Below are 72089 nucleotides of genomic sequence, written 5' to 3' on the forward strand. Positions count from 1 at the left end.
TTTTTACTTAAACAGGAGAGACTTTCTGGAAAGATAATAAATGAATTTGAATTAAAATTTTAAAAATAAACTCTTGTTTTCCAGAACAAATACAAGAGTTTCTGTCAGCAGCCTTCTCTACATAAAGATGGACTTCTATCTCATAGCTGTTAAATAAGAGAAAAATTATTATTAATCCCATCAGTTTGCAACACTAAAATAATGCCTAATACTATTTTCCAGTGATAATTTTTTTAAGTCAAAAGAAGCACCTTTTTGGCATTTTCTGTTTGCAGCCAAATTCTCTGTGGTAGTCTTTATGGTGACCTTTTCACTAGAAAAGAAATGCTAAAAATCATTAAAACTGATATTGTCACATAAGAGAATACAAATGTTTAATAGGAGCCCATTTGAAAATGTTTATTGTGATTTTTTTCTCCCCTCAGAGTAAAGCAATAGCATAATACCCAGCTGCATGATAATATTGGCAAGCAAGGCCATGAATTTCAACTGCAAACCCTAAACACAGAATGTGCTGTGCTTTTTAAAGAAACCTCCTTTTGTATGAGATATGTAATACCCTTTTGTCCTGGAGCAGTTTGCATAATAATAGTTTTCTTTACTTATTCATTGTCATGTGATGGAGCTGCAAAGTGAGCTACACAGCAACAGCATAAAAGACAATTTTCCATTTTTCTCTAATTTTTTCAGAGATTTTCTTGTCTTTTAAATGTAAATACTTCTAACTATCTTCAGAAAAGATATCTAGTTATAAACATTTCAGACCTAATTGTTAGTTTTCTTAATATCTACCGAATTATTTGTGCTTTTCTTTTTCTTAAGAAACAGGGACGTTATTTCCTTTGCATTCACTCCTGAAGAGCCTGAAGCATATTCAAAAAATTGGGCATATGATCAACTGGTATAAATCAGCATAACTCCATTCAAAAATACCTCACTCAAGACTTTAACAGTAGAACTACTTGATGAGAGAAGTCAAGAAAAATTGATGTTACTAACTGTATAATTTCTATCAGAGTTGTGCACGTGTTAGACTGTGCCACTGAGATGAAAGGTAATACCTGAATGAAGAGCCATCTTTAAAAACTAGTTATCTAGGATGTATCTAAGACTAAGCATAACACAAAATTGTGGGAATTTTCTGATGAGATTTCCTATGTAAATTTTTTTTAAGATTCCTCTTGGACTCTTCAGTGTGTTCTAGTCTGAGTAGTAAGTAAGGAGTACAAAGGAGATATAATTACATTGAAGTGGAGCTCAATCTTAGTCACAGTGAAATTTAAGAGAAGGACTAAAGGCAAGGGAAGTTCCTCAGCTAATGTACAGTAAACTAGTCATTATTCTAACTGCTGGTATCAAAAGATTTTTTCCTTTGAAATCAGCAGAATTATGCCAAGTTACTCTAGTTGTGACTTTGGCCATAAAATTACACATAGTTTTGAACCTCTGGCCTGTAACCACTGCAAAGGGACCATTTCCAGGCAATCCCTCCAAAGTAACAAAAGAAAGCAATGCTATTACCCATTGCCTCAAATTCAGAGTGCAGAGAGGGTTCATAATCTTACTAGGAAACATTGAGAGGTTTGCAAAGCGAAAAAGGTCAAAACCAACTGGGTTAGATTATTTTGGAGAAGTTCACAAGGTGGATAAACATGTAACAATACATGGTCAGATCTGAGCACTGCAAAGAATACCCAGGTAGAAAATAAAGCCTCCAGAGCCCAAGTAAATTATTTTATAGCTCCACATGCTAAAATAAGAGACAACTAGACACAGATACCCTTCAAAACTTAGATTAATAAATCAGCATATCCTTTATGAAGCAACCATATTTTACTGTTTTCTAAAATATCTAAGATCTGTCTTTGCCAAATGGCTCAACAAGAAATGTTCCCAGCTCCAACCAGTAGAAATTAATACCAGAGACAGAAATCCTATCACGGAAGCCATGGAGGAAGACACACACTCCAGGTAAGACAGTATTATAATGATTTTATGTACTGTAAATCTTTTAATCTCGACTCTCACAATTGAGCCATGGGGCTCTGTCCTCTGAGAAATAAGAGTTGCTTTATATCAGTTGGATACAGGATACTCTTAGTGCACTGCAGGCTGAACAACATGTCTTACACCCTGTCTTAGTGGCAGAGAAATATATTAGCTTAGAAAAAAAAAGTACTTCAGGAGGAAAAATTTCAGTGGAGCTTTCTGAAATACTCTACTAGAAAGGTACAGCCCATCCTTTACTTATTATGTCATTATAAGGCACTCTGAGGATTTTTGGGAGTAAGTTCTTGCAACTCATAGTCATCATATACCTGCCCTTGGGATACCACTCTTTTATCCACTTTTCTTGTTCCACTCCCCCCATTTCCGGGGTTATGTGATTTTTTCTGCTTCCTAACAGATGTAGCAAGAACCTTATGTGCTCACCACTTTCTTTTTTAATTTCTTAGAAGTGTTGAAGTTTTTGTTCACAGAACACTGAATAAAAATTAATTTTTTCTGTTAAAAAAAACCACAACTTTTCAAATATGTCATTTTTATGTTACTATTTTAAAGTGATACAGATGGCAAAAATTGGAGGAATCAGCCATGGGGCTTATTTGATTTTCTGAAACAACTGTTGCTTAGTTTGTGAGGTAATGAAGTCTCTAGTAAAAGCACTATATTCACCTTTTTTCTACTAATAATCCTCATTCAGATGATTTGGCAAGTCTATCCAGGTATTGCATGGTGTGCAGCCTTTTTCTGATACTTTGATACGAGTAATTTTTATTATGTGGGAAGTATAAGTCCATTCCTGGCAAGCATTATTCAGTTACTTCCTGATACTGTGCACCTGGACTTGGAAAAGCAAATCTTCCCTAGTGCTAGCTGCAGTGGGTAGTGTTGCAAGGAAATGACAGACTAAGAGAAATTTACTTCTATTCTCTTCCTGTGACAACTCAATAAGAATGCACTTTCAAGGAAACTAAGCTTTTTCGCTATTTTGTGGCATCTGTGCATGAAAATTTGCCACAAATAGTCTTCTGGTGATCCAGTCACTGAGAAGGACTCCCAAACAGCCAAGACCTGAGTCTAAATGAATTTAAAAGCTTATACTATGTTCTTTGGTTACATGTGCTTTAAAACAAAAGGTTCATTCTCACATGTTGGCATGTCTTTATTGACACCATTTATTTACTTTTTATAGGAGTGAGAGCATGACTGCTTTTATGCCAGCACATTTGATTGTGTATGACTGACTTTGACACTTACAGGGATCTATTGTTGGTTAGGAGGAAAAATAAAATTTCCATAGAGTGTTTAGTTAACTCTCTGTTGAAGTTAAACAAGACATATCTTTGGAAATCTCTTAAAGGATTATTTCTAATGGCACCATTGGGACCCTTGCTTTGCTTACAAAAATATATGTGAATTTATAGAGGACAAAGATACAATTATCCCAGGATAGCTTCAGGAAAAACCATCATACCTCTTTCAGAGGAGGTGCACAGATATGGACAGCAGCATGGGAAGACTGGCTTTTATTTTCAATATGAGACATATTCTTCTACCACTTTTGATGGTCAAAATTAATTCCCTTTAAATCAAGATATTGTATTTCCTAAGTGGAATTAGTCCTTATTCATGTGAGTACAAGACAAAGAATATTCTTAGCCAGGATTTTAATATTGCCTGTGATGAAAATCTGAATGCTTGAAGCCTCTCAGAATTCTTAGCTCTCTGAGAGACAGACTCTCAAAGTCTGTCTCAGTTTAATCCAAGAAATTGCAAACTCAGTCTCATTGTAATGAAAGAAATTATATTCATGGGCTTTTTTTTCTTTTCTAGATCAGGAGTTCTGTCCTCTGCTTTCCCACTACAGCTTTTCTGCAAAGTCCTTACAGAGCTGAATAAACCTTGTTAATGTTATTAATTACATGTTGTATTAAAAACACATCTGGAAATGACATTTCTTACAAGTTGGCATTTAATTATTAACAGTTATTTCTCTTGACTCCCCAGTGAGCTGCTTATGAAGATGGAGGGACTCTCAGATGGGCAGAACTGAAGTTTGAGCTGAAGAGGATCTTTAAAAGATCCTCAGTTCTCCCAGCATCTTTGTGTATATAAACCTGGGGTGTGGTTGTCCTTCTTTACACCTGGTCTCAAGGGTGAATTACTGTAACAGCACCTCTCCTGACAGTAAAGTGCTCCCTCAATAGATGTGAGGTTATTGTCTGGGTACTGCTGCTAGGAAAAGCAGCTGATCAGGGGGCCAGGGTGGCAGCCAGTTGATGTAATACATGCTTGATAAAGCTCTTATCAGAGCCTTGCACACTTTCAGGAATGCTCACGATTCAGCTGGATTTATCAATATGAAAAAAGCCCCGTTCTTTCTTCATTTCACTCACCTGTTGGAAGCTGGCCCCACAGAGCTGGGTATTAAAGCTTGAAATCACCAGTGTCACCTCCTGCTGCTCCTGCCCATCGCACAGCAGCCGAGGACACAGCAAAGGAAATGTTGTGTCAGGAGTGTTTTCCCTCTGTAGCTGTTGTGGTGATGTGAGCAAGGCAGAGTGCTCTGAGTTGCTCTTCTCCAGCTCTGCAACTCCTTTGAAGGCCTCTCAGGTGCTCCCTGCAGGGAACCATCTGACTCTGGCAGAAACAGAGGGAAAAAGGCCATCAGAACTGAACTGGGGACAAGTCTCTGGCTTAATGTTCAACTGCAATTTTCTCTTCCAAGCTTTCCGTAGGGGACTACATTCAGGGAGGAGGAGGAGGATGATTTTATTTAGCCACTAGATACTTTTGATTAATGCTATGTAAGAATATGAAATCAAATGCAATCCCTTACTTTTAATAAAACCTCTCATGTTAATTATTATTAAGTAAATCATGTCATTTCCTTCAATTCCTTATGCAGCAAACAGCTTCCATCAGTCAAAAGGGAGTATCTCTTTAACAAAAGACATTCTTTAACAAAAATTACATTCTTTTCTCTGTATTGCCAAGAAAGATGACCAAAGGAAAGCCTTTAATATTGGAAAAAAATCTAAGAAAAGTGTTTGCTAGATACATTAGTGGCTTGCTGATCCTTGATTTAGCATCACTGCTCCTTTTTGCAGCTGCTGTGTAAAATGCAGATTAGCTCAGATACCTTTCAGGAAGGATTTGATGGATGGCCCTGGGTTGCCCTAGCAGCCCCTACACCCTTAAGCTGAGTGATTACTGAAGCAAAGGGGTGGCACTCCCCTTAGCCAACCTCGCAGTCTCTATATACCTTGGCACTTTCTGGCCTTTCAAATGGTTTTTCAAAGCCTTGGCCACGGGGATGCAACTCAAAACACCCTGTTACATGCACCCCTCTGAGGTGGAGGGATCATTGAGGGGATATTGCTGTACTGGAGATAGGAGCAATTACATGCTTTTAAAGTTTGACTGGAATGATACTGGGATAAGTCATTTTGTAAGAATGTAAACAATGTGAAAAGGAGAAGGTGATGTGCTGATTACCCTCAAATAAGTGAAGCTTTCCCATAGGCAAGAAGTTCTACAAAGGCATTCTGATCAGCCTTCCAAAATCAACTGTTAAATAGATTTAACAACTGCCAGTGCAAAGTTTATAACTTGAAAGACTCTGGACATATTTGCCCACACAAAGTTTTGTATCCTCATGTCTTTGGTCTACTGAATCACCAGTCTGCTGCATCACCAGTCTAATTATAGTAGAATAATTATAGACCTGTTTTTTTCAGGGGGGGTGTGTAGGGGTAAGTTGTTTGGTTTTTTATTTTATCAAATACATCTGTCTCAGTCTCAGTCATGAAGAGTTGTCTGGAACACACAAGAACTGTGGAATATTTGGGTTTACTAATAGCTTCATCAAAAAGTACCACTATGGTATCGATTTTATCAGGGACAATTTTGTAACTTGGAAGATTCTTTGTAACCTTAGGAAAGTTCACAGAGTACAGCAGGGGACAGGGCAGAGGAAATCAAGCAGAAAGTGCAGATGCACACATTACACTCAGGGAGGTTATAGCAGCTGGGTATTGCATTCTACTGATTTGCAAACGAACCAGTTTATGTATCAGCTTAAAGACAGCTTGGTCATCTGTCACAGGACATCTGCTTCCTGCAAACTGACTCTATCCTTTCTTGTCACTTACAGTCCTGACCATTGAACCACAGTAGTTTAATTATGCAAAACTGGGGTTGAAGATTCAAGATACTGCTCAGATTGTTCTGCAATAAACTCTTCTGATTCAGCAGTGTCAGCAGGAAGGAGCCCATGAGTGCAAAACTAACTCCATCTCTGCAGCCAGTTGGGCCATCACATGAAAGCAGGATTCTTGCTTCTCCATCACTCAGCTCTGTTGTCCAGGTGATTTTTTGGATGTGTGACTGTTCTACTTATCTTTGATATCGCATTTATACTTCTTGCTAATTTCTTCATGGCTTGCAGAAGGCATTAATGTCTTCTCTGCCCCTGCAGTCCCCACTCACATAAAAGCTTCACCACAGTATGCCAGTATGCCCTTTTATACCTTAGTCATTCTTGCTTACTGCTCTACAAAGGGCATAGCTGATCCTGGGAAATCTTTTTCTCTGGCATGCTGATGTATTGCGCTTAATGTATTAACAATGACAGAGCTGCCTCAGGCAACTCCAGCAACACAGAAAGCATAGGGAATTCTATACAACGGTTCTTTTGAAAAAAAAAAGTGTATAACCCACTCAGAAAACTTTCTCCCTTTGGTTTCCTGCAGGTCGAAGCAGCAGTTGATGCTACACAGAAAGACAAGCCAAGGAGACCTTGCTCAGGTAAATCAAACCTGAAAGTAGTGGTAACTATGCTGGAGTTTATTTGTGCTGTCTGTTCATGTAACACTGCAGGAGCTTCATGCAGCACATACAGAAAGCAAGTTCTAGAAGGGACCCGAAAGGGCAACCCTGCTCTCATTTCCAGGGCTGTGCTGTACATGCACTCCGGCCACTGCATTTGCATGAGAAAGCAAGAAAGCCTTGTTGGAAGGTTGCACGTGCTAATTAGTGTGGGGAAATAGAAGGAGGCATTTCAGAAAAACTTCACATGCTTTGCACACAGTGCAGATCATCTTGCATTTACATTTGTGCTCCTACAGTTGCAAGATGTCTCAAGTCTGAGAGACAGGGATGCTGTCCCAAACAGATTTTTAAATTGTTTTTCTTTTTAAAAAGCCCAGAGTGAGTGTTTTTCTTGACAAACTGTTGACAGTTCTGTAATTCTGGGCATTACGAGTGCTAGCATAAATCCCATACATGTGTTTCTAAACTGAGAGTCCAAAATTACCTCGTTCCCTGATCACAATGTAAAGAATTATTCAAGATTCAGAAAGAAACCAATCTTTCAGTGAATTTTACTTAATTTAGAAGCTTGTAATGAATAGGAATTTTTAATCTGTTTGAAATCTCCTTTCAAACTGAGCTCTAGCTATAACCGGTCCTTCTGACTAGCTGGGTATAGTTGGAGTGCCAACAGCTAGAAATACAAGTGCACAGTGCTCTTCTGTCCTGACAAGAAACTTGAAATCTCTGTATTCTGGAACTCAGCCAGAAATGTTCTTGCATGCCTTCTCTCCTGACCTCAGCTGTCACAGTGCCCCCCAGCACCACACAGGAAAGCATCTTGGTTTTCCATCAGACTCCATTTTGATATATCAGGGAGCTGAAGAATACAGGTTTTTGAAACATATGCAGTGCTCTGTGTGTTTTCTCTGTATTTCTGCTACGCCATGTGTACACATCACCGTCTAGGAAACTGGTACAGATATTTTTTGGAGCTAAGGGAAAAGGGGGGGTTTATAAACTACATCTTTTTCAAAAAGAGACCATGCAGAATGCTGCTCAAATTGCTCACAGGGCTGAGAGAGGTATTTGGTAGGCCACTGTTGCATGGCAGAAGCATTCCTCCCACATCCTGGACAAAGCTTATACTTAGAAAATGAATCTGCAGCTGACCATTTAATCCATTTTAATTTTTTTTACAATGCCTGTCCTTCCTTTATCTACCACCATGGGGAACAGAGGCAAACTTGGGCACTGCAGTGGGAGAGAGCAGTGTTTACTAGGACAGAAAGCATGCCACCAGTCACGAATTTTCCCTCTACTTGTTTCATGGTGGAGGCTGTCTCTCTTTTTGCTATTTCTTTTACCCCAAGCTCAGAAGTATGAGCAGCAACAGGCCTTCACAAATGTGCTAAGGAGGAACCTCTTGGGATGGCTTCTCAACATGCTTTATCTTTTGCTGACAAATTGGTGTCAGGGCCAGAACTTAATGAAGTCTTCAGAGAAAAATTTTCAGCAAATCTGGGGATCTCAAAGGTGTGGACCTGCAGTAAAACAAGAGTAATGCAATTTATGTACTTTTGCTTGTCTTTTGAAAGGCTGAAAATTCAGCTTTGCAGCAAACTGTAAAATCACCTTTCTAGCTGCACCCACTTTGTTATTTTTCAGGTTTCCTTGCATTCCAAAAAAAGAGCCCAGGTCACTAGCTTGGAGTAATTTGAAGTTAATCTCCCACTGATACCTTCATGAGCATCTCTGCTACACCCATCAAGAAAATTACCTCAACAAAGCTGTCCAAACATGGTATGTCTGTGATTCCATTTCCCTCTGCACTGTGGAGCTGGATTCATGTCACCAGGTAGGTGCCACTCATTTTCCAGAAGGACCATAACAAAGTTTGCTGCCCTGTCTGTTGAAGAAGCTCAGGAGACAAGATGTCTTCCCGAAGCACTTCATTTCCAGAGCTGGACCGATGTTTCTGTCACCACAGAGGGCTTCCAATGCTTGGGTAGGACCTTTTATGGGATTGGCTCGTGTACCACAGAACTGTTTTGCTTCCTTCGTTCAGATGTAGGCAGGACAAGCAAATAGGCAGCACCTTACCAGGCTGTTGAAGATTGGGACAATAGTTGTAGAAGTAGGGCTGTCTAAGGTAAGTTAGTTTTCCTGAGCATTAGCAACTTGGAGGGAAAATATAAAAATTTTCTTTATTCTGGAAATATTAATGTAAACTTGCCAAATTTTGTTCTTTCTACTGAAAAATATATGAGCAGAAGCGTTTTTCTTAATTCTAGGAGTCAAGGGGTTTTTCTCCATATGAAAACAGATAATTTTTCAAAGGAATTGGCAGCACTAATCTCCTGGTAGAAAAACACCCACTTACCAAAACCAGACTCATCTCAGTCCACAGACCAGAAACTGAATGCACAACTAAAATCAGCAATGTTCTGTTTGATAGAATCATATATATATATGGAAACAGAAGTTCCACATGCTGCTGCTGAGCCAGGAGCTGGGGAGCACTGCCCTTACAGCACCCCAGAAATCGGGCTGGTCGCTCTGGCTCTGAAGGACAGACCTCAGCTGGCCAGAATCAGCAGGAACTTGCACAAATACAGGCACTGATCTTTGAAAACTGCTGCTCTGAACTGCCTCATTTGCACCAGCAGTGAGACAAGGCAGTAGAGTTAGTCCTGGCTGGTGAGGAGACACAAGTCCTACATGTAAGTGCAGATTTGGTACTGAAGAAGTGTTACTTGCTCAGATGTGGAGGGAGGAGGGCTTTATTCCCGCTCATATCTCTTGTTTAACTTGCATAAATGCAGAGTGAGTCTTTGTAAATCACCTTTACTAGATGTATTTTCTGTCTTAAAATTTCATGTTGTAATGAACAGTCAAGAAGTCCAGATGTGCTGTTACAATGAGAGCATTTTAAAGGGGCAGATGTTCTGGTACCCTCTCAGGTCAGGATATTTCTGTCTCTTTGGTATTGTTTCATTGCTTAATGTCAAGGCACTTGATTTTCTCAACATCATCGGGTAATTTTTATGAAACAGGCAGCTAGATACAAGTAAATACTAATGTGCAGCACCAATTCCTTTCTTCTGATTCCTATTCTGGTTTTATACATAGGACCTGTGCAATTAGATTTTTACATTAAACAGATTCTTTCTTTGAAAGCTTACTTAGCTTTCAAATTTAGATTTGAAAAAAAACATAGAAAAAATGAAATTAAATGTTTATTTTGAATAGCACACTGACAAAGCAAAGGAAATCCCTTGCTGCAGGATATTGCAGACACAGGTCAGGAATGTTTAAGCAGGAGTTACTGCCATCCAGAGGAGAAAAGCCATAAGTTGTCGTATTTCGTTAATTTTTAAGCATGGAAAGGTAAACCTAAATGGTTGATTCAGTTTCTTTCATATGAAGGAATGAAAGAATACAGAAATATTATAAATGTAATATTATAAATGTAGCTGCAATAGAAAGCACCCAGGACCCCCAGGGGTTGCTAAATCAGGGGAATGGGAGATGCTGTGGGCTGCAGGGAGTCTTCTCAACTCTTAATAACCAAACTAGCAAAAAAACCTGTGTGTCCAGCTCCGAAAAAAGGGTCCCTCCCTCTTCAACCCCCCTTTCCCTCAAAAACTGACAAAAGCACAGTAGGAAACAAAGAACTGAGTCACCTGGGGAGACAGAAAAGGGGAGAATGGGAAATTCAGCATGTCCCTGAAAGCAAACAAAAATAAAAGTTCTGAGCTGAAGGAGAAAAGAAAATCCGAGGAGGAAAAAATACATTTGAATTTAGTGTCTCTTTTGGGCAACCCATGGCCAATCACGAACTGTAGAAAATCCAAGAATGGCAGTTCGTTTTGTGCAAAAAACGACAATGAAAATCTTCCCAGGACAGGTCTTTTTGAATATCTCATAGAAAGTGTAGCTCAGGATCCTTCTAAACATTATTTCTTCAATACCTTTTTCTTTCTCGGGAACTAACGTCCAAGTGCTCGCGTCTCTCCTTAGGCCCTCGCTGGACGAGAGAAGCGCCCGCAGCCATTCCCCAATCCCGGCTGCTCCCGGCGCTTCCTGAGGGGCCGAGCCGGGGCGCGCGGGCCGGCAGCGCCCCCTGCCGGCCGCGCCCGCCGCAGCGCTCCCAGCCCCGGCTGCGGTCCCGCTGCGGGACGGACGGGACGGGACGGGACGGGATGGGATGGGATGGGACGGGACGGGACGGGACGGGACGGGACGGGATGGACCCGACGGGACGTGCCCGGCCCGGCACGGCGGGAGCCGCGCTGCGCCGCAGGTACCGGGCCAGCTCGAGCGGCAGGCTTGTGCCCGAATGAAGCAGAAGGAAGTGGGTGCTCCCCCGTACTGGGCAGAGCTGGGGAAGCGCGGCTTTGGCCGAAGCCGTGGCGTCACAGCGGAGGCGGGAGACGGCTGAATTCCCAATGTAAAGCTGCAGCACCTATGGCTACTTTGCCGTTGTGCTGCTGAGCAACGGGGTCTGCTGGCCCTCCAGAAGATCATCAGAGGGAAGGGGCGCTTTAGGAGGGAAGGTTTCTCCATCGGAGGTTAATTCTCTTGAATGTTAGACCATGTATTAAGACACCTTCTTAGCTTTCCCAGTCTAATTTTGCCCGCAAGGGTAGCAGATATCTACCCCAGGAGCAGAGCAGAGCCCAAATCCTCTCTGAATGCAACCATCTGTTATCAGAGGCCCCCTCATGCTTCGTCTGCAAACGCAGTGCCCAACCCGGTTAAACAAATTAATTCTTTCCTCAAGGGGCTCCGCTTAATGGAGGTCCAGAAGACCCCAAGCAATATGTTTGCCCTACCCCAGATTTATTTGTTGAGGTAGGAGGGAGGTCAAAAGCACTGAGCCTTCCATTTCAGTAAGTTATGTGCCTGATGACCTGCTGTAGGCAGAACTATTGATCTCTGCTTATAACTCCTGTTAAGAGTCCTGTATGTATCGACAGTCCTGGAACACCCCACTTTTAAATACTAGGAGTGCCAAAGACAACCAAGCAAATATTTTAGCTTGCTGTCTGCAAACTTCCCTTCTGACAAGATATTTCTGGTTCGATTGTTTCCAGTGTCATGTAAGAAAGCTGAAGTTTTATTATTTACAGCCATTCAAAATAATAAAATATTCCAAGATAATGGTTCAGGGTTTTAAAACAGGCCATGTTACCTACTCCTCCTCTATAAAGCTGAAACTCGAGGAGAAGGAGGAGCCTCTCTATTACTAAATAGTTTTTTGTCAATAACATTCATAGTCCATTAAAAAGTCCATCCGAATACCCTATTGATTTAATTCAACTGTCCAGCCCACAGAAATTTAATGAAGTTGGTAGTGAGACAGGACAAGCTCCATGGTTTTTGCCACTGTACCAGTATCACTATATCAGTATAGCATCGTGCCATCTCCATCACAAGATGATTTATGTCAATAGCATGTGAGGAGCAATTGCCCTTAGAGGCAACAGATAACCATAGAACAGCAGCATCCAAGGAAAGCAGAGCACAAATCACTACCTATAGTTTCCAATTAGGAAACAGAAAAGCATCATGAAGAGCCACATTTTACAGATCTAAAATGATTTTCTATTTAATGTGGTCTATTTTTTAAATATTATAATCCAAATAAAATGAAACTGAATTTAGAAATGTTTTAAAAGCTGAAAAAAGCATTGCTGAGGTGTAAGGAGGTGTATGGGCCAGTACCCAAAATATTTGATATAACTTTCCACCACATTCATTAAACCAAATCCATGTAAACTTGGAACAAGTTTGGCAAGAGCCATAGTGGTTTGATTTTACTGCCATATAATGGAAGAAGTTCCTTGTGCATTGGCTATCCCTTTGTAATGGGCAATATCACTGTGGTAAAATGTGCTTATATGTCTTAAGACAATCAGGAATCAAGGCAATTCTTTCAAGGCAATGTATAGTAATTTCCTGAGTTTGTTATGCTGCCTGGTCTGCATAGCTGTCTGCATGGGGAGGTGCCAATGAAAGTAGGCAGTATTAGGTGCTGCCTAATGAAATCATCACCTGCCTTCGTGCCCCTTCCCAAAGCCTGCTCCTCACAGGCAGCCTTTGGCACATAAACAAACGGATAAATCATCTTGCTAGCTCAGAGGGTGACAGTGAAATTAGAGTCCTTCTCTGCTCAATGCAACAGTTTAGTCATTTGAGACAGGAAATCACTTTGTGTTGGGAAGCAGTACTGGGTAAATCTCAACCAGTTTCCAGAGCAGTCAAGGGCTCAGGTTGCAGAAGGAACAATGTGATTATGATGGGCAGGAAGCACAACAGGACAAGTTCCAGCAAAACCTCCACAGAATGTATTAGCAAATGTTGCGCTTGGTGTAGATCTTTAATATGTCATTAAAAATATATACCAAGATTCATTCTACAACTACAAGAAACTCCTAGAGCTGTTTCTATAGAATTCTATTCAATGTGGTAGGATTTTCCTATACAAATACTTGTCTGTGCCCTGCATCACCCTGAGCACAGTTCTACAGACATATCTGCACCAGTAATGATGTCAAGGAGGAGATACAGAGAAGTAGAACTTCTTTTTCTCTCCCACCTTCATCAGCTGCAGTATCTCACTATCAGTTAAAGCTGGCAGAGGGATCAGTGACAAGTTGCCAAAAGATAAGGAAGACACAGACTGCTGAGGAGAACTTTGAGAAGTGTCTCCTGTGAAGGATCTGCTCCAGAGCTGACTTAGATTCCTCTTTGTCAAGGCAGAGGCTAAACTTTGGAGTGGTGTCAAGTCTATTTTTATGATACTAAGATCTCCCTGGGAATTTATGAGACTCTCTCTTTGGATTTAAATTATTTCTTCAGGAAGTGTGGGTTATAGATCAGTCATTTTAAGCCAGCTGACCTCAGTCACCTTCAGTGACAGGTAAACTCAGCTTAAAGTGAAAGGATCCCTAGGGTCAGTGGTTTCTGAAGGGTGGGTGTGGGTGTGTGCACTATCAGAATACTCAAATAAGAGAAACTTGATGCAAAGTGAGGGCATTTCCTTGCAGCAGTGCTGCAGACACAAAACACTAAACTAATGAAAGAACCATTGACATTTCATTCCAGAACCATTATTGCTTCCCAAATGGTCTAGAATTAAGTGGAATTAAAATCAATAGCGCATCCCACTTTATATGATGATACAAGGCATTAATAGAAACTACCTGTTGAGTGAAAAAGGACTAAACAGTATTTGAGGCATTAGCAGACTTTTAACAATTGCTTGAAAAGGTGCTGCCTTTTGTACAGGTCGTTATAATCTACCTGTAGAGCTTCGTAATTTTCATACCTGTTTTACATGCAAGAACTTCCACGTCAAGCTGAAATGCTTGCCTCTAATATTCAAGGTGGGTTCATTAAATTCAGAACAGCAGTCAAGGGTGAAAAAGTCACTTGTCAAGCTCAGGCTGTTCATCAATCCACCTGCTGCTCTCCTGTGTGTCTGCTGGGCAAGGAATTGTTCCAGTGTTTCCAGTGGCTTTCAAGGCTATTGTGAGGCAGCAAAGTGCCAGGAATGTTAGAGAGATTGTGGAAGGCAGTAAACCACACAGTGCATTTCTGGTAGTTTATGATTTTAAAACTTGAAGCTCCATCCACGTTGCAATTTTAAGCATTTGTAGCTATTCTGAACAAGGGAGAAATTAGGAGATGCTGGATTCTATTACAGGAGAGTTCTTTGATGCCCTTTTCAAACACTATCCAGATACTCCATCTGAAGCTTTCATTTAGAGTAAATACTACAAAGTATCAGCTATTTGAAAGAAATTAAAAGGATGGAACATTTTCTTGGCTGTTAGACATCTGAGAAATCCAGAAGTGGATGATGCCAAACTATCTGTCATATGTGTACTTCCTGTAGCCTTACTCTCCTGAATGAAATGTGGTTACCACAAGGGATATTTGCAATTGAGAAGGAGAGATCAACTAGATTTGGCTTTCATAAATATGGCCTGTCTCTTAGAAAGTGTTCTACAGTTTCTGTTACAAATTTGAAGGAAAGGTTTTCTCATTAACAATTGTCAGGTTACATTTTCAGCACAGAAGACTTAAGGATATTGGGGTAAGTTTCAAGCCCCCATTTTAGAGTTTTAGGCAAGCACTTTCATCAACTGATTGGAATGACACCACAGGTACCCAATATACTTATGGGACCATTTATGAATGTGCTTCTATTTAATCAATCCCTGAAGTAAAAAAAAAAAAAAAAAATCAAAGTACATTGACATATCCAATTACAAAAGATATGTTTTAGAAGCTATTATAAATAGTAAATATGCAATTCCAATCTTTAAAAAATAAGACAAAAATGCATTTCTTTAAAATTTAATGACATTAAGGGAAACTTTTCCGATTTCTTTAGGTCAGTTTTCAAATCATAGATAATTTAGGCTGAAAAATCTTTTGTAGGTGGTTCAATCCCCTTCTCAACAGAGGTCTCATTACTTCAGGTCGCTCGTGCTGTGTCCCGTCCAGTTGAACCCTCCAAAGATGGAGATTCTGCAAGTTCTGCTGAGTGCTGATTGCTGCAATGCATTGGTAAGAAAGCAATCCACAAAAACCTTCTCCACTTTTCTGAACACAATAGGAAATGTTCTACTTTCTATCAGAGGACGTTCTCACTGAACTTTCTGGGTTGAATATAATAGCTTTCAGGAACCAGGCAACAGAGCTTTGTATCTGGGGGATCTAACAGGTGTCTAGAGGTGTCTCCTCCATTTAGGCTTGCATGAGCCCACTGTGGAAGGGATTACTTAAGTCCCTCAGGATTCAAAAGTTAGCACAGTAAGTAAAATCTTTCCATTACTTTGTGATTTACAGCTGGTTTGTTCCCTTGTTTACAAAATTAGTTGTTTTTTTTACCAGTTAAATCTCTTGTAGACTTATTGGGGAGGTGACAAAAATCTGAGAATTGTCACTATCACCAGTATTTTAAAATGGTCCCTTAAAAAGTGTGCAGTGATTTGACTTATATCTTTTAACAAATTCTGGAAGCTGTAACATCACTGCTAGAACTACTGGTAGCCCTTCTCAGTATGCAAATCCCCTGTGAGTTCACAGCCCCTCTGCAGACCTCTGCAGAACTGAGGAGCAGAGCTTTTGCCTCATCCCTCCTGACCTGTCCTGCCTCCTCCAGCTTCTATCCCTCTTCAATGCAGAGCTCAGGCCAGGAGAGCCAAGGAAGCAGTTGTGATTATTTTTGTGGCAAAGTGCTGCTTTCAGAAACATGCATCAAAGACACAGTTGATCCTTTCTATTTTGTTCCCAGTTACTCGCAGAAGAGAGCATCCAGACAAGTGCTGGGAGCCTCTTCTTCCACCTTCCTGGGATACCAGGGCAGCACCAGGTCAGATCTCCTGCCAGAAGTGAACATGGGGTGTTTTGTTTAAGCTGGGAAGCTGATAGTGTTGAACCCATCTATTTGAATAAACCAGCTGGCTGTCCTCTTGCCATCTCTGATGTAAATCTACATGGCATTGTGAAACTTTATTTATTTTAAGCTTGCAATATTTAGCAAAGCAAACCAAAAGGGTTCTTTCTAACCTCCACAGCATTTTTTCTACTGAGCTATTTGTTGGAAAGATATGTTCATGTATAATTAAATGTGGCTTGCTTAAACCTTTGCAGTTGGTAGCTTAATATATATTTTGTTGTGCTTTGAGTACAAAGGCTATATTATGCTTTTGTTGGCATCCTTGCTGGTTAGAATGCCAACTGCATAATTTTGTTCTCTGCTCTATGTCAGAATTCAAGTGCCGAGGGCTCAACAGGTGGTGCTGGGATAAAGTTCTGGCAAATCAAATAGGTAATGTGGTTATTTCTTTTGTCAAATTATAATTGAAAACAGAGACAAGTAAAATGAAACTCACATTTTCCTAGTGCAAAAGAGAGACTAGAATTAAACTCAAATCAGTTTCCATGACAAATACACATTACTACTGGAGCTTGGTCTGCAAATAAACATGCAACACCTTAGTTTTGATGTAGAATGATTTTTTTCTCTGTAAATTTAAACCTTAAGCATCAGTGTTTAAACAGTAACAGAAGACCAGAGTCCTCCATGAATCTTCTGCCTTGCTTGTACATATTTAGCAGAAAATATGCTAAAAGCTTCAGAAAAACTTTGAAAATATTTAAATATGAAAAGTGAGAGAATTCAAGACAATCTGTAATACATAACCCAAATGTTTAACATAAGAGTTTCCTGCCGTATTGTTTTCTAATCATTGCTATATTCATGCTCCCAGAAGAAAATGATAAACACACTGGAAAGTCCAGTAAATGTGCTGAATGAGATGCTGCTCATTTTATGCTTGACTTGGATAATATTTATTAATCCTAAAATCATAAAAATGGGATAAAACTTTCTATAATAAAAATGCAACAAATCATATATTCATAGCTTGGTTTTCCAAAGTTGCACATAAAAAGGCCCATGCACTTCCAGGACTATCCACTTTGCTATTGTGGCTGATCTTTTTTACAGCAAGATGTTTTTGTTTTCCTCTGAGGACCTATCCAAATCTAATATAAGTAATCTTATGTACAGTTCCAATGATTATCATGGTTTTATTTAGTTTTCCATTCCTCCTCACTTAAATACATTTCCCCAAAACTATACATTTCTCAACTCCAAGTTTTGTTTTGTCAGCTTTGAACCCGTCATTCACTGGAGCAGCTTCCTGGAGTGGCCTCTATTCCTTAGGCTGTCACAAACATCTTTATGTCCCTTTCAAGCTCTTATTTAACTCACGGTGCTGCCTTTGTCTGGGACCAGATGGTGCATCCTGTTCTTTCAGTAATTCATTCCATCAGTGATCAGGAACTAAGCAGCATGGAAAAGGGGTATCACATCAATCCAGAAACATTGGTATTTTCACCTTTTGCATACCACGGTGATTCTGGTTTAGTCCTAGCAGAATGTACATGTTTCTCTCCCTGGCTGTGGCTGTGCCACTGAGTGCCAGGGCTGTGGTCAGGGGATGGGACACACCTCACAGAGCATGGCTGTCACCTGATTATCAAGAGTTTTCTAAAGCCTTCTGAGTTTACATTCTTGTAGAGAACTTTCCCACACAACTTTCTGTAAATAACCTATTGTTTTGCATTCTTTCATAGAGGCAGAGAAATTTGATGTACAGGTAGTTTGTCCAGTGTCGTTGGAGAGGTGGCACGTTCACCCTCCAATCCACTGGCACCTTTTGAGAACTATAAAAGATTGGAGGCAGAGAAAATAAATTAGTCTCTTCATCGTGACCAAAGCTGTGGTGCGTCGTTTTTCCTTGTGTCATCTGGTGACACGTGGCCTCAGAAACTCCTGAATATGGCATCAGAAATTGCTGGATGTGACAGATCATAGGGTAAGAAGCTGACAAATGTACACGTGGTGCCATGAGGAATTCCCAGGTGGTTAAGGAGGAGTTTTGTGAGAAACAGCTGAATTACAGAGAAAGGTAGGGCTTTGGTGTGTTTGGGTTGTTTTGGGATTTGGGATAGTACAAGGCCAACAGTGCTGGAAAACTCTATCAGCTTACCCATATACAGCTGAGATCACCTTGTTTTGGTATCAACAATACCAAAATTAAAATTCAACACCTACAGAAGTTGAAAATGGAAAAGAGAGTAACTGGATTCATAGAGAAATAATAAATCCATGACTCTTTTATCTGTTGCCTTTTGCTGGTCATCAGTTTAATTTCTTCACACTTTTCAGTATGAAGATACGTGGTAACAAGAAGATATTTACTGAGAATAAAGATCCCAGTTGACGCTCTTCACAATCCCACACTTGGACTGACCCTGTTCCAGCTTGGTTAACCCAGGAAAGCTGCACCCAGTTGTCTTAGGAGTTAATCTGTAGCTTCGCTGCAAGGGACTGGCTCAGAAGGTAAAAATTATATTACAGCCAATGTATTATTAAGTTCTTTACCCCTTTAAAAATCCTTTTCCTGCACTACTGCATTTCTGACCTGAGACATACCATAAGGACAGATCCCCAGTCTATGATTCTTCATAAATGTTCAATACATAAAAAATAGTCTTCTGGCTTTACTTTTATTTTTTCTTTTAAATAACCATCTTGAATATTTATCTTATTGATCAGATAGCTTTTTGGAAAAGAAACAGCTGAGAATCAGATAATCTGCCCTTTTCATTGACAAAAGATTTACGTCTTGCCTGGAAGGACTTGATACTTCGAGGGCTCACAGCAGATGTAGTCACACACAAGTAGCACATAGTCCAGTGCTTATCCAGGGGAACCAAGACTGCTGCTCCCACACTTCTTCTGTGTGAAACTAAATCAGCCACACTGAAATTGGCATAGATTTAAAAACGTAGTAAGAATTCTATCAAGAAGGGGAGAGAGAGGCTCAGAAGCATTTTGAATCAATGAATACTGTGCAGAAATAAGTAGGGTGTGCATGAACGCTTCTGGTGACCTTCTGTAGGAGCCATCTGTGTGCTTGCCAGGCACCCTCTCCCCACAGGAATGGGTGAGGAGTTCAGTCACAGGGCTGAGCGCCCTTTCCCCACAGCTGGCACAACCACTGCAGTTTGGCTCTAGCATTTGTATCATTGAATTCTGTGCTGAGCCACAAAGAGAAGGGAAAGAGAATGAATCGTGTTCTTAGGTGCCTCTTTGCCATGGACTGCATGGCAGTCAGTGTCACTGGCTGCTCAGAGAAAAGCAGAATTATCTGAATTTCAGCACAACTTTTTAATCAATGTATTACAAAAAACTAAATAAACCACTACCATTTTTTTTTTCCTTTAAGCAGGGGTTGTGAAAGGTAGACTAAAATAGTAAAATTCTGCTTTTCCCAGGAGATCCTTAATTTTCTCCAAGGATAATTTGACAGTTTCCACCAGCTTTGCCACAGGTCAAATGAAGCAGAAGGAATAAATGTCTTTTAGTGTGTGGTGCTTGTACTCAGATGAGCTTTCATGGGAGGCCAGAAGAAGGGCAAGGGATTGGGTGTACCTTCATTTCCTGAAGTGAGCAGGTAAACCTGTGGGTTTTCCCATTCCCTGCCCCTCATCCTCCTGCCAGTCCAGACAGGTCAACCCATGGAAGTGCTACTGATGGCAGCATAAATTGAATATTGGAAAGCACAGGCAGAATTTGCCCCAGAGGAAATTAATCAGGAATTGGCTTAAAAAACCATCTCCTATCTAATATAAATAATGCTAATATCTTCAGAAGTATTACTGTTGTTCTGCAACTGAGAAAACAAAAAAACTGAATAGCCAGGAAATTAATTTTCTTACATGCTGGAAAGCCTAGAGGTTAATGCACACAATGAGATGGCCACAGACCTGGGGTTCATTTCTTCTTTAGACAATATTCTGCATTGCACCAGGCAAGTCACCATGCTTCTTTTTCAATAATTTCATCCATAAAATGAGAATGAACCTACATGACTCCCATTCCAGTGAGGATGGTAGGGCTCATCTGACTTGGTTATGAAATGAGACTGCTCAGATAGAAACAAGCTCCTGAAATTCAAATTATTCATATTACTCCATGCTGTTCCATTACAGAAAAATGGCAGGTTCTTCTGTGGTACTTAAGAACAGAGAAATAGCAATTTTTTCTGGTTTTTCTTTTACATTGTTACAAATTTGAATAGGATCTACATTTTGCCCTTTCACATACAGCATTTGATTAATTGTCATGTAATATCTGTTTTATATTGATCTCTTAGAAAGAGTCTATATTATGTTTAATTTTTTTTTTTAAGAACAAAAAGGGTTTTTTTCTGTGTAGCTGTTTGCTGTTCTGAGAGCACATAATGAAACAGATATTTGGAGAAATATGGGAGCAGGGGCTTAGTATGTGTATATGTGTGTGAAAAATGTTTAAACCTGCAACCAGATTTCAAATTTTTCTTGAGTTTTCATACAAAAAAATGTAAATATTTATACTGAAAATAACATCTGTGTTATTAAAAAATAGGAGGGTAAAAAAAAATCCTCCAGAACAGGAATATGGTAGGCATTATTTCTCCTCTCTCCCAGCACTCTTACAGCCCAGAAATAAATACTTATATTTTCATCTCTGTTCGATGTAACAGATTTTAGCGACTCAAATCCCTTTTTCCATTAGTGTGAGTTAAGCTGCTCAGGCTTTGTCCATGGATGTTGCCCTACTTTTGTCACTCTCTTTGAGCCTTCAGTTCAGTTCCCCTGCTCTGGACTGCCAGGTAGGTGAACCTCACAGGGCTCTGGCTGGCTGGAGCATCACTCCCAGGCTAAAGCAACACCTGCTGTGCCTCTCCAAACTGTGGCACATTTAACACTTCCTTTCCCCTCCAGGTCAGGACAACTTTTGGGATCACAGCCCTGGCAAGGGCTGCTGAGTGCAGCCAGCCCAGGCCAGCAGTGCCCCATTGCTGGCGCTGGCAGGGCTCCCAGCACATCTGCCCCTGTTACTCAGGTCCAAAGATTAGCAGGGGAAGAGGCTGGGAACCACTCTGGGCTTAGACCTGTGTGCATCCTGCCAGCCCAGCCCTGCACAGAGCTTCCCCTTTTCTTCTTGTTGTTCTTGGGTATGTGCATGGGGCATGGTGCTTTTTGAATACCTCTTCACTTGTCCCTCTGAACCATCCTCTCTGTTGTCCTTTCAACTATTTCGTCTTAGTTTCTTTTTACTACAAGTAGTCTAGGGACAGAGGACTTGATCCTTATCATTATGCAACATAAAATGGCAATGCTTATCCTGAAGTGTCTGGTTTCCAGTGACAGTCACAGTGACAGACATTGCCTTGTACCACATGCCTAAATTTCAAAATGTTGCAAGAGAAGAGCTTGATACCTTACTGAAATCTATTTCAGCCTTTTTTATGCTTTTATTATGATTAATGGATGAAACACAACCATTTGTACTGCATTTATTATCACAAACAATATTGAAAGTAATTTGACCCCTACAGTACTTTCGTTTTTTAATACTATACAGTGGCAAAAAGGCTATGAAATGCTGTGCAGAGATCTTTATCTTAGTTGAACTGGTTGAAATACAGACAATGGAAATTCTCTGGGTTGACACTGGTATAATAGGAAGCAGCATATGACCTGCTTTTCTGAGCAATGTGCTGTCACCACAAACTACATCCCCATACATACCCAACATATAAAAAGTTTATTTGTCAGCCTGCTCCTGTGAGCTCTTTATTTATGGCTACTTTATCATCTGAAATAAGCCATGTTTTTCATTATTAGAAACATAACACTCTGGCAAAATCTGAAGTTGTATAGGAGAATGTGAATGCTTTTATTATGAAGTCATTTTGCTGTAAGCACTGGAGAAATCAGATAATGCCACACTGTGTTATTCAACTAGCAGGTTAAGTGTGATAGAACAGCATGGAGTTCAGAAAACCTGTCCTGGCACGGTGTGGTTCACCAAAGGACTAAATTACTGTTTCTCTCAGGACTTGAAAAGTTGGGAACTCAAGGTAACATTTTTGTCTGCAGCTTCTTCAGCTGGAGACTGTGCACTTGTGCACAGCCCTTCTCTGGCCATAGGTTGTCCCTTGGAGGGTTCTCTCACAGCTGCCAGAGGAGAGGATAATATTGTGTGCCATTTACTACAGTGTGTACGAACCATTTAGCTCTTCAGAGATGCTCTAAGAGCTCCCCTGAGGAGTCAGAGCTGAGGTAAGACACTGACTGACATACCTGAATGCCAGTACCTCTTACTGGTCACATACATTCAGCAGAGCTAAGCTGCCAACTTTCTAAATGTAAGGAAAAACATTATGTCCTGACATTGTCATTCTCAAATTCAAAACCTCACAGGTGGATAAAGTAAAAAAATACCAGTCTTGGCAGCAATTTACCTTAAAATGGCAAAGTTAATTAAAAAAAAAAGCACAGCTAGCACAATCCATGTAGAGTCTGCTTAAAGGTACAATAAAGGTCCAGTTTAAATGTATACCATTAAATAGTCTTTTCAAATATCAAACATAGTTACCATGTCTAAAGAGCAGAGACACGGTTATCAGGAGAAAAAAACCATCCTTCAAAAAGTAAGTCCTATTCTATGGAGAAAAGTAGATAAGAGGCTTGACTTGGAGAAGTTAACTGAAACCACTGTAAATAGGCCCACAACAGTTTGAAGAGTGACTTGCTAAACATACAAACCTAATAACTGCATTCACTTACCTCAGGCTAGAAGGTAATTGGTAAACTGATGGTGCCAACATATGACAGAGGTACAAAAGGAGCAGTTCTGGAAGAGAAAGCTATTGCGGGAAACCTGAATAGGTTATTTGCATCAATAATCAGTAAGGGAGGACAGTGAGGTTCCTATATGAGACCAGAAGTATCTCCAGGACTGCATCAGACCAAAGTGTCAAAAAAATATTACACTTGGAACAGAGGGGATTCCCTCAAATATGAAATACCCAGTACTAGCTCAGTATAATCAATTATTTGCACTGACCTCACTACCACAGGCAAGGAAAAAGAAGATGAAAATATGTGAGAAAGGCTCAGAGGTGACCCTGTGACCTTGGGACCAGTAAACCAGAAGTGCTGCAGCAAACAAACTGCTAGAAGTTATAAAAAGAATCAAATCAATGTGGGGAAAAATATGTCCCTCAAAGAGGGGTTGACCTGACTGTTGTAGAAGAAATCATGTCCCCAAACCTGCTAGAGCCCCATGAAGGGATCAGCATGTTCATTTTTATGAGGAAACCCCAGCAGCCCAGTTCAGTGTGCACCCTCCAAAGCACAACTGTGTCTTGCCTGCCCTATTAAATGACCCAGCTGTGTTAGAGCCATCAAAACCTACTGCACCTATAACTAATATTACAGAACTTTGCTTTCTTGTTGGATGGTACAGAATTCTCTGTATTTCTGATTCTTTTGAAAGCTGCAAGCCAAACCTCATAAGTATCAATTAGACAGTGAAAAGGTACTGCTGGAGTTGCCTATGGATTCTAACGTAATGAAAAATTGCTTGCACACTGTAGAGAGACATAACAGAATGTAATTGCCATTGTTCATCCTTTGGAATTTGGTCTGAGTCTGAGCTTGTTAATCAGCAGTTCGTCCTGCTTGTACTTGCGAGCGCTCGGCGCCAAGAGTGAATTTCCTCTCTGCTTTTGCACTGGAAGCTTTGCCAAAGGTCTTTTGTTCACGATGTCAGTCAGCTGTGCTCTTGCCTTAATTGTGCCAGTAACTCACGTCTGGAGATTATTCATTCTGCTCTGGTGCAACAAGCAGCATGTCAGCCTGGAGCTGGTGGAGACACTGGATCTTGTGTACACCCAATTCAGGTCTGGGGACACCAAACGTTATTCTGGACCTTTTTTCAAGTGCCCTGCAGCCCTGAACAAGGGGATTTTGAAGGTGTGCTAAGACTGTAAAAAGGCTAATTTCTTGATACAAAGTAGCAGGTTTACAACCACTCATGTTGTCTGAGTGCTCCTGCTGTGCAAGATTTGATCTCATTGTGAGGTTTGTTCAAAGAGGTTTGTTTGAGATCATTACCAAGAAACTATAAAATTACTGTCAGGGAAATTATTTTGAATAATATCTACTACAAAACAGTAGTTATGGCAAAACTAATGGCAACTTCTAACACGAGTATTTTATCTTGGTGTGTCTGACTAGATTATAGTTGTACATAACTTTGCAAAACCAATTTCATATCATGGGCTAATTCTTTTAAAGAAAAGATCAGCTGAAAGTTATCAGATATTCTTGGCCAGATTGACTATCTTGTTTTACTCACTTTCTCAGAAAAATAATAGAAAAAGCATGAAAGAAAACTCAGTTAAGGCAAAATTCAGAGAATTTAAGAGAAAAAAATTAAACCATAAAATCACAGAATGGTCTGGGTTGGAAAGTACCCTAAAGGGACATCTTCAGTTTTATCAGGCTGCTCTGAGTTCTGTCCATCCTGGCTTTGAATGGACCCAGATCTCCAAGGATGCGTTTGAAATACTGCTCCATCCTCCCATGTTCGTCCAGCTCAATGCAAAATCCTGCAAATGAAAAAAATAAATAAGAGATCCCCAAAAAAAAATATAGACACAGGCTGATGCCTTCATCTCCTAAAGGATTTTGATGTCCTGTCCCAATAAAGGTTTAAAGCAAAGATAAGGTTGTTTTCATTAGCTGTTTAAAGCTTGGATTAAAACATTGTGGTACTTCATTTTTCTTGAGCCTTTTTTCCCTTTCCTTTTTTTTTCTATTTTTTTTCCCCCACAAAGCTACTTCTGAAATAGTTTTTTGTTGGCATAAACGCTGTTCCAACTTCTATCCTTGATAAAAACTACAATAACTAAGAGGAAAACCTTACAAAGTAGCTCATGAGTAAATGGAATTTAATGGGGTCAATTATCCCCACATGCTTGTGTGCAGGTTTCATTAATATTAATAAGTCGTAGACATGCTATTGAGCTGAAGAATAGGCTGTCACTGGCCTCTACACGCTGTTTTGTGTGTGCTGATTTAGGATTATTCAAGAGAACACATTCATTTCCAAATGTCTAACATGTCAGTGGCAGAAAACCCCACATTTGCCCATAATACCTGCAAGATACAGAAAGATTGAAAAAACAGGTTAAACGACTGAAACAGTGCAGATTCAGTTTGTGCTTTTTCCATAATGCAGAATCACATTACATGCATGTCTCACCATAAATATTTAATGAAGTGGAAATGAATATGTAGCAGGCTGGGTTCTTCCCTCTAAGGGTTAAATTCCATTTCTGCAAATTGGTTTGTGCCCTATTTCTGTTTCTGTGTCTCTGTGCATCTAGACATTTTCTTGGCATCTCTAACTCTTCTGAGGTTTCAGGAGATCTTTGGAGAATTGCTAGTAATTGACCTGTTTGGATTGCCCATGACTGGCATTTGCTAAAAGATAATACAGTCCCTGCATTTTTTTGTTAAGTGCTGGTTGTGTTATTAACTTGTGGCCAAACCAGAAGAAAAGCTCAGGAGACATCATTTTCCCTCAGACAACTTCATTTGGTTCTTACGGTAATCTCCATTAAAATGAAGCACTTTGGTCTCAGCTGAGGGGCGTCACATATTCCTTAACTTGTCAGCTGTGTTTGGCCAGTAATGAATACACCCACTTTGCTTTGGTTTTTTTAAGATATTACTGTACACTAAGGGTAAACAATCAACATCACATCAAAGTCAGATGATTTAACCTTCTGCCACTTCTCTAACCACTAAAGAGTTCCTGCCAGGGCTAGCTGGGTATTGGAACATGTGTAAATGTTTTCTGAGAAAACAGAATTACCAAGTGGAGGAAATCTGATGTTTTCTCCTTAGAAAACAGGAATAATTAATAAGATTAGATCTACCATATCCCAAAGGAGTCTGAATGAACCCTATTTGTTTTATTTTTATCATGTAACAGGAACAAATCTTGCCCCCAGTTACAATAGCATGGTTCTGGAGGAACCTCCTTCAAGTTTAGTTCTGCCATAATTTAAACTGGTACTGTCTCAGTGTAATACATCTGCTTTCAGCAAAGTTCTTCATCTCTAGCACCATCTTTAATAGCCAAGAAGAAAATGAAAAATAGAGTCTGGAAACAATGAATTAACACTAGCCAGATAAGCATAGGGAATCTACTTTGTGTAACACAAGAATTAAGTACTGCTGATCTTTGCAAGTAGCAATGACAACTCAAATACAATGCCTTGGGGCCTGCAATAACCTGGAGGCTAATTAACTGCAGAAAGGGCTTTTTATATTACACTTTGTCTTAAATAAATTCAGCACAAATCCATAGAGACCAATAAGCATTTTTAGGCAGTCTAGCTAAATTTTACCCCAAAAGTGATCAAGCTACATAGCATTCTGGCTTGTGAAATGCCTGATTAATGTATTGTACTCCAATAATTCAGGTGCTTAAGATGAAAATAAGAGCAAATAAGAGATGGAGATGGAGGAAGTATTCTGTTAGTATGATGTTCATGATATTTTATCTCTTTAAACATAGTACTAAATAGAAATATATAGAAAATTTACTTCAGGGGTTTAAATACTGCCCTAAAATGTGTCATCATTTTAAAACCAGAAGCTGATGTGATCAAGTGAGTAAAAAAGGAAGAGAGGAGGCACAGCTTAATTTCAAGGCTCATCCAAGTTCCCCCACTGTCTCACTGTCTCCCAGTTACCCCCAGAGAAAGATTCCAGCAGGATACAAGCACAGTGCTGCAAGGCCAAGGCTGGGCACAGCAGGGATATCAGCAGGGATCCTCTGGGGGGAAAATAAAGTCCTGCTTTTTTCATAAAACTTCTGATCCCAATCAACAACTGGGGTGCCTCCAGATTTATGTGCAGTAAATATGCCATCAACTAAGCCACTTAAAAATACACACTAAGAGTAAATTATTTCTGTTTGGGTCTCAAGGAAATATTCCTCTTCTCTTTGTAGATGTCTTTGTCTTGTTCTCATCCTCTCCCACACACACTTAAGAAGACTAGAAGCAGAAACAAGTTAGAAACCATATCTAATTTCCATACTTGGCTTAAAAATAAGACATTGCTCATTTTTTATTTCCAAGCTAGCGGGTATGTGAATCAGAACTGGTGAGCTAAGTTTTAAGTTATTATAAGTGAACTAGGTATTCTTTTTGAACATTTCTCATACAGTTATAATACACTGAACACAACAAGAAGTGGAAGCAAGTAGAATCTGGCTTGAATCTTTATAGAACCTTCAGGTTAAAGAAGTTTCCCAGTACTTCTCTCCATTAAAACAGTAAAATTCCTTAAAAGAAAATCTGACTCCTTCCAGAGGAGGTGTCAGGTATGTTCACTACTATCTGATGCAGTCTGTGTCTTGAGAGATCTGAAATATCAATAGGAACACTCAAGCACACCAGCATAACCTTTTCAAGACAGAGCAAGATAAAGAAAACCATATTATCTGATGTCCTTATCCCAAATTTGAAAGAAAAGGAGTAGACACTGGTGGAGTTCACAAAATTATAAAATTAAGTAAGCCTGTCCCTCACATAGAATCTTTCACAGAGACACTGGCACTCCCTTTTGGAAAAATGAAACTTAGCCACCAATACAAGTATGCATTTAGGACCTTCATAGAATAACTGCAGAAATTTATGCTGAGAGTAGTTCAGAGAACCCTTATCTCTCCTCAAGTTACAACCCCACTAATAAACAACTTGTCAACCTGCCTCAGGAGGGCTTTACCCACGAATTAACACATGAGCTGTTTGCCATCAGCCAGCCTCAGCAGCTCACAGATGGAGGCAGGCTGCTTTAGCCCTTCATTCTCCTAGGATTTCTGAGATATTATGGCTGAGGCAAAGTTGTCATGTTTTAATTGCCATACAGTACCAGGAAAGTAACAAGGATTTACACCTAGCTCCCCTTTTTAACTATTGGTGCTTGGGTTTTTTTTAACATTTGTAGAAGTTTCTCAGAGTCAGGGTTAAGATAAATGCACTGGTCCCTGAAATTCCTGTGTTATGCACTGTTTGCACTGTTGCTCTGTCTTGACAGAGAGGTCATCATGGCATCTGCCTGCTGACAGCATCCTGCATGTCACCTCTGGCAAGGTTTTGGCTGAGGCTGCTGGACAAAAAACCAACAGATAAAAACCATGATTCCAAAGTTTGGTTGTTTTTAGGTTTTTGCTTTTTTAAAGAAGACCTGAATCAAAAAAAAAAAAAAAAAAAAAAAAAAAAAAAAAAAAAAAAAAAAAAAAAAAAAAAAAAAATTAAAAATAAAAAGGAGGAGAGTTTCTCCTGTAGTCAAGAACCTTCGTTAAGGAGATCCAGACAGATTTACATTTTCTAAAAGCACAAGACTTTGGGTTTTTTCCATTTAAATCAACTCCTGCATAAATTACATTTTTAAGACCCATTGGCTCCAATCAAAGGGTATTTAAGAGTCTGTCTGGCTGAGTTATGAAAGGACCAGGTAAGAGGAAGTGGAAAAAAAGGCAAGCTATAGGATATCCATTAGTAAGATGACTAATATTACTACATATCTGATTTGCCATTTCTTTGGTTTCTTTCATGGAGACTTAAAGATAATTGTAGCAAGCATTCAGGAAGAAAAACGAAAAGAGAGACAAATCCTGCCAAAAGAAGTCATATTTACAAATGCTCAATATTTCTTCTGGATTATTGTAAATGATTTATGAGGTGCTTTTCAATATTAAAGTTCTTCATTAGTTCATTGGACACATGGTCAAGATTAGTAATGAACTAATTGTCATAGAAAAGAATTTATGGCTTACAGTCTCCAAAAACTCAGTAGTTTGGCTTCTGTGGGTAAAAATGAGCTAATATAACAAAGTCCTGACTATGAGGAAATAGTTTTTTAAATCACAGACAAATAAGATTAATGCTACATCCTATGCTGTGCTGAAAGGGATATCTTGCATGGTTAAAAATATATTTAAAAACTCATTTCCTTGGGTTTTCCTGTTTTACCTTTTTTTTTTTTTACATAAATGTTTCCTGTTCCAATAATGTAACTTTTTCCTTGTCACATAGCTTGAATTTTCCTCAGCTTCAGTTATGAAAATAAATTAGTTGAATTCTCTTTTCTAAAAGCCAACTTCTCATTGAGATTTCCACTCAGCTAGCAGTAACACTAAACTCAGGGCTGGAAATCAGGACATTGAGGACAATATTGTATAGTTTTTTTTCTTCTAATTGATGGAAATATTTCTAGTGCTTTTGTTTCTCAAAATCTTGGTGAATTTTGTCCTTGAATTGATCTGGCAAATTGGTTCAAAATGAACTTGTAGGAAAACAGGAGCTCTTTCAGGGCAATGTTTCATTTCAATACATTTTCTCATCATTTTGCTGGTTTGGACAAATACCATCATTTAAGGCAGTTAATAACAGATCTGTAGGCAAGGCAGATGGATCTGTGTAAAGCAAGAACTCCCTCACTGGTTGCTGTACCTCTTCTTCAGCTTTTGAAAAACTTTTACAACAAGTTTCAGCCCAAAATCCAAATCAAATACCAAAAGGTTTAATTAATCTCTTTGGCTTGCTTTGTATGTGTGTTCTGTTTTAAGCTGGTTGTTTTCCATCTGGTCACAAACACCAGGCCCTTTTTCAAGTTGTGAACATTGGGAAATCTGCAGAAATTAAAACTGTATATCCAATCTGAATTTTTCATATTTTTTATCTGCAATTCCAGGTCCAGAAGGTTTAAATAGCCTCATGAAAGCATGAGGACCCCAGCTTTTTTCTGTGATTCACGCAGTTTGGACATCAGAGAGCACCTAAGTAAGAGGTTCAGACAGAAAATACTAATGGATAAACTGTTATAAATGAGACTTCACAGTGACATATTGGAGAATCATATGTTGTAAATTGGAAAGAGTAGGAGGGGATTCAGCACATGGCAGAAAAATGCATGCTTATGTGAAGAGACGCTCCAAAGCTTTTCAAGTTAGTTTTGCTTTATCTGTATATGCCAAGAAACACCAGGCCAGGCAATCTACACTTACTAATTTTCACCCTATTAAAGAAAAGAGAAGGAGAGGGAAAAGGGCAGTACAGTTTTCTTTGGCAGCCTGTAGCACTGTAGGAAACGTTTTTATACAGATGTAAGATGCTATTCATGAATAACTGTTTCAATTTTAACAGAAGGAGCTACTGGGGTAACCTCCTGCTAGAGCTTTCCTGTTCCATCTCAGACATGAGGCAGTTGTGCTGTGCCACAGCCAGGCTGCAGCCAGGGTGACACTGGCTCTCAAACACATTCCTCTTCTGCTCGTTTCCTGCTTGCTTCCAGAGCACTTCTGCCTAATGTCACCAGTTTTTTGTAACCAGAGCCATCTTTTTTGGTTACTTAAAGGAGAATTTCATCCCCAAAGCCCCACACTGATGTCCTCTGTACCTCCACAGCTGTCATGCCACCAGCTCCACTTCATGGCAGTGACTACTGATGCAACAAGCAGGCAATTCCTACACCCCCACAAAGTGACCAGGTGACCCAAAAAGGCCTCTTGACTATTTTACCTTATGGCAAATTCAGAGACTCTGATCCTCTGTCATGTTCACAAGACCTAACTACTTCCCCATAACTGTCACAACCGGTTTCTTTAGCATTTGGAGAAAATTAAACTAAATGCAACATGCCAACATCAAATACTCAAAAGACAACTTTTAATTTAATTACTGTAGACATAGAAAAAGGAGTTCTTTAAGGAAGTCTGTCAACCAAATGTTATATATAACTCTTAAGGAATTCCTTAGTGATTTTCCTAAACAGATTTCCTTCAAAATACACTTGTGTGCTGCACAAGGTAGAACTATTGTAAAATCGAAGAGTTATTTTTCAGAAGTCTGATCTGACATGTGATGATACCAGAGCAGATAGTTAATACACATCCCTTAGTTTGTCATATTGATCTGAGAAACATGACTGGGCATTGAGAGCCCATTTTTGTATCTGCTGAGAAAAGGGCTAGGATGAAGTGTTAACTGCTGGAGTTAAAGCTCTTTCAATGATTTCAGTAAGCATTTTTCCAGATCCAAAGCCTTTCTATTAAGTTCAGTGCTCTTTCAGTCAGGGCTGTGATATCCATTGAAGCCAAAGAACAGCAAAGCTTGCCTGATCTTTTTGAGACTCTAGTTTCAGTTAAATAACCCAGTGGACCCTTCTCTGAATTAGCATTGCAGAATATGTGCCAGCAGAGAGGGGACTACTCAGCTGAGAGTTATCTGAGAGTGCTCCAGAGCAAGGAACCCAACAGATCATGCAAGCTGCATGCAGCCCCTACTTTTGAGCTATTACAAAGTAAAGCAACTTTCCAATCTTTCATTTCTTTCCAGACTTGGATCAATTTATTTCTTCTTAGATTTAAATTCCCATGATTTATTTCTGAGTTTCTATATTAAAATGAACAAAACACTACCTGATTTAATGCTTAATTTTTTAATGACTGGCATTACTTTTATTGAATGACAACTCCAGTCTGCACTTCTGTGAGTATTAGCAGAGGATCTGGGAAGAGACATTCAGAGGGATGAATTCAGAAGTGATAGTGTAACATAAACTGAGGAAAAGGACCCACACAGACTCTGTGTTAAGGTAAACCATAAAAAGAAGGAGCAGAAGAGGAGAAGTAGTTAAGTGAATGGTATGTAACACCTAATCTAAAGCACATTTATCTTTCCTTCAGCACACACAAAACTTTTGCTAGTTTCTTTTTACAGTTATTGAATACTCACATTATCTGAAGTTAAAATTTCCTGTAAAGGGCTTTAAAACCTTACTAAGATCTTAAAAATAGGCTTCATAACAAAAAATAGTTAATAATTTGCAGCCTTCCTACTACATTCATCACATTTTCTGCCATGAAGAATATCATGAATGTATGTCGGCCACAGAAATACATTTGATGTACTTATACCAGAATAACAGTGCAACAGTGCTTAATTACCTTCTTACTACTTTGGCTGTATTTCCCATACATGGGTATGTTTGCTCAGCAAGTCAGCTTCTGAAACACGAATAAATTTACTCATTTCTACAGCTGTGAAAAGATTTCTGAAAAATGGAAAATTTCAATAGCTCCTTCATTCAATCGCTTACTTTAAAAAAAAAAAAAATAAAAACCTCAGGATTAAAGAAATCCAGGGAAAGAGAAAAGATTAACCTAGAAAAGGCAAACCAGCAAGTAAATAAGTCTGAGCTCCATTGTCATGTCTCACTTCAACAGAGGATTCCTACAAGGGCCTGGCCACGGTGCTTGAGCTCTCACAGGTAGGACAGGGGTCAGCACGGGTCCCCAGTGTGCACAGCAGCCCCTGTGCCATTAGTCAGGGCCACGGTGCAGTGGTTCCAAGGAGGAGGAACACGCAGTCTGGCACAGAACCGCATTTTTCTCTCTGCTTTCTTGCAGTTACCACACGGAGCGCAGGAGTCAGAGCTGCCATGGCACCGTAATGGAAATAAACGACTCCGCAGAGCCGGCAGCGGGAGGTGGGAGTGGGAAGCATCCTCATCCCAGCCCCAGCGGCCGCGTAAATCTGTCCCTGTCAGGAGAGCTCCGGGAGGTGCTCGGCACCCGCCGCTCCCCGGGAGTCAGTGAGAGTTCAGGTGCTTACTGTGTCATCAGGCCTGACCTTCAGATGCGACACGGCCAGCACGTTTGTTTTCCCACAGCAGTGATTGCTTCAGTCAATTATTATTGCCCATCCTGGAGTGCAAACACATAAGGACTTGATTTACAGTGCAAAATATACATCCTGAATTTACTTCCTCTTTTGTTTTTGGTCTGCCATAGCATCTCCAGCTTAAAGGGATGACAGCAAATTACTTCATAGGTAAATATATCTACATATGAGGAAGGATAAATGTCAGTCATTCAGGGCATCCTGAGATGAACGCTCCATTATAGCATTGGATGTGTTGCATCAGACGTGACAATATATTTATATTTATATTTTGTTTTAAAACTGCTCTTTTTTTCTCCTCCTACCTGAAAAAAATCATTAACAAATTTGTTGATTTGGCAATCTAACCATTAAATCCAGTTTAGTTCAGATTTAAGATTGTACATTCAGTTCTTTAAGCAATGTTTAGGTATTACCAATATACTGAAAGATAGATGAGACAGCCTCATGGTAATACAGCTTTTAACCTTTCCTCTCCTCTACCATGACGGGGGAGAATTACAGTAAATGATGGTTACCTTGTCTGCAGTATGGACAATTGATTTGACCTCACTGCATCTGATGCTCTAATGGACTTCGTGGCTGAATCCCTGGAGATATAAAATATGTCCAAGTGAATTGGGGCAGGTTAAAGAACGGACCTGCTTTTCATGGCTGGCTCAAGCTGTAATAGATCTCCTGGTTGTTCTGAGAAGAAGATTAAAAATGATCAATATCCAAATCATTAAAAGAAAAGTGGTGGCTTCTGTAAATCTACCTTAGCTATATTTTTTTCCCTGCTGAATGTTGTGGGGGGAGTCTTTGTTGGTGACATGAGTTTCTATAATAAATGTTTGCTTCTGTTCACTTTCTTGTAGCATGGTCCCTGTTATATTAAGAATCAGACACTCAGGTGGCCTGAATCGGCACTGCTTTCCTAAGTCACGCTTGTTTACACCATGAAGAATCTGGTCTTATGATTAGTTAATATAGATAAAATGCCAATACTATTATATTTCGTGGACCAGCAAATAAAGCCAAGAACAGATTTCAGAGAATGATGGCAACTATGATAAGTGAATGTCCTTACAGCTCTGCTAGCCACAAATAAAAGGCCAAAAATAAAGGTCTCGTTTAGGGAGAGGAAAACAAAAAGATTTGCCTTGGCTGCCCTGAGCCCTTCATTTGGAAAAGTGTAATTCAACATCTTGTTTATCCCTGGCTACCCTCTCTCTTAACAAGTATGTTTGTGCTCTTTTCCCAGCAGCCTTACGAGAGCTTGTAACATCCCCCAACTCAGAGACCTTCCTCTCTGCTCACAATGTGCCAGGCAACTTTAGTGGGATTACATACACCTACATTTCCTTCACTTCCTGGAAAAGACAAGCCTTAAGAGGACAGCTATACAACAGTTCCATAGCTGGCACACATACATTAGATAATTTACTACACTTGGAATCCAAGAGAGCCCCAATCTTTAATCAGTAAAGTCTGACACTGTTGGGATCTGATATTTCTATTTTTTAATTACAGAAATAAGAGGTAATCCCAAAGTCTGTATTTGAAGATGCAGTCTATTTTCCTAGTTTTGAGAAATTTAAGGGTACAAGAATTGGACTGACCTAGCTAGCTCCGTTCTATTAAATTGAGTGAATGTGAGAAATAGTCTATTATGAAGAAATAGGTTTCAACAAATTGAAAATAAGTTTCATTTTTTTTATCCACTTACTTAACAATGTTTACCTTTTGTTTTTCACACATTGTTTGTTTAAAAATATGGTTGTGTAATGCCAGCCTCTGTAAGGAATGTTTGTTTATCTACATGTATTGTCCTGCATGAAGAAAAGCAAAGGCACTTTACAAACTCTTTGCTTCTTTCTGGGGTTGTCAGTGCCCTGTGGCCTGGGCTGAGCTGAATGCCTCACATCCACAAGGAGAAGCGGGAACAACTGCTGACCCTTGCATCCAGCTATTCTTGTAGCTGGAAACATTGTCAGGGGCTGCAAGCATCAAGCTGTCTGAAAGGCCAAAGTTGAGCACTACATTATTGGAGTAGATGATATTTTATTCTTATTCTGCAACAATTCTAACAACTTCGAGTCCCTTGCTGTCCCTTTATGAACACAGGTGTCATTTTGATGGGAGGATAGCCAAAATGACAAGAAGGTGACCTGTCAGTGAACTCTGCAGCAGGTGAGGCCTGTCAGCTTCTAATTTGAAACTGGTGTCAGTCCTGAGGAATGGCTGGTATAATCACATTTGTAACTGATCCCCTATAAACTCTGCAAACATTCACAGTGTGCCTGTTATGAGTAATATGAAATTAACAATTTGTGTTTATGACACCAGACACCAAGAGAATCAAGGAGATTTCAGTAACAGGATCGGCTCCGTCGTTCTTGCAGAGCACACACCAAACTGCCCCAGTCACAGCCAGATGACTCTGTGCTTATGTTACAATAGGCATTGTATTTATTTTGAAGACAAACTTTTGTAACTAGGTGTAAAGTGAGGACCTAAGAACTAACATGTAGTTGAAATTATTCCTTTTAAAATTTCTCTCAAGTCCAGCCCTTAAGATGTTTATGATTTTTAAGTTGAAGGGTGAGACCTGACAAATCACATACATACTTGAATCTCAAATTTTCTGTATAACCAAAGGGAAGGCTCTATGTAAATCTTATCTCTCACACGCATAAATTACCAGCTGCATGAACACTGCCATTAAGACACGCAGACAAGTGTAAGGGGTGGGGATAGGCAGGATGCCCGAAAGAGGTGGAGTCACAGAGAAAACAAGACATTTGTTCACTGAGTAATTTATCCTTAATCTATCTTCACTGTAGCTGAGCAAGAATGAACATCACAAGTTAGGCTGTCAGACTCCCTTGCTTCTCTGGCATCAGGAAACTTTTTTTTTCTGCAAACTAGACCTTTTCTTCCTGGTTCTTTGTTACATTATCTGTAATTTTTTTATTAGAAAAAGTAAAAATTGCAGTATGTGAAGTTAGATTTGAATTAAAATCAAATTCAAGTATAAACTAGAACTCCGACCAAATTAACAAAAGACAGGTACATCTGCAAGTAGTCCTTTTGGGGACAATGACAGCCCCAAACCCAAGAGGAAGACTAGGGTGCAAACTCACATTAATTTTGAGTGTATGAGAAAATATAGGAGCATTTTGTATTGCTGCTACCTGAAGCTCAAGAGCTCGTCCTGTGCAGCTTTAAAACGCACTAGAAATAGCTGATAATACTTCTGAATTTTGAAAACTTACCAGCCATTCTCCACCACCCAAAAACTGACCTCCGAGCTTCAGCCTTAAATCCTGAGGCAGGGACTACAAGCTGTGCACATTGTCATTGATGCAGTCACTTCTGCACAAATAATAAAACAGCTCACTTTAAATCTGATGTACAGCACAATTTTTTGGGTGTCTGCATAGGGCACATAAAACCTTGATAAAAATGCCATCCATTCAGAGCGTTCCTGGAACCCAGTGACATATGTTTTTGTTTTCCTCCTATTTAAGTGGTTATAATTTTGGTTTAAATACAGGAAATGAGGACAGTTTGGGCTCTTTGGTGTTTAGGGGTTTTTTAAAACCAGTCAGAATTTCTGTACACTAACTTCAGAGAGTTTTCCACAGTGACCAGAAAACCAAGTGGGGAGAGGAAAAAAAAAAAAACAACAAACCAACTAGGTTCCTTTCTGAAAGGAAAGGTAGAAAGTAGAAGAACAGGACAAAAAGCTTTGCTGAGCTGTTCAGAGTAGACCCTGATCTTGAGCCTATTCCCCACACACAGAAAGGAGCTACAGAGCACATCTGTTTTCATGACGTAGCTGATGGTATTTTGAGCACTCAGGTCCTGCACTTTCCCCTGACCTCACAGCACTACTTTCTGTTAACACAATTACTTTCAGGCCATCCTTGGTTCCCACCAGCTTCAGTTTTGAAATTAAACAAAATTAGTCCTTTCAATGCACAGGAGCATTTAAAAGCAGGCGAGAAGAAGGTAGGGAAAAATGAGATTTTAAATAGATATCCCCATTTTAAGTCTATTCATCTGTGTTACATTGGGGTAGAAAAAAACAAGGAAGGCTGCATCAAAAAAAAAGAGTTGAGGCCTTTGAGTTTGCCTCTATGTCATGCTGAACAAAGAGTAGCATCACCCCTTGACTCATTGCATGGGAGATATCTGTGCACAGCTCATTCCTGTGTCTGGCTTGGATGCGTGACTGGTCCTATCTCACCCAACTGTTCTAAATGCTGGCCTAGGATGTTTTCTCCCTGACCCACTGAACTTATAATTAGCTCTACAAAATGGATTGGCAGATTATATTGAGACCACAACCCAAAGACTTAGAAACTACTCTGCAAAGCAGGTCCAAACCGTTGCCCTGCTTGATTCCCTCTCAGGCTCAGTGACTGTTATTTCACAATTCACTGCACTTTGCTGGCTACAGGGCACCCACACACAAATGCCCCAGCCATGGAAGATTTCCTTTTTTCCTATATACAGAAAGACCACCCCATCTGGGAAACTTTCCCCTCAAAATCAATCCATTTAAAAGATAAGTTTAAGTTTTTGTGACTCAGTGTTTTCTTTAAAAAAAGAAAAAGCATGCTTCAGTCAAAAACCTGTAATCAACTCGACCTGAAATAGCAAGGTTTCTCCTGCCTTTGGCTGCGTGGCAACACATGTGCAGCCCCAGGGAATGCATCCGCACCAATGCAGTGACCCAGTGAAAATCCTGGAAGCAGGCAGACAGTATGAAAGTCATGCATTAAGGAATGTTTGTGTATACTGCTGAGGCAAATTACAGAATTCCCCAGAAATATTTGCAACACGATGGCCTAGGAAAACCATGTGGGAATTGTACCTTGTACAGGCAGTATTATGCCAGTAACAGAACTAGTGGCTGTATCTCACCCCCGTGTAGCTCTTCTTAAATCACCCCCTTCTCTTCTTAAATCCCCAGGAGCTGCAGAGCCAGATGCCCTTGGCACCCAGCCTTTCCTGTATCCTCTGGATGGCAAAAGTCTGCAGAATGATGACACAGATTTACTCGAAGGAGGCAGTGTGGAAGCAGATCTCGATGCATGTGACAGAGCTGGAGGCATTTCACTGTAATTAATCAGTAGTGAAACAAGTAGTTATTTATGTTGCACATCTAATGAGCAAGAATTAGTCATGGTTCTGATTCTTGGGCAGCTATTTGTACAGCTTATCTAATATTTGAAAGGAAACTGCACTGAATGTTTTCTAATTCAAAGAGGCTGGGCGAAATAAGAACTGACTTCTGCCTTTGACTAAACATTAGGAAACTGGTTTCCATGTTCGGAAGTGTCTGGATGTATTTTTCCATATTCTTTCTTTCTTTGAGTTTTCCTGACTTCAGTCAGGAGGTGAAATGCCAGAAATACCCAGAGACACCCTACCAAACCAGACAGCTCCCCTGCGGGCATTGCAGCCCGATGGGTGTTTTTCAGCCCTGAACTCTGAACCTTCAAATCATTTACAGATCCCTTCCACACAGAAACAAAACCACATCCCTGCCTGACTTTTGTAAGCAGAAGTGTGGTGGAGAGCCTGGATCAGCAGAGCTCCTCTTCACAGTCCAGCTGCTTTGCAAATGCAGCTCAAGTGACTTGGGGCTGCTGTGGTTTCAGTTGCCTTCTGGAGCTGGGAACAGAGGAGTTGTCAGACTCTGTTTGTGCTGGATGCTGTTAATGACTGTGGAGCTAAGCATAAGCTGGGCACCCATTAGCTCTGCAATTGCCCAAAGAAAACCTTCTCCTTGTTTGCTCAGGGTACAGCCTGAACAAAGCTTAACTAGCCAAAGAGCTAGGAGACACTAAATTTCCAATTACAAGCACTGTCTGGTCTGATGGTATTTTTTTAAGAAACCAGAGCTGCCTGTCCGTGGTGATAAGCTGGTTTTTAGTATGAAATATAACAGTTGTATTGTACATGACTGCTCTGTACAGCGCAATTTACAGAGCTGCTCTGGTGACTACTGTCCCTGACAGGATGCCCTTTATAATGGGACTTTGTTGCACATCAACATTTTCATGATTCTGAGTGGAGAAAGAAATACTTCCATAGTAGAAAATTCCTGTTAGGTAACTATTGTTGAAGTGTGTATAAGATTGGATGTCAAAACATTTTTATTGTTAGCTGGTGGGAATTACACTGACTGACAGCAGCAGTTTAACAACTGAGATGCAGCAGATGTAGTTTGTTATTTTACTTGCTTTTCTATTAACATTTCGAAGCAATAAGCCTGTCCTTAGAAATGCACGCAGGGTCCCTCCCTCCCACTTTTAGTACCTTTCTCAGGTTGATACAAGAGAAACAAGTGATAAAAAAAAATTAAGAAATAATGCTTTAAATTTGTCTTGCTACATGGTGTCAAAGTGTCCTGGCCTATTAACAGCACGAGCAATGTGCCTATGTTGTTAAAATGAAATTAAAATGGGATTTAACTCAGTGGAAAAGAAGAGGAGCCGCAGCCTGGGCTGTTTCCCGTGACTGGGGCCCGGCGGTGGCTCTGTGATCACGGTCGGTCGTTGCCGCTGCCGCCCGCAGTTCCGGCGCTGGCCGCGAGGTGGCGGCCGAGGCGGTGCCATCGCTCGCTGCCCGCGGTTCGTGCTGCCGGCCGCGCTGCGGGAGACAGGAGCCGTCCCCGCTGCCCGCTCCGCCGTGTCCTGCTGCTGCGCGGCTTCCAGGGGCTGCGAGCAGTCCTGCTGCTCCCTCTACCCGCTGCTCTACAGCCAGGGGAAAACCATTCCCTCAGAATTTACCACGAGTTCGTTATCTTCCATTGAAAACATTACCTGCTATCACACAACCACCCTGAAAAATCCCCAAACCTTTTGACATGAACCTTTGCCACTCACCTGTGCGACCGCTTACCGAAGTCTCTCATATGTCCTACTCAGAAGGGGGAGGCTGTGACACCCTCTGCCTCGGGCTGTGGTGACATCCCCAGCCAGGATGGCGAAACCCATTTAGGGTTGCCACGTCTATTTTTCCTCTGTTCTTTATTTAAATCCTACTAAATTATTTCGTCAATACTTTTGCAGCTTACTTCAGCATAGAGACTGCAGCTGTAAACCAGCATGTTTGAAAGGTACAGAAGCATTTAGGACAGGAACCTTCCCATGAGCTGGATGTGTTTGTCAGATTGTCAGTGTACACAGGGCTTTGCCAAGGAAGTGATGGGAATTACACCGTTGATACAGCATTAATGTTTCTTGCTTCCTGTCTGTTCACATTGTTAACCCACATAGCTGTGTAACACACGTGTGCCAAAATCACAAAAAGAGGCTTAAATGGCTCTCAGAGGTGCTGAGGTGGTTGAGCCCATCTCAATTCGTGTTTCCACAGGAGCCTGCTGTGGTGGGACTCCCACTTTTCAGAACAAAAGCATGCTTTTTACCCCAGCTCCAACATCCAACATGTTCTTAATGGTCTTATAGATCAGGTCTCAGTTGTCATACTAAAATAACGATCTAAATTTGGGCTTGTTTGGGTCAAAATGGTTTAAGGATAATATCGTGGAGGTCACAGGCTTCTACCTGTGGCTCTGGCACCACAAAAAACAGTGACAGTGCTCAGTGTCAAGATGCACTGGCAATGAGAGCAGCTCAGGACTGCAGTAAACCCTGGATTCAGAATATCAAAGCATTGAACAGCATTATAAAATACTAGCAGAGAAGGTGGGCAGATAAAAAGGAAAGGAAATAGAAAAAAGAAGAGGAGAAGATATGGAGAAACAAAAATAGTTGAGAATTTATGGGGGAGTTAAAAGGTACTGATCTGTATTTTTTTGAGCCTATTCATGTGTGTGTACAAGGGCATGCATGTGCATGTTTCCCCAGCACACGACCATAGAAACTGCTGCTGGACAACAAATAAGAAAAGGAAATGTGGGAGGAGATGAGGAACAGAAGAAGAAAGTGGTCTAGAATAAGGAAGCCTGGTATTATTGTCTTTGAAGACTGGACTTGCATGAAGTCTTACACATGGAAGAATTGACTGTTTTGAAAATAAATGCAAAGATTCACTCCTGGGTAGAGCTGTTTCAAAGCAGTAAAACAGCAGGTTCTAAAAATGCTTTTGAACAGTAACAGTGAACAACTCTTAATGGTAGCACAAATAAGGTAGTGTTAATGAATTCAGTCCTTGCTGGTAAAATACTGCCGTGCTTTTTAAGTCAAAATTTCAAACTGTTTTTGTTTGTTTGCTAGGAGTTCATCTCCCTTCTTTACTTGTTTTTAATCGAATGGGATTTTGGTTCTGCCTGTCATTTTGAAGTAGCCTGGAAAAGAGGGAAGGCCCCTGTGAGAAATTAATTTAACTACCAAATGCTGTCCCTGTGAGACCAGAGCAGTTCCTCTGTGCCAGAGGGAACCAGAACAGAATGAGGGGAGTGAGAAGGGAGGGTCTGTATGCTGCTCACAGGCTCAGCTCTTGCCCAGCTCCCTTTTGGTCTTTATAGGCCATCGACAAAAATTTTGTAAAATGTTCTGAAATTTTAGAGATTTGAAAGAGACTTGTCCATAAGTGTCATGAGGCGCTCTGGGTAGTGGAAATTTTAGCTGTCCCTTCTTTCATTTATATGCCTAAGGAAAAGCTATCACCTTGTAAAAATCTGGCATCAGTGCCAAGTGGTCAGGTTCTGGTTTATCTCATAAGTCCTGTCCAGTTTTCCCCTTAGAAAAATGGATACAAAATCCTTTACTTGGAGTACTGTTCCCACACATGAAGTTTCAGTTTGAAGTGAATTAAAATCACCAGTGGATCTGTTCAACACTAGTAAGGCTCTGCCTCAGTTGCCAGGAAGCCTTTTTTTTATGCTAGGGGGAAATTTGTGGTATCTTTTATTGGTTTCTCTAGCAAAAAGAATTTCTCCTAGACCTAGTGTCCAGGAGTACAAAAGTCACCCTGTTTGCTTCCAAGGACAAACCCTAGAGAAATAGGCCAGTCATTCAGACATCTGTTTAATCCACATCCAGCAGATTGTTTCCTTAACAGGAGATACCAGTTTTGGAATAATTTGATTTCAGGATTCGAAGCAGTTCCAAAGACTACTTGGGCTTGACCTTCAAATGCCTTAGATAGATACAAGCCTTGAAAATGACCCTCTGTGCCCTGGGAACTTTTGTGGGGAAAAAAAATAACCACCCAGGGGGTATAGTATTAACTATGTTGCTGAGTCAATGAATTGCAGTGCTCTAAATCAGCTGAAGATTCAGTTAACCATGAATAAGGTTCCATAAGGTAGGAAAATATAATAGTACTAAGGTTTATAGTTTGTGAAGTTGATGTTAAATATATGCATGTGCCTGTACAATAGGAAAGGAAAAGAGATGGAAGAGGAGATTTGTAACCCAGTGTCTGCTATGTGGGAAGAGCAAGGAGCTGAGGAGACATATCCAGGAGCAGAACATGGATTGTGCAGCCTTGCTCAGAGTCCCAGCACTACCATGCACCCAGTGCCACATGAACATCCCAGTGCACCCAATGAGGCTGCCAGGAACCTGACAGGAAAACAGCTGGAGCAGCTAGAAAGCTCATCCAGCTCTCACTGGCAGCATTTTCAGCATTGCCAGCAATTGTTACCTGAACTTGCACTAACCTTCACTGCACTGATGCTTCAGTGGAAAATGTCCAGAAACAAGGATAGACTTAGCCAGACCTTCCCAGCAGCACTGGGGTAGAATATGGATCTGGGATAAGTGTGATTTTTGTCTTAGCTACAGCTGATGCCAACATTATGCAGTTAAACACCCTTAATGAGAGATAGAGACAATAAATTCTGTGCCTTTGTGTAGGCAGTGGCATTTTGGTACTGGGGGCAAAATGCTTCACAGAAGCCAAGGCACTCTTTTATCTTTTCATACATCTTCACATTTTCATTTCAAAATACAGCTTTTTTTGTGAGCTGTCTGTGATTCCCATTGTAAACCTGAACAGTTACTGTGGCTCATGTATCATGTATATGTGTGCAGATACCGTGTTCTGAGATCTGCTTTCACAGCATTCAGAATGTGCAGCTGCAAATGGAAATGTAGGAGGGGTCAGCACTGAGGGGTTTGCATTTGGCATCAACTACTGGAATCCCAAAACTAGAAATGAGCCAGAGGAAACCAGCAGTGCTCTGCTTTGCATATGCTTATGGCCCAGGAGCAATTCCTAGGACCTGGTCTGATTTCCCAATTCTGCACGTGCACACCTGCAATTTTTTTCAATATCTGCACCAAGAAATATTAGGCATCTGAGGGCTGGATTCAGATCTGAAATTAATATTTACTTCTGTCAATTAGGAGTAGGCAAGTGCTCTGTGATCATTACCTTAACAAAACCAGAGCTTTATCTATAGAGTTGAAAAATTGTGTTTGAACAGAACAATCACAAGATCTGCAAGTACATTCAAGTTTCTCCAAGTTTCACTGTTTTCAGTACAGGCACCTAAATTGAAGCTAAATATGTAAATCTCATTCCTGTTGTTTTATGTCAGTGACAGAATTTTATTCCTGTTAAGATTACTTCTACTGAGACATGAAACTGTGTGACAAAGTAAATGAATACAGCAAGAAAGTCAAACTGTCCAGACAAAATATGTTGACATACCAGCTCTGTCTTCCTAGCCTTTTCTTTCTATCTTTGCTTATTTGTCATGTTTCTTCTGGTGACCTGTTGTGATCACTCTCAAATAAAAAAACTCATTTACAGTAGGTTTGTTGTTTTTTTTTTTCAAATTGATGCCAACTAATAATTTCAAGCAGAAATTGTACCTTGTCAGGACTGGCTAATTCTTGCAGCGTGTCGGATTTGAGTTCCAGACACAAATACAAGGAAAATACTTAACAGTACTTAGAAAATTGTTTTAGCAGTAGATACATGAATTTTAGACCAACACAGTAAAGTTATGTAAAGCCTACAGCAACTTCATAATCATGAGTATTTACACAAGCTAACTAATCCAGAGAGCTTTCACCAGCCAGCCACAGAAACACACAGCTGCTGTGACTGGTTCATGCAGGGTTTGTCTTGTGAACTTGGAATCCTTGCCACACTCCTGTAATCACTCTAGCAGCAATTTCAGACAAACTGCTCATGAGGTGACAGCCTCAAAGCACAAAAGAAGTTTCAATCCTTTAGTCAAAAAGCATTTTCTTTCTTTTCTCTAAGGGCTAAGTGCTCTGTGCAAGTTCTTCTTGTGAATAGCTCACTATGCCTTCTAACCCAGACTCCACAGTGCCCATGGGCTGGCCCCATGAAACCACCCCCACACTGCTCTGCCACTCACCCACTGACCCAGGCACCCACTGCTACTCTCAGTGGGCTGCTGTTAGCCCAGACCAGCTGTATATTGGACAAATCCCTCTTATTTCTGTGTATGTGTGAATATATTCACATATATATTCTCTGTTATTTAGTCAGAGAACAGCAGAATATGTTTATATTAATATAACGGTGTGATATTTGAATATCTCAGTGCTCTTTGGGATCATACTTAGGTCAGTTTATCAAAATCTGGAGGAAATCTCTCCCTTTGCATCATTTCATCAATTAAATGCCTCATCCTTGTATTTGTTTTCTTTTGGGAGTGCAACACAAACTTGGGTGCAATTGAGCCTCTGTGAGGTCCTGCTTTACTCATGGAAACCAAATTAAATGGATCTATTAGCCATTGATAATTGATCCACTCGGGACAAGTTAGACTGCAGGGTAACTGTGATTCCAGTTTCTGTACAGCCCATATAATGTGTTCATCTGCACAGAAGTCTCCCAAATTGTTTAAAGCCCTTACACCAGTTGTATTTTGAGATCCAGCTGAGAAGCCTCAATTTAGTGTCTATGAGGAACTGAATCCAAACTCGCATTTCATATCAAAGCATGTCACCCTATAACACTTCTGTCATTCATGCAAGTCTTGCAAATTTCTATTTCCCCAGATTAAAATAAATATAATATTCTTGTATTTGTAAAAACTACACAAATACCAAAAAAAAAAAAAAAAAGAAAACACCCACAAAAATACCCTAAACTCCTATTTAGCTTGATTGGAAAAACTGATCTTAAGACTATGCTTATATATGTTCTTTATATTTTTGCAGGATTGCATGGTAGCATATGGGGCTTAGAATTCCAGTCTCAGGGTCCATCAGTGCTTGACATTTAACAAGAAACTGACATTTGTCAGTCACATCTATTGTAAGTTTACATGGTGTATTTCCCTAGCTGTCTATGTGAAGAGGACAGACACTGTATTAACAGCTCTACATGTCTCCAGGTACTCTGAATCCCTTTCCTCCCACTCCATTCTTCTATCAGGCAATGAGCTTAGGTCAGACTCACCTCAGTGTTCCAGCACATCAGTCTGTGTTTAGAGGCAGAAAATCTGAATCTTCGCACTACTGACCTTATTGTTTCACAGACTATTGATTGCAAGTCATCTGGTTTCAGCAGTTCAAAGGGATCAGCCTCTGGAAAAGAAAAGCAGAAAGAAGGAATGAACCCATACACAGGACCAGGGCTCAATTGCAACTGAACTGACAAACATGTGACTGATGTAATGTAATGTGGAGATACAGTAGTGAAAAGAGGGTCTCTAATCTCTCATGTGCAGCCAGAAGTTTGCAGCACACCAGTGTGCCCTGCAGGGAAGGGAATGCTGGCAAAGACCACAGCAAAGGCTGAGCAGGACAGGTGTCCACCTCCAAGGGCTCCAAATGGAGCAGAAGTTCTGTGTTGCTCCCTCTGGACCCACGTTCACCTTATGCTTTGGTGCAGAGAGAACAAGAGGCACCCCCAAAGCAGAGCCAGGGTGGAAAACCACGTGAGTGGGTGTGAACACATCCTCCACATCCTCAGCCAGAGCCATCCCTTTTCTCATCTCACAATCAGATAAGTCCCATTAGAAGACATCCAGCAAAGAACTCACTTTACTCACCAGCACCCCTCAGCTCTCCCTAGAAAACTTTTTATTTCCACAAAAGGTTCAGTGAAGCTAAATTCCTAAATTTATGTATAACTTATGAAGGTTTAGACTAACAGACATAGTTTGGAGAAGTATATCTTGGTAGGTTTATTAACAACTGCTTTTCTTCTACTAATCTTAATAATCTGTGATATTGCACGCAGTAAAAAGAACTTGGAGACATCAGTTATGGTACTTGGATTCAAATCTAATATCACTTGATATTAGACTCATCAGGGCTTTAGAACTCGAGTGCGAATTTCAAGTGTATTTTTTGATAAAGTATTCGCAAAAGAGATGTATTCCAAATGTTTGCTCATTTAATTAGAACATAAAAGATTTTTCTCTTTGACTGGAGCTTGCTTCTGACCCTTCTTGCCTGTGTGTGGTTTGTATTGTTCTTGGCTAATTAGATAAAGGATATGTACTAAACATTTACACATTAAAGGCATCCTTCATTCAGCATGAAGGTGTTGATACATCAAGGATACCTCAAACATGCTGAGATTCCAACAACTTGTCAGACAAATTAGCACCTTACCAATTGGGGGTAAAATTGAGTTTCACATTTCTCCCTGGTGGGAAGAAAAAAAAAAATCAAAAATCACTGTAGTTTAATGCTTTCTTTGCAAATAGGAACACAAAAGGCTTTATCACCTCTGTAGTGTAAATTATAGCCCTCACCAACTATCTGATTTTTAATTCATTGGTTTTAAATGATCCCAGGCAGCTCAGAGCAAATCCATTGTGTTATTCCTCTCTTAGAGCAGACATCTTCCTTCTTTTAAGTTCATACCTTTCACAATTATTTAAAATTTGCACTTCTATATTAAAATGGAAGAAAATGAAGGTCTCAAATCTGTATATTTCACTAGCATATAACAGCCATTGGGGGGTTAACCCAAACTCTAAGGAGTATGTGGAATTATGGGACTGTGTATGGCAATGAAACTAAAAAGGTCAAATTTTTAATTTCTTTTTTGCAGCTTACTAGTGCTTACAATTAGTGCTTAGTGCTTCAGATTGCTGGCACTCTGCATGAGACATTCAGAGCCATAGAAAAACCCACTGTGAGATAATCCAGCCTAAGCAGGTATGCCAAAGGAATAAGTGGGCTGGGAGTAGGTGCTGTAGACACCACAACAATATTATCCTTTATCTCTAAGCTCAAATCATTTTTATATCCAGGGGAGATTGTGGCATAAATTCCTGCCTGCACAAGATTTGGGGAGAGGGGTTTACTATCATAAACCTCTAAAATAGGAATTATTTATGCATTACAAGGGCTTGCTTTAACTTACATAGCTGACCATGACCCTATCACAGATACATATTTTCTAAGATTATGAGTTCAGCCAAACAACATATAATCAAAGTAAGACAGAGCCTAAAGTTTCATAGAGATCCGTTATAAAACAAAGTTTCCCTTCAGCAATGTCCTCATTCTCAAAAATCTCAAATTTAGCAGATTTGTTTATATATACACACCGGATAGACATTTGAGGGGGATTTGCCTGGTTAAAGCTGCTTTTAACTCCATTCAGAAGGAATTTTCATCACAAGAATTTTATTATCAATGAAGTTCTAATTTGTCATTAAACCCTAATACCTAAACAAGACGTACATACACCTCTGCCCACACCTGGGTATCTGCTCCATGGGACTGTTATTCTATGGCCACAGTTTCTCCTTTACTAGGGCAGGACATGTTAACTGGTGTTCTGTGTGCAATCATCATTGTTCAAAGATTCAGAATCATATTAAACTCATCATGGAATAGCTGCCTGGGAAAAGAGCTTTACCAGAAGCATGTATTTCATTCTGAGCTGCCCCTTCCTTCTCTGCAGGTATGTTTCTCAGAGTTCTCAGCACAAAAAGTGAGTAGAGCTCAGCATCCGTAACCAGGCAGACAAGAGCTGCTAAAGCACAGATACGGGATTGAATGCTAACAGTTTGGCCATTGCACAGGTATGTCAGATTTGTAAACCAGATTCTTATACAAAGAACTTCATATAAATATCTGGAGAAAATCAGAGTTCTATTTTTCATAGTTCATGTTTGGGTGGAACATAGAGCAGTGCCCCTGCTCAATAACACATATCTGATACATTAAAAAACTTGCACAGGTTTTTGCCTTGAGGGGAAAAAATACCCCAAAGAAAAAGATAGAATTTTCAAATCCTTAAAAGAGACATTTTTTTCCCATACATATAGTGACATGATTTATAAATCTGTAATTAAAAGGATCATAAATCTGTAGATAAGTGTTGGTATTTGACTGAAACACTAATGGCAAGCATTAACTGCATGTGGTCTGTTGTGTGGCTACTGGAATCAAGTAGTGAAGAGGATCACAGTTCCTTATTAGTTAGGACCACCTAGAGTGATAGAAAGCTTGAATGATCAAAGAGAAGACATTTTTATGCTGCAAATGTTGATATACTCCTGAGCTTTCTAAGTAATTTTAAGGTCCAGTATGAACAATTGACATGCTAACTACTGAGCAGGGAAATGAGTGTATTGTTAGATTACAAAAGTTTTCTTTGCTTCAAAGATAAGTGAATAATATTCAGTGTTGTATTCCTGTCTCTTACTGGATTACAATACAGTTTTGTATTAGGACCAGAGCTCAACAACTTATTTTTGCCTACCTTAAGCAAGAATAAATTAGCCTTTCTTATTTCATAATAACAACACATGAAAGAATCTATCCTGCTTTGTCTGAATAGTCACAATAATCACTGCTTAATTAGGGTGAAAAAATTTCATTACTTAATTTCTTTGTAGAAACCAGATTAATCCAGAGTGATAGTTTACTTTTCACAACTTAGTCATGCAGTCCAGGGAATTGTTTCTGTCTTGTCCAGATAGCTGAAATGTTTCAGAGAGGATGAATGTGTCTCTGCAGTATTGTTGGTCATGAAAAGCTGCACCTCATGAAGGTACAATTCTTCCTTGAAACACATTTGTGAACAAAAACCTGTTTCCACAAGTGTAAATCCTAACAAAAACATAACTGAAGCCAGCTCTGCTTTGGAACTGATGTAACACTGAAGAGTGAGAATTGTCTTGCAGAATTCAAGTGGCTCTAAATTCTGTAAGCACAGCTTCAATTTATTCACATATATCAGAAATTATGTTGTCTGTTGCTGTTCAGACTCCAGCCCTGAGGCTGTTCAGGTTATGGCTTTTTATTCTGGGATTCATCAAATAAAATCTGATCTGGATATAGAAAAGCCTTCTAATTCAAGTGACAGGTGCTGGAAAGTAGTCTCTGTTAAGAAACCTGAACACTGATTTTAAAAAAACCCCTTAACTTTTGATTGAATAAGAGTGGTAATCTCCTGTGAGAGAGTTTTCACTTAACATAACTGAAGGACATCAGCAGGAGATATATGCAGTAAAATAACAACCTGATGCTCCTACTGAGGGTGAAATTTAACAAAAAGTTTTAGCCTCCTCACATATTGAAGCTCTTCACAACTCTTGACCTGATAACCCTTAAACTCTCTAAAATCACTAGAGTTTTAAGGTGTTAAGCACCTTGGTATAGCAGGTAGAATTTTTTTATATTTAATACATTTACGTTTGTTATTTATAAAACATATAAATACTTATTATTAATTAACCATGGAATGAATATATTTAATGTTTTATCACTAAATAAAAAACATATACCAGCTGGAAAACTACTCCCGGATATTATATTTGTGTTCTTTGAAGCCTGCAACCAAGTAGATAGCTCTCAATATAAAAAGGACAACTGCCTAATCAGAAAAGTTGTCCCTCCCTCCTTGCCAATATCTAAAATCCATTTTCTCACTCCTAAAATGTCAGGACGGCTCTGTTGCAATATCTTGACAGAAGCTGAAGAGAACAGAGCTGTGTGCATGGTCATGTGCTCTACCACAAAGTCAGCAACACTTCACAAATCCTTGAGTTTGGTGTAAAGACGCCCCAATCTCATTGGAGTTTGCTTTTTCAGACCACTTAATCCTGTACAGAACTACTAGAGAATCAGGAACGACACCCAAAATCTGCACATTTGAAGGCACAATGATAGGTTTGAAATTCAACTAGAAAAGAAAATATCCATGTTCAGGTTTGAGGAATTAATTTAACCTTTTTGAAGAAATTGGAGGCTGGGGCTGTCAACTTTGAACCATCCCCATGTTTAAGGTTCAGACCTAATTAGTTTTGGCTAGGAATACTCTCTAATTACTAAGAGAGTTTCCTCAAGTTGCACTTTAGAAATTCATCTTTTTTGTGAGCTGTAAAGTATTCATAAAAAGCTAAAAACTGTGGGAAAATTAGCATTGATGGATGTTTTCTTACCCTCCATCAGGAAATGATGTACTTGAAACTCATTACAGATTTTCACAGCAACTCTGCTGAATGTGCCTTGGGCTTTGTGCTGATCAGCACACAGAATTTACTGCATAATTCATCTCTCTTGTGTCACATTTAATGTATAACATGTATTTCCTGTTAATTATGAAAATAAGAAGGCGTCCTTTCTTTTGGAAACATAATCATGAAATTACTACAGAAATTAAGAAACATGGAGTTCTATGTTACCTCCTGCACAGGAATAGGAGGAAAGCACTGCAGTGAGAACTCACCAAACATGATTTTCTTCTTGATGCACGAGGCACAGTCTCTCCCTGTGGCCACACAAGGAGAGGTGCATGGATGGGATCCCTGTTGTCCTGCCAGGATCACCATTCTCACTGGAGCTGTGGTTTTGCATGTGGTCCCCTTAACTTTCTTCCACTGAGAGAGGTTTGGATGTTTTCATGTCTCTTTTCATGGATGTCAATGAAACATTAGGCATCCTGTATCTCATTTTCCTCATTCAAGGTTGAAGATTATTCAGTAATATTCTACTTCACTTCACCCATCCATCTCTATGTGTCTGTTCAGCTCCCCTTACTAAAAGAATGCAGAAACAAAAATCCCATCTCAGCATCATATCCACACCAATACATCTTATGGATTATGTATTATCTGCCATCAGGGTAGGGGAGGGAAAGAGTGAAGTGATGGAGGAGGAGAAGGAAAGGAGCAACACCATAAATCTGAAAACATACCATTATTATTTGGAATAAGAAGGGGGCTCATCTGTACTCAATGGTACATTTGGCCTATACATTTTCATTGACACATTGATTATTTCCCTTTGGAGAAACAATCTGTTGCTGGGATTATTTGCTCTGCAGCTGTTCCTCAGGAAAGTTTGCTGGGGCCCTTGGAGACCACGTATTATCTCTCACTTATGTGGCAGTCCCATAATTCTCCCTTTTCAGAAACTTGCAGGTGATATTCCCTTTTGTCTCCTGCCCACATGAAAATCTTCATTCATATTTGTTAGGATCAGTAAAGCTGACAAGCTGCCTAGAGCAATATAAAGTTGTGGTATCAGTGCTGGTGATCTCTAGAGAGACAAATGAGTCTGGATAAAAAGACATATTACCAGTATTAGCTTTCAGGAACTAGAATAAATTTCCATTTCCCCACCTGAAGAGATACCTGGGGCAGAACCCCACCAAAACAACCCTGCAGGACAAGAGTACAGTTTTGGTAGCTTCTTCTCCAGAAGGTCTTAACTTCACTGTTCTTTATACGGATATGAATCATTTTACTGCCAGAGTTGGTGGTTAAAGTGATCTGGCTGTTAAAAAAAAAAAAATGGCTTGAGGGGAGATTTCATTCTGACACAGCTGATCTCTCTAAGAACCAAAAACAGCCTTGGCAGGAAGAATTTAGGTGTTTTCAACCTTCTCTTTCAGGGTGGCATTTAAAATCATGTGAGCAAACAGTACACTAGTAGCACCAGTTATTGTAGTATGCAAATTCCTTGTGACATACTTAAAATGTCAGTTCCTAGAGTCACATGGCTGTAAAATCGTCCAGTGGTAGTTTTTTTAAAATACTCAATTCATGACTGTGGGAAAAATTTAGGACGTGACTTCTAAACCAACACAGCCAGGTAGACCAGACATACCAAATGTACTCACCAAACTACAAAATCATGGCTTTGAAGTCAATCTCATTATTTCTAGATACTTAAAACATATTTTATTGAAGTGTGGGATGGCAATGCTACAATTTTTGGGACATAACTTCTACCCCTCCAAAACCAAACATACCTCTTATAAATCAGTGGTATTATACTCAGTCACTCCTGCCTTCACACATTGGCCTCTTCAGCCAATTTAGAAGGTGAATATGCAAAATATTTCTGAATAATGTAAGCAAACATGAAACAACCTGTAAAGAGAAAATATGGAATATTCTTTTATAAAATGCAAGGGTGTAATATCATCATTTTGCAATAGAAGCTGTTCCCATCACCTTAGCATTTCACCTCAGGGCAAATTCATAGATTTCTTTTTTTTTCCAAGGTATTGATTCTTTTGTATATCCTAATTGAGATTTAAGTAAATTTTTTGGTTTTTTCACTTTTAGCTCTCAGGTTAGGAGCCTTGCTTTAGAACAGCTCATTTTATCATTACATACTGCACTTATTTTACATTTCTTGTGTTTTTAAGGATATTTTGCCATGAAAGTTTATTTCGTAACTTTTTATCTGTTGAAAGTTGGTTTAAAACATTAGAAAGAAAACCCAATAGAGTTATTAAGACACTTTCCTTGCTATAGGTCCAACTGCTGAAAATGTTCATAAAGTTTTTCCTTCCAAGCCCACATATTTCACTAAATCTTGTTCTATTTCTCACCCTTGGGTTTCTTTCACTCTTCACTGGCATAAACAGAGAGGCTGGTATTCTTTGAAACTATATCTGCACAGATCATTTGTTCTTGAGGTACAATATCTTATTTGCAAGAATATTTTATATAAGAGCTGAATTATTGATAGACAGCCTTAACATAACATCTAGGGCAAAATATTGTTGCTATATTAAACTGTATTGTATTACTTTCAGGTCAAGTGATGGAATAGTTTGATCTCTGTAGCTTTGATCACAGAGAGTCAGAAAATTCAACAAATCAAATTGAATCTGTCAGATCAAAATGTGCACCTTCTTAGTTTTGCAGAAGAAAGACTCCACCAAGTTCTAAATTTAAGAGGCAAAAAAAGAGTCTGTTCTCTCTGTAGAAATAAGGCAGCTCTTCATGCCCCAGTCTTTCAAAGCTTGGGATTCCTGGCCAATAGAATTATATTGCTCTAAAAGAAAGTATATAACAAAGTTCCTGCATAATGAATGCACAAGTGAATTTAAAATAGAATTTGTATGAATGCTTCTCAAAAATAAATTTTTTTAACATTCTCCAAAATTTCTGACAGTACACTTAACAGCCTTATTGCAGACAGACACACTCAGAAGATACTCAACCTCAAAGAATACCAAACAGCATTTCCCAGATGTGTTATCCCAGGTCTCCTAAGCCCCCACGCTCTCTCCTGGCTCTAATTTAAATTTTCAATTAATAATCACTATTGAGAAGAATGAAATCCATGGCCTGATTCTGAAGCCATGCAAGGTTTATCTGGAACAAATGTCCATAGGTGTAACGGTTCTGCCATGTCCTGGATCCAACAGTGATTAACAGTTGAACACCATGGAAATACCTATGGAAGGGCCCTTTTTTAGGTCAGCTGAGGATAAGAGTCAAAACTATCCCCAGCACCCAATGCTGCAATTTGCCTTAGCCCCTCATAAAGAGTTGCTAAGATTATTCACACAATTTTCTCCTCAAAGTATTTGACAGGCTGTTAAAAACAATAAACCACTATAAAGAATAGATTTTTGCCAGACTTTCTCAACTCATCAAAGGGCACTTCTGAACGTGCAACTAGGCTTTTACATGATGGAGTTTTGGCACGATTGTTTCATAGAACTTGCAGCAAAGCAAATCTTCTCCACATCCTCAACATCTCATCTTCAATCTAGACACTCCTCAAACCAAAGCTCCTCCTAAGTCAATTTAGTTGTTTTCACTCCATATCACACTTTATTGCTTCTATGCTTCTCTCAAGAATGACAAAATGATGTGGAGGAAGCCAATTGCTGATACCTGAAAAGGCTGCCTCACTAGGGGCGGGATTTATTTCCATAACAGTCAGAGGACCATTGAGCAACTATTTCAGCATCCTTTACTCAAAGGACAAGTCCTAGCAGAAGGTTAGATAAGAGGGAATCCTAATTTCAGTATCAAAATATTTAACCATAGACTAATGTCTACTGTGCCAGACTTGTTCTTCCTCTCAGAACTGCACATCACTGTGCATCATGGAAATGAAACAGCAGATGTTTCCAAATATAGAGGCAGAGCCATTGTGCTTTCAGCTGTCTTCCTGGAGTGCAGACATACATTATAACTGTAGGCAGAAAGCCTTCTAAAATACCTGACAAAATTGGGGAGGAGGTCTAAAATTTTAAATAATGAGCATATTCAAGATATTTATAGCTGATATTTGAAAGATGCAAAGCAGGGAAGGTGGAACTGTTAGTAACATCATTCCTGCAGCAAGCCCTTTTAGATAAATCCCTGTAGAGAGTCCAGCTGGACGTCTGCAGAGGAATTTGACACTGACATCCCTGGTAGTCATTCAGTGGGTGCTAGCTGATGAAAGATACTGAGTGCTTAGAGTAAGAATCCTGTTGAAAACCCATGGCAGCTTTAAAAACAAAACCAGGTAGTGGTTTCCAAAAAGGAACCAAGTATATTGTGAACTCGATACTCCTCTCAATTTATAGTCAATCTCTAATCCGTGAACCCACCCGCAAAATAATTGCTAGTTGATTTTCATTGTATGTCTTGCTGAAAGAGAAAAAGCAATTGGTGCTATGATGCACTTTCACTGTTAGAAATATCTGTGCCATTTGGAAGTGATGGAGGGACGGTATGAGCTAGTTGTTCAGGACTGTCACTCTTCAACATACACCATATTTAAGATTAATTTTTAGTTAGAAGAATTTGTTATAAAAGATAGGTATACGTTATGTTTATCCATTTTTTTTGGAATGTACATGACAAAGAGTTCTCTAAGATCCATGATAACAGTAACTAAAAAGAAAAGTATTAGAATTGAAAATGGACCCAAACTCAGAATTTGCATGGATACAAAATTCAGTATCCCCGGGATTTCCAAAACATATGTCTCTGTGGCTCCTTGAGCGGCTATTTTCACCAAGTTTTGAAGTCAGATGAAAAATCTCATTATTCCAATCCAATGAGTGTAATCTCCTCACTTTCCAGCAGGACAACAGCCACCAGAGGATACCTTTTACTGTATCCCAGAGCATACTGAGAAACAGTCAATATTAAAAAAACTCCAGGGTGGTCTTGTGTAGGGACCAGAAAGACAAGTTCAGAATAATTATAACTGTAAAATGTCAATATCTTATTGATGTTACATAATTTTGCAGACATGGTATGCTGAAAAAAAAACTGCAGAATGCTCAGGATTATTGTTTTGCTTAAGTGAGAAGACAACACCACCATGGTGTGAAGGATCATAACCTCTTGCCATTTATACATACATCTGCTTATTTATCAAAATTAGATCTATTTCTTCTCATTTGTAACTCATTTGTAATTTGTTGCTCTTATTTGGAATTTCAGAAATAGGAAAGCCCTTTGCTCTTCTTGGGTTTGTTGTGCTCATTTCACAATGAAGATTCAGTTTTTATTTAAACTGGATGGCCCAATATATTCAGTTCAGCTGCTAGATTGACTGTCACTGAGTTGTCAAATGCCTGTTATGAATAGTATACAGAAGGATAACAAGTTGACCTTGAACTAGCTAAATGCTTTATGAATACTACCCATTTCCAGAAAAATATGAATCTGTTTTCCAGATTTGCTCTTTTTGCTTTCCTTAAGGCTGTTTTCAGTAACAAATGCCTTTCATCTTACTGAGCTGCTAGTTACATGGAAGGTTTGGGAAGGGGAAAACAACATTCTAATGATGAATTTAATACTTGTGGATTGTAGAGGATTGATTATATTGCAAACTGAATTCCTGGACTTAGCCAAAGGCTATTAAGAATATTGTGGCTATAATGCCAGCCTTGCTTCCTAAAACCTGTCAAATTTTGGGTAATAGTTTTTCATTGCTGGGCTGATTTGGTTTTGGTGACTTTTAATTGCTATTTTCAATTGCTAAGCAAAGTCAGAGTGGATGATGCTATTTGAATACAATAAATAAAAACAATCAAGTTTTAGATTTGTCCACAAACCCATGCCTTGTTTCCAAAGATAAGAACGGTACCTTAGCGCCTCCAGCTGGCGTTGGAAACATGGAATCCTTGTGTGTACACCAAAGAACACAACAGGAATTGGGGGGGCGGTTGGTGCTATAGGATCCAGGTTGTAACCTGCAGAGGAGCACTCTAAATAGAATTAATTTAAGACACTATGTTCAGTACTGGATTTTGATCAAATACTTCAAAATTAAAAAAGAACAGCTAATTTGGTCTGCCATGAAATACATTGGTTCCTTTTCAAAAGCTACTTTCAGCTCATTCAGAATTTGTGGGCAAAGTGGTTTCTAGCTAATACATAGTTTTAAATGCTCTTTTGAAAGCCTCTTGCATGATAGAGTTCATAGCAACAGCTTCTGCTACTGCTTTAAGAGCACAATAAGGTTTAATAAGAAGGATGCACTTCAGTTCATAGATTGCTTGTTTTCTGCTTTACTTTAGTCATCATAATCTTTACCTATGCTTAGTTAAAAAAAAAGAAATCAGAAATAAAAAAGGCAGCAACCAGTATTGATCTTCTCTACTCCACAGCAGGTTCCCTTGATCTGGATCGAACCTGTCTCTGTCAGTAACAGCTTTTTCAGGAGACAGTTCTATTTAAAATGTTTCACAGGGCATCTAGTTATTTGTTCATTTGTCAGGAATGGTGGAAGAGACTATAATAGACAAGCAGCCTCAGCTGGCTGCTGGATGTAAGACTAGATCCGGTCATACCACAAAGACACAATAAGTATATATTTTCTGTGCTCTGTGGAAAATAGATTTATGATACATCTTGACCTAGAACTTATTTAAAATCCCATTATCAATATTAATTGAAATGTAAAATTTCCTTAGGAATTTCATTGCAAACATTTTTACTCTAATATTGTTTTTGATGTTAAGAATGAGAGGTGAGTGGCATGGGCTGCAGTATGGTACACATGGCAATTATCAATTCCACGCTGCAAGATCTGCTTTCCAGCTGAATGTAAACAGAAATGTTTTCCTGCATTGCATGTGCCCCATCACCTGTACCACCCACCCATGCACAGCTGAGAAAAGGACAGTCTCTTCTGACAATCTTGTTTATCGAATGAAAACTATCTTGGTTTTCAAAGAGCTTCATCTGAAGGAGAGCTTCAATGAGCACTGAAACACACAATATGTATTCAGTGTCACTGAATGTGAGGTACAAGTGTAGTCCAGACCATCCAGTGTCATTTGCAATATCAAAGACCGCTGATGTCACTTAGGCAGTTGGAGTGCCCATCCTACATTAGACATGGTGAGAAGAAACCTGAGACCTGTTCCTTTCTTCTGACACACTTACAAGACAAACACATGCTCCATTAAAAATAACACAGTTCTGCTCTGATATGTTTCCCTCCCATGTGTCTGACTTAAAAATATGCTTCAGTTCAGAGTGTTATGCTTATTAAGATATAATATTGCTGTGCTGCAATGAGCCACTTCAGAGAGCACAGCAGGGAAGCTGGCTCCCATTGTGTTAAAGAGAGCAACCCCTTCAAACTCAGCACTGGAGTAAAACATTCTCTGCTTGCAACCCTCTCTCTTCTTGTATCCAGAGTTTATTTTTGTTTATTTTTTTCTTTTATTGTTTTATTTTCTTGAGTCATGTTGGTTCCACCTTGGAAAAGCTGTAGTGACATAATTGACACTACAGCAGCTGAGGCTGAGAGCACTAGAAAGCAGCATATTACATTTTCTTTGCACAGGTCACTGAGCATCCAGTACTATTTTAGCACATCTTGTTGTGGAGAGCTTTTAATGCTAATTTGTTGCTATTATTTAAGAATAGTCTGCTGACGGGGACGCTACCAGCATGCTGTCTAAACATTAGATATTATTTTGACCTTGCTTTATTCCTGCAGTAAAACCTGATGGCAGGTGGGAAGTGCAGGCTGTTATTCATACATTAACCAACAATAGGGGCAACCCAGATGATAACTGAACATGGAGGGTGAGCGTATGGAAATGACAGAGGGGTTTTTCCTTCTTTTATTTGGTCTATATAAAGGAACTTGTGTAGCACTAATTTTTTGCATTAAAAATGATACATCAAATATTAGGTATAAGTACTGCAGAATGCCACTGCACCTGTGAGGTACACACAATGCTTCCAGATCAAACTATTAAAATGTTGAAGCAATTAGAAAGATGTTCCCAAAAGAATTAATTTATAAAATTATTCAGCTCTGCATCTTAGCAGTAAAGACACTTTAGCTGGATTTGTGACACAGATTTTTGAATGAACAAGTATAGGAGCACAGTATAGCCTGGTTTAGGAGTGGCAGATCACCAGTTTTTCCCCTCTTCAGCAGGTTCACCATCCCCACAATACCTCACCACTGAAATTACCAGTGAGCAGCCTGACCCCAGGGCAGGGTTGCTGTCATGTGGCAGTGGCTGGAATGTTCCACATATTTAGCACTTATGCATACACCAGCTCTTCTTAATTGTTTTTCCTTCAAAATTTCTGCAGAAGAGATATTCAGTGAGACTGGGTAAAGTGTTACAGGTTTTAGGGGGTTCTTTGGGGTTTTATAAAAACTATATGCTTCTGCAAATTTAAGTATCAGTATAAACTTTCTTTTCAGAGCAGAAGGTGTGTCACAAATTGATAATCTTTATAAACTTCCTCCTTTAATATAGTTTGATTAACATAATAGTTTTTGCTTACAGCCTTAATTACTTTTGCTACTGAGAGCTTCTGTTTGGGGTAATGATCATTTATGAATGATCTTCCATTATGGGTATGAACTTCCATTATGAATTAGAGCAGCTGAAAATTTGTCATGGGTATTTATTCTCTTCTTCCCAAATACAATTTCCCATCTCAGCTGAGCAGAGGCTTCAGTTTCAGTCTCTGCTTGAGCCACATTTTTGAGCTAAAGTTTTTTCAAAAAATGCTGTTTATGTTACCACTGGTAACATGATGCACATCTCACACATCTGTTTCTCTCAAAAAAAAAAAAAAAACCCAAAAACGCAGTCCTCTAGCCTAACACCAATATATTGATGCTTCATATCAGATATTGGAAAACTTACTGCAAATTTGCATGTCTCCATCTAGTCCTTTAGTCTTGGACATACAAATAAGGGGTTCTTTGGGCTGCTGGTGTAAGAATCCACAGAAGGAGTCTTCACACGAACTCACACTGGGGCAAAGCGCTTCATACCTGGCCTGATTCACCTCATGTGTATCAAAAGATCTCATTCTCAGAATAAAAATAACAATTAGCTGAAGAGAAATTGAGAATGGTTCAACTCTGCAAAGGCAACATTCAGTCTGGAGACTAGACCAAAGTAAACAAGCAAAAATGGAAATTTTTCCCCAGAATCAGGAGAGAGTCCGAAACAAGAGACGTCCTTCATCCACACACAGCTGAGACCTATAGAACTACCTCGTAGCACTACTCTGGGCTCTGTCACTGGATCCATAAAATAAAGTGGTGGTGCTTGCTAGTGTATCTGACAGAATATCCCAAAATATTGCCTGGTAAGCCAAGAGGGAAAGGAAAGTTTCTGGGCAAGATTTAAGAACACAAAGTGCAAGGAGAAAGTGCCTTCTTGGAATACCAAGAAAAGATGCTGTGACATGGACAGCACAGACTGTGCAAGCAGATGGGAGATCTGGAAAATTGTGATGAAAGTGAAAAGGTGTTTCAGTGCATTAAAAAAAAAAAAGATGAAATATTTATTTAAAATATAATAAAAGAGAGGGGATGCATAATAATACTATGAGACTGAGAAAATAGGAAACCTCTGCAGGCTGATGTAGAATACATATATTTAGGAAGTCCAAAGGGGTGCAATTTTGTCTGCCATGAAAGGAAGCAGTAAAAACATGACTGAAAACTTGAAGAAAGGCAAGGGCTAAGCATAAGCAAAAAGCCCAGTAATACCTGGGGGATACTCATGGGCAGGTGTGTGACAAGCCCATTTTAGATCATCCGTATGAAGCTTACAATGGCTAAGTGAGACTCAAAGCAGCACCTAAATATTTTCTCTTTTATCACAAGGACCACAATGCTTTATAACCACTTTAAAATTCAGTATTCCAAATTAATTTACTACGGGAAAGGTTAAATCATTGATACTGAGTATTTGTACAATTGGGCAACATTTTTCTCTGGAAAGGCTGAAAGTGATACACAAAGCCTTAACTTTTTTTCTTGTCTGTAAATTATCTCAGGTATTTAGTCAGTAGACTTGATCTGTAAGTAACTTTTCCAAAGCTCTCAAAATCCTGGCAGAGTCTTTGCTTTAAGCTCTATTTACTTTTGCCTAGAATGAAAGTAGAAGACTGGTCCAGAATAAAATAATTAAATGAATCTGATTATTTATATCATAAATTGATATCTGATTTTTATCTTGAAATATAAATAATCAGCTTTTGAAAATCTGTTTTTATAAAGAATAAAAATATCTCCAAGATGTATGCAGATACATTAGCACATGGACATTTCTTTATTTTATTTCAGAGTGAAAAAGTAGCTATATACCAGATACCCAATATATGAGTGTGTACAGACCTGAGAGTGTGGAACCACTCTTCCTGTTTAAAAGAATCATTCCAAGAGTTTGTAATTGTACTTCATTTGCCTGTGCCTAGAGAAGCTGAAAATTAGAAACTGCAAAAGATTGAGCAAAGTCTAGAGAATTGGAGGGATAAGGGAGGGCAGAGGGTAGGAAAAAAAATGTTATTTTCTATTTCTCAGTTGTAAAAGTCCTGATAAGGTGGATGTTTGTTTACATTCCTCAGACTTGCCCTCTGTCTAACATTGTGAGTCTTCAGAAAACACAAGCACTGATATGACAGGCATCTATTCAGCTTTCTAATTATGTAAGTACAAATATCTGCCATTTGGATTTTGACAATTTCAAATAGTAGAAATGAATCTGATAAGAAAGAGAATAGGTGAATTTTTATGCTGCAATTCTCTCAGGAGACAGGGAAGGAGAATTAAGCAGAAGTGTTTGTGATCTTAAGGGCAAATTGGATGACATTTTTAAAGATATCTATAAAACCAAGATAGTGATTGATAGAGATAGCAGTAATTTTTTTTTCTCAGAGTAATTAAAGCTTCAGTTTTTAAAATTTTTTTCTCTCATTTGTTTACCTATCATTCAAATCTTTGACCATAAGAAAAACTTCATATGAAAGATTTTGCTTTCATATCACTGAATGAAGTGCCCAAGACAGCTTCTAGATCAAATTCAGTACCACATAAAGAAAATTTTCCAATCAAAATTAAAGCAAAAGAAAATCAGCATCATAGTGTGTCCTCTTCCCCATCATGCTGATGGTTACTTGGCACACTGATATATGTTTACCCACAGCTGCCTATCCCAGTTTGCCCACAATGACTGCCTTGACACGAAGATTCACTTGGCAGATGTTTACTTGCATCACCTTCAGGACCCCAGTGAGTTACCTTGACTGAAAGTCAAGCCAAAAAGATTCAGTGTTTGCCCCTTTCGGGTCCCATTCTGTCTCCTCAGCAGCAAACTACTCCGTTCAAAAATCAATTTAGTCGCAAGGTCATATGGAAATAGCTCACGGTATGAAGAGCTTCACTCTGTCTTAGCAAGGGCCTTTGGATTAAGCAGGCAATTGACCACCTAAAAGCTTTGGCCATACTTCACATGCAAAGAACTTTGTGTCCATCTCCTGCACAGCCAGAGCATAAAACTTCAAAAACTCCATGTCGCAATCAATCAAGCTCAGAGGACACAGCCACAGCTCTTGGCAGTCCAGCTGGTTGTGCTCCCATTGCATTTGCTGCATACTGGCAAAGTATGACAACTCACATGAGAAAAGTGCTGAGTAAAAAACTGTCTTTGCATATAGACAGAACAGTTTCTATGATGCTATGAGTAAGGGAAAAGAGAGTTTAGGTTTTTGGAGCTTCTTTCATTTGCATTTCTTACACTGGTTGGAAGCTTGGTTTGGAGGTCAGGTGTCATCCCTTAAATTGGCCAGATATTTTACTTTGTGTTTATTCCTTGCATTTTCCAAATAACTTATGAATAATTGTGAAGCTGATCTAAAGTGATGATTTGTCAAAATATAATCACATAACACAACACAGGCCAGGTTTTAATTGTGCTTTAACTGGAGCCCTTGCAGCCTTAAAGAAATAAAGCAGAGATTTTTTTTTCACTTGCAAGCATGAGCTGCAGACATAAGTGGCCCTGTGATGAGCTATCAGTGGGGAAGGCCCACCAGATGGGAGGAACAGAACAGAAATTTTGTTTATTTCTGCAATCAAGCCAAAGTGACCTGAAAATCCTGAATGAAAAACTTTCCACAGAACTTTTACACAAAGATCAGAGACTTTTTCTTGGGATGTACCACTTGGGAATTTGTGATCCTTGTTCCTACCACAGTTGTATAATTTTAACATCCCACAGAGCTGACAGACTTTGACACTAACAACTGTGCAGGGAGTAAAACAGATTTACAAGTGGCAGTGACCTTTTCATCAAGGGAAGTAAAGTAGACTCAAATCCACCGTACCCCCGACTCACAGTCCTGACAACATCATTCAACATACAGTAGGAAAGGCACTTCAGCAAAAGTTTATGAAAGTGACATTGACACAGCACAGGACATTAAATTGATCCCACCAACATGCTGGGAGTTTTAAGTAGCACCTCTTTCTTTTTTTTATTGAGATTTGAAGTATCTTCTGCTTTAATAGTTTAGTGTCATCTGTTACTCAGCCAATTAAAATACACTAGCAACTTTTTAATTACAAACATATACATATTTTGACCATCTTTGTAGTCAGGGACTACAAGGTAAAGATGGGTAAATAAAAATTAAACCAATCCATAATTGAATGTTCCTACCAGCATTTCTTTGCATTCATCTCAGACACCCATAACACTGTGCTGCCTGGACAGGACTTATTCACTGTCTTGGATCTCGTTACCCTAGCAACTAATAGCCAAGCTGGCTTCAAAAAATGTAATAGAGGTGGCCTCTCTGATTTTTAAAGGAAATTGGCTACTTTAAACCCAGTGAATGCATGTTTTAATTGCACTCTTCATGGCTGAGAATCTCTCCCTCAGCATTTCTTCACAGTTAATAACAGTTTTAGTCATCTATATGATTCGATGTGTAGATACAGTAAAGCAAAACTCCTCCTAACAGACATTTGAAGCATAGTTGATTCATTTCTAGGCACCTAAAAGCCAAAAATTACATCTGCATTTGTTTATGCAGAATCTCTGCAATTTCATTATGATTTAAAATAAGGCTATTATTTTAAATTTCTCTGACAGTAAGAATAGTTTAGTAAGGAGCATTATACAAGCCCAGTTTAGAAAGGTACTCCATCTTCAGAAGAAAGAAAATTGTTGGACAAATTTATGGTAAAGCAAATTTTTCCTATCGATCAAGCCCTCGAGGGGCATTAAAAACACTTAAGGGACCAAAGTGCAGAAGATGGCAGAGCTGACACAGAGAGAGGAGTCGGCAAGAGAGCCGAGCAGGGCTGGAAGGAAATGGAACACTTTAACATTACATCCTGGTCATACCAAGGTCCATTGACCCTCTACGCATTCCAGATAATTAATTTACAACACATTAAACCTGTGTGTGAAGAAGGATGTTATGCATCAATTGCATAGGAATAAGAAGTGTTATTGATTTAAGATTTCTATTGTATCATGCACTGACAGAAAGAAACAATCTAGTGGTGTTTTAAAGACACTTTTCTGAAGGACAAGTTTGCTAAATAAGTGCACTTTACACTACATTTAACTGAAGTATTGTTGACACCCGAAAATAAATGCCGTTAGGAAAGAAACCCACAGCATAATTAGGAGAATATGGCGTGACTGGATAATATTGGCATTCGCTCTAGGAAACAAATACTTTGAGGTGATAATGCTCTCTTTTACAGTAAGAGTTTAAAATAGAAAAACACATTGACAAATATTATTTAATGAATAAAATATGAGTGAACCAGTTAATACAGGACGATGTCTAATGAGATTCAAGCTCATTTTCCTCATAGAATCATTTTGCACTTCACATGTAAAAGGAGGAGACTTGCAGAATAGCAAAGTTAGATTCATGAACATCAGAACCAGTTTCATTTGCGGGGGTTTTATTTTCTGTAAGTTACAATTTTCAGATGACAGTTCAGAAAATTCAGAAGTTCCGGTGAAAGTTCTGTACTGCTTAGCATTTCTTACTGCAGTTTAACTTCCCAGGAACACAGAATGCAAAGAAAATCTGCCTTATGCCACTCACAACTTTCAGCAACTATTTAATGTTCATTTAAAATTTGCAATGGTTAGAAGGAGATATGAATCAGGCTACATGTAAAATGCTCCCATGCAAAAAAAAAAAAAAAACAACCAAGAAACTCAATTTCAAGCAAGCAATAGAAAAGGAGAGAGAAATCAAAGAGAAGCCTTTAACTGATCTGAACTGCAATAAACCTCACAATATGAAGGGAAGGGTTAGCTTCCTGGTAGAAAGCTGGATGGTGCTTTGCATTTGGTATGAAACACTCAGAGAGTGTATCAAAACACTTGGAAAGAGTGTACCAAAGATCTAAAATAAAGCCTGAGATTTTGCAAGCAAGCAAAGCTACTCCAGCCAAATTGAAAACAATATGGGAGCATCCCAAACATAGCAGAGAAGTCAAAGCATCACAGGACTCAAATAGAAAAGTGTGAAGAATCTGAGCTATAAAAGCAGGAGAGTGTCCAAATAACTGCAGATGAACTTGGGCACAGTGGCCAATAGTATATAATATGAAAACCTGTGTTTATGTTTAAGAATAGCAATTTGTATTTTTCTGCAAGAGTTTCTGGACAGCTGCAAGTATAAACAGTAGTGGCAAAGTGGATGGCAGTGGCAATATTAGATCCAGGATCCCTTTGTAAAACCAAGCCACACAGCCCCAAGACACAAAGAAATGATAGCCTGAAAGCAAGCCATGAACATACAGTATGATGGCAGCAACACAGAGACCACTAATGCAAGAAAGGCTGCAGCTGTCAGGAGGTAACGAACTGAGTAAAGAATTAATTTTTATAATAAATAAATATTTTAATAATAAATAAATTTTTATTCAGCGTTAAAGTTGGCTATTTAGGTACTTCTGCAAGAAACATGCAGTAGTTTCTCTCAATAGGACTGTTAAAACTGAAGTCAAGTGCATTATTCATCATGGGTACTAATAAAAAATTTAATGTCAGTGCTCTCAAAGAGTGAAGAGAACCTTTGGCCTTAGTCTACATGTGTAAAAAGTTATGTATCTGATTTATGGAAAGTTTATGTTAACTGAAACTAGCTATAAAATACTGCCATTCCCAAAAGACTCTGATAAGCACCATTATCTCCCCTCTCTTGAAACTACATATGTTATTTCTGAAATACAAATAGTTTATTTAAAAAAAAAAAATCTAAGTAATATTTGTTGCTTACAGATGCATATAAAGGATCCTTTGATACAAGCCCAGTGGAGAAGTGTCCCTTAAATGACACTTGTATCCATCTGATATTTATTCCCTCTTCAACCATTTCTAGTCACAGACAAGGGTCTCAAATATCAGAGAAAAATCAGAGTATGACCTTAGGTTGCTGTGCTCCTCGCTTTCTTGAGGTGCCCCATATGAGCACCCTTCAGCTGGGCTGCAGGCACCTGTTAGTGCCTTCTCATTGGTGCCAGTGACCAGTTCTGCAATACCTCACATGTGACTGCTGGCCAGAGACTTTCCACAACAAACTGTGCTCTTCCCCAGGCTCAGGATCTAGAACAACAGCAACCAAAAAAACACCCTTGGCAGTCCCCTGATGAAAAGAATTATTTCTTAATACCCATGCCAAGATCAGCTGTCTACATACTAATAAAATGCAAACTCTGAATTGCAGGAATAAAGGAAATATTATAGGTGTGACTCCTCTATAATCTACCTGAATTTTCTTAAAATATAATGTGTTTCCAGGAGTGGTACACGCCAAAGGTTTTGCACCTCTGATAGGTCCAGTCTCAACTCTAAGCAACACAGCAATCCCCTCTCCCAAAAGACTTACTGATCCGTCATAGAAATTTCTCAAGTAGGTGCATCACATTTTCCTTTCTGCACACATTGAGACATCACCAGGATTTATACGATATAACAATCAAACTATTATTCATCCAGAGTAACTGAACATTCACAGTGCAGAAGATAAAAATATATTTTAAAAATTAATTGTTTTGGCTAGATATTTTAGTGAAATTTTACTGAAATCACTTATTTTTCATTTAAAAAGTAATTCTTTGACATTAGAATTTGAAACATAACAATCAATTATAATTATCATCTAGAAAATTAATTCAAGTGAAATTTAAAATATCTCATGTCTAAGTTTAAAAAATGAAATGAAGGGCAGGTCTACTGCTGTTATAGAATCAGAAGGGAAAAAGTCTCTTATCATCTGAGAATTCATCAGACCATATAAATATGCTACAATATTACAGACTTCAGTATCTAAAGTGATATTTCACTATTTTCCTGGAGCAAAGGATAGCATTATTTTTTATTGGGGGAGGCGGGGGGGAGGAAGGAGAGGGAACATAACCAAAATAAAGCATAAAACAAAACACCAACACTCTTCATTTTACAGTAAAATATATGAAAAAGAAAAGCACATTCAGCTTGAGTGCATCAACCTTAACTGCCTGCAGCTCAAATAGACAAAATGATGGACTGTAAAGAAAAGCAAAATAAATTGATTTCTTAGGGGTATGTGATGCACCCTCTGATGGGTAACAGCAAGAGAAGAGTACACATTCCCTCATACTTTACATATTCAGTGACATAGTTTCCCCAGTCTGTGTCAGAGCTATTATGTTACTTAGCAGCCCTTTCAATGATGAGATGGCCTTAATAAACAACCTGGGTGTATTCACCCCTCACTAAACTATAATCAACAGCTGATTCCAATTTTTCCTTTGTTTTTCTCTCCCTGTATGACAAAGATGAAGATCTCACATTTCATTAACTTGTATGGATAATTACACTACTGTTAACTCCTATTGCCACAATCAGGGAAATGTTCTCTTTTTCTCCTTGCCACAACCAGGGAAATTTTCTTTTTCTCCTTGACCTACAAGGCATGACCCAGTCTCGTGAAACAGTATTGCACTACTTTAAAAACTTTTTTTTTCCTAATAGGCTGGTTCTGTCAGTCTGATCAGAATTTTGAGATTTCCTTTGGCAAACATGGCAGTGTGTTAAGGAAGGCTGCTACACCAAGGCACAGACTGCCTACCCACTGCTACCTCCTGCTCGTGCTCCTTTGCCCACCGTGTGCATGGTAGCCACGGCACATCCCGCAATAAACATTTGCACCACAGGTACATGGCTGCACGTGCCTTGTAGGAAACAGATATCAGGCAAGGAATCCGAGGAGCAAACACAAAGAGAGCCCCAAGCTCTTAATCAGGTGAGACAAGCAACCATGGGAAAATGTGAAATTTAATGATGGCCAAAAAAGTTGTAAGTTCTGTTAAATACATTTCTGCTTATTTCATAAGTTAATATTTTTTTCACTCAGAAGAAAAAAAAAGTCTATATTACAATATTAGCATTTTTATGGAATTGAATTTCAGCTTTCCTGTCCTTTATTGTTTCATGCCATGCAAATTGCCATAGATCCTGAGCACCTGACTGATCAGACTTGCACCCTGCATGTCAGTGGTGTACAGCTGATGCACAGATGGTCACATTTGTTATAATGGACTCAAATGAACACCCACTTGTGAATCCATCATATACTACTCACTGACTCCTTGAAACCTAGCTGGTGGCAAAATTCCATTTAAAGTGTGGCGGCACAGTGTTTATCCTGGAATTGCTGAGATAGCTCAGAGGTTTGGGCTGGTTTTTGGTTCCAGTGATTATTATGAGCAAATGATTTACTGCACAACAGAGGGTCTCTCTACTCAGATTTTATTAAATAATTGCAAAGTGATTATTTGCAATTGCAAAGAGATGAGCCAGATCCCCATTAGGTGCACACTGTTAGAGTTCTATGATGTTTATTTATCCTATGAATATATATTTTATATATGAACTGTGTACATTTGGAAGACTAGCTGTCTGCTATATCAATCAGGGCATCACACACATACACCTAAGTGTGGGGTTATTTTTAATGCTGTTAATTTCATGGAAATACATATCTGCAGTCCCTTCTAAAAACACTTTCCTAATGGAGTATTATGTTTGCAATAACTGCAGCATCAGGCTCAAATAGTAACTCAGACTTTCAAACTAGATGAAAGAATGCAAAGTGGAGGCAGATAATAGGTTTTTTTTTTTAAATATTCACACATACTTACTGCATTCCTCTCCAGAATTCATGGGTCATTATTCTTTGTAGCTCTTTTTTCTTCAGAGTCAGACTGGGGAATGAAGTCCACATTCTGAAATTACATACAAATATGTTAGAAAAATGGAGTGTTTGAAATCAATTCTAATGTTACATGCAAAGGACATTCTGGGCTCATTAAGTAAAAATATCTCATTTAATGAGCAGGAAAGCACTGGAGCACACTGAACCCTGACACAAAGCAAATTATTTAAGTGATAAATTATATTTTATGGGGAATGTAAAAGTTAATAATACTCAGGGGTAGGGTAATAAATGCAGAGGTGTAACTAACTTCATTGACTGCTTTACTTACAAACATGCCATATGTACCTGGTTACTTGAAATAGTAATAAAAGGAATTGGCAGAAACTCCAGGAACCGAAGATTCACACAGAGACCTTTGTAGCATTCTTTTCTACAGAGCAGCCTGTGTTTTACTCCTTTCAAATTCATTATTCTCCTCCCTCTTTCACTTTAGAATATATATATATGTCCGGTCTTTGCTTTTCACTTTTTGTCAAATATTTGATCTTGCAGTCATTAAAACTGAAACCTCCTTATCTACCAGAGAGACTAATAAACACAGTGCTCATTTACCTGCAATGATGCTCCAGAAGTGACCTGAAACTTTATTTGAAGAGACTCAATATATGCTGAAGGAAAACAGTGGATCAACTTTTAATCCACTGCAATTTAGGTGTGTGCAAGTGGCACTGAATCTCCTGGTATTTTTTTGTCCTCAGAGATCCATGCAACAGACCAGGCCACATGGATATTGCTCCCAAGTACACCTCTGCACATTAACATAGGGGTTGTTACCATGAATTTAACCGTCTGCATTAAAACCCTTTTTCTACATTTCAATAGTGTAAAGGAAACAATTCATACACTTCTAATAGAAATCAACAGAGGTGAAGTCTGCTCAAGCACAACTATTTCCAGTGACTATTTCCTTAATTCTAAAATGGAATGTGCATTCCCAACATGGTCCTTTATTTTCTAATTTTCTTTTCCCTTTATGTTTATAGGTCAGCAGGTAGTGCTTTATTCCCACTGGTTGTTATCCTGAACTGGTACAGTTTGCACATGAACGAGACATTCACACAGCATGAGCATCACATTTGTCAGAGTCCTCCAGCAGAGTTGTTGTAAAGAAACAATCAAATGAATTATGAAAGAATATAAAGTTTATTCACTGCATTGAAAATTACCCACTTACATGCAATTGTTTTTTTGGGAACAAGAGTTTACATTCAATTCTGTGTTAAATCAACTTAATTTTAGCCTTCTTTTTAGTTTGCAGTCCTGTGATGGTGATCAGTGATCTAATATCACCATGTAAGTGAGCTCAAGCCATCATTTTGAATCTGGAAAGTAAAAAAAAAAAAAAAAACAAACCAAACAGAAAAAACCTACAAAAAAGAACCCCCATATCCAAAAAAAACTACCAAAAAAAAAACAGAAAAGCAAAATATTCCTTCAAAAAACCCCACCACACTCAGCCAAATTCTTCATTTATGGTTGAACTCAATGATCTAAAAGGTCTTTTCTAACGTAAATAATTCTATTATTCTAGTAAGTAACAATAAAGATGACATATAAGATATTTTCCAGCAGGAGAAACATGCCTTTCACAGGTAACATGACTAGAAATATAGGCTGTGGGGACCTACATTGATTACATTGCATGATTTGTAAAATGGTATGTCTGTAAGGCCTGCAAAAGAAAATAGAAGTCTCATTCAGATGCATTATAAACTTCCAAATAACTGCTTATCCAAATTACTCTTTCCTTCTAAATATACAGATAACTTACTACTGCTACATTTCAGCTTTTTGAGTCAGTCATGAAAGGTCCAGAATTACCAGGTGGTTTTGAGGTTCCATAAAGCCTGCATTTCAAACAGAAGCTGAAATTTTGAACTAATCCAATGACCTCAGGAACAGGGATTTTCAGGAAAAACTTTGATTATTGTACTCAGTGGGTGTTGGAAGAACGAAGAATTTCAGCAGACTTTTGTATGTCTGCATGTGGCTGCATATATGTACGTGTGTGTATATTCTATATACATCAGAGCCAAAAATTACAGACTCATGGCACGAGAACAGCAATAAAAGAAATATGCTCAACCACTTCAAAAATAATTTTAACTTTAATTTAGTGGGTTATTTTGGTTTTTGTTTTAGGTGAGAGTCAAAGTTTTATGTAGTTAAGGCATGAAAAGTCCTCATGCTAATTTGTATATCTATCTTCTGCTTTGTATCTATCCAGAAGACAGAGTCAGAATTCTGATTCAGGCTGAGTCCCTAATATCTTGCAGGAGCAGCAAGTACTTTTATAAAGAGATAAAGAGTAATTCCTCTTTTCAAAGCATGACTATGCTGCCTACAGAAGTATTTCCGTAGGGTTCCTAGCCTAGATTCTCTGGGGAGACAGATGAATATTTAGTCTTCCTTTCAAAGTAAATAATACTATTTTCTCTGAAATATCTTTTTTTAAAAAAGTAAAAAGCATTGCACTTTCTTTTGGAGAACTTCAAAATGGTGCAGGGTGTAAGAGGCTACATAAAGTTGGGAAGCTGAGGGACAGAAGAGCTCAGCGTGTTCTCCATTGAACTTCCCCATGAACTTGCAGCACACTTGATAACCAAAAATATGTCATCTGCATCTCTTAAACCATTAATGCTGCTATCTCTACTTCTCCAAATATTGAATTCATGTTTTCAGTTACATGTAGAATAACTAATGCACTGGTGCCAGTCAGATACTTTCTATCACCAAACCCCCACAAGCAAATTTGTTTTACACAGCAGTTGAATGAAAAACATTCTGTAGAGAGTGCAAACGCAAGGGAATGAGAACAGAAAACAGCAGAGTAACATGATTTAAATTAAGTGAACATTAATACCTCCAAGACATTACATTATTGCTTCTTACGCTTAGTGGGAAAAGCTGTAATTTACATGTATAATGTTTTTTAACATCATCTATTAATAAGATGTGTATAGTTACTCTGTTCAATTGATACTGGAAAGAAATGACTTATTTGAAAACATATGCTGCAATAATTAAAATGCTATTATGCTGACAGTGCCTTTCTTTGAGGAACTCGTAACATCTGTATTGGCTGTGATAAGCATTGATTATCTGGAGTGATATAAATATTTGGGGAGCTAATAACAATCAGGTAGGATTTCAGTGAATGCTATAGGCAGCCGAGATAAATCACAGGAAGCCTAGATCAAAGCTGGTTTGTGAATAAGTTTGTTTTTGTATTTAACGACTCAATATAAAGCACACACACAGAAAACTCTTCGGAGATTTAAAGCACACGGAAATGCCATAAAGAAACATCCCATCCTGTGCAGCATTTCTGTACATCTGTAGAATCTCCCTATGCAGCAAGAAGGATGTCAGCATGCAAAGAGGTGAATGAATTCAATCTATCAAGTATTTACCAAGCACATTTAGTAACA

The 72089-nt window shown here is 39.0% G+C and overlaps 2 long non-coding RNA genes across 2 annotated transcripts; one reads left to right on the top strand and one right to left on the bottom strand.

Annotated features, from left to right (window-relative positions):
* The first annotated feature begins 15231 nt into the window (after window positions 1-15231).
* LOC128811818 (uncharacterized) lies at window positions 15232-32867 on the top strand. The gene is made up of 3 exons (XR_008438487.1): window positions 15232-15399; window positions 18575-18748; window positions 32741-32867. It is a non-coding gene; the product is annotated as an uncharacterized LOC128811818 (long non-coding RNA).
* Window positions 21753-50851, bottom strand: LOC128811817 (uncharacterized). Its single transcript, XR_008438486.1, has 3 exons — window positions 50613-50851; window positions 45369-45494; window positions 21753-24857 (listed from the first exon to the last, which is right to left on the bottom strand). It is a non-coding gene; the product is annotated as an uncharacterized LOC128811817 (long non-coding RNA).
* Window positions 50852-72089: the final 21238 nt, after the last annotated feature.

The sequence above is a fragment of the Vidua macroura genome, chromosome 9 (assembly GCF_024509145.1).
Source record: "Vidua macroura isolate BioBank_ID:100142 chromosome 9, ASM2450914v1, whole genome shotgun sequence".
In the NCBI taxonomy this organism is placed as follows: domain Eukaryota; kingdom Metazoa; phylum Chordata; class Aves; order Passeriformes; family Viduidae; genus Vidua; species Vidua macroura.